Source organism: Trichosurus vulpecula, chromosome 7 (genome assembly GCF_011100635.1).
Source record: "Trichosurus vulpecula isolate mTriVul1 chromosome 7, mTriVul1.pri, whole genome shotgun sequence".
NCBI lineage: Eukaryota > Metazoa > Chordata > Mammalia > Diprotodontia > Phalangeridae > Trichosurus > Trichosurus vulpecula.
Genome location: NC_050579.1, coordinates 21645224 through 21709792, shown reverse-complemented (window position 1 = coordinate 21709792; position 64569 = coordinate 21645224). Strand labels below are relative to the sequence as shown.

At 48.5% G+C, this 64569-nt stretch overlaps 2 protein-coding genes across 5 annotated transcripts in view; one reads left to right on the top strand and one right to left on the bottom strand.

The window, feature by feature from the left end:
- Positions 1-1630, bottom strand: part of VPS37D (VPS37D subunit of ESCRT-I) — an 8737-nt gene extending 7107 nt beyond the window's left edge. The window contains exon 1 of the mRNA XM_036769440.1: positions 1490-1630. Within this exon, the coding sequence (XP_036625335.1) occupies positions 1490-1630 (141 nt within the window). The remainder of the gene's footprint in view (positions 1-1489) is intronic.
- Positions 1631-7275: 5645 nt separating this feature from the next.
- Positions 7276-64236, top strand: MLXIPL (MLX interacting protein like). 4 transcript variants are annotated; one of them, XM_036766078.1, is made up of 17 exons: positions 7276-7335; positions 43737-43843; positions 48317-48399; positions 48647-48736; positions 49142-49186; positions 49535-49736; positions 51161-51241; positions 55229-55389; positions 57605-58100; positions 58486-58553; positions 58693-58840; positions 59245-59360; positions 59454-59573; positions 60597-60724; positions 60856-60979; positions 62270-62399; positions 62710-64236. In XM_036766078.1, the coding sequence occupies exons 4-17, from the start codon at positions 48695-48697 to the stop codon at positions 62826-62828; spliced, it is 1980 nt and encodes a 659-aa protein (XP_036621973.1). In that variant the 5' UTR covers positions 7276-7335; positions 43737-43843; positions 48317-48399; positions 48647-48694; the 3' UTR covers positions 62829-64236. The 4 variants fall into 4 exon arrangements, with proteins under 4 accessions (XP_036621973.1, XP_036621972.1, XP_036621971.1 ...); XM_036766076.1 differs by lacking the exon at positions 7276-7335 and adding an exon at positions 33861-34213 and having other exon boundaries at positions 58696-58840; XM_036766075.1 differs by lacking the exon at positions 7276-7335 and adding an exon at positions 33861-34213.
- The last annotated feature ends 333 nt before the right edge of the window (positions 64237-64569 follow it).

Here is a 64569-nt window from a genome sequence, read left to right as displayed (position 1 = left end):
ACTTTGATACAATGTATCTCCTTTGTGCTCATTCTCCAGTGATACAAGTACCCCTCGCCTTCTATTCTTGATCTGTGCCTCTTAGGATATAATGCTTTAACTTTGGGCCTCCTATAAACTACAATGCCCTTCCTTTCTATTCCCCATAGAATGCACACGCCCCCTGCACCTTTAACCCATGAAACTCACACACCCCCTTCCCCTCCATCCCCTGTAGAATACATCACTCCTTCTGAGCATCACCCAAAAGAACATCTACATGTGTGTATACATTTCTTCTGTCCCCCGTAGACCGTACGACCCTCCCCTTCTGCCCTCTTTGGAACAGCTTTCCCACTGACATATATACTTGTCTGGCCCCTATAGAAGATAGACCCCAATCCCATTCTGCCTTTTGTAGGCTATACACCCTCCCTTGTGTGCGTATAGAATGCACCCACCTTCTCCTTCTAACTCCTATGGACAACTTAGACCTTCCTCCACAGAATGCAAAACAATCCTGCCCTTTCCCCTCCATGAAATGCACACAGCCCTCCCCTATATCCTACACATCCTCCTTTCTATCTCTTGGCACATACCCATCCCTTCTGGCCCCTATAGAATAGATCCTCTCTGAACCCCAGGAAATGCCCATACCTTCAGTCCCCCATAGACTGCACACGCCTCCTCCTCTTCTAGCCCCCTCATACACTTTTCCTCCAGTCCGCTATAGGATGTGCCCTCCCTTTGCACCCTGCAGAACGCACACCCACCCCTGTGCCTTTATAGATTGCACCCCCTCCTCCTTTAGCCTCCTATAGGACACACACTTCTGTCCTCTATAAGAAATGTTCTCCCCTCTGTCCCCTTCAGAAGGCACACCCACCCACCCCTCCCCTTCTGTCCCCCAGAATGTACACACCGCCTCCTCCTTTGGCCCCCTATAGAAAACACACACACACACACACACACACACACACACACACACACACGCCCCTTCCCTTCTGTCCTCTATAGGGCATGCCCACCCCTCCGCGCGTCGCCGTATAGAGAGCACCCCGGCCCCTCCCCTTCTGTCACCTACAGAATGCCCACACCCGCCCCTCCCGTCCTGTCCCCACAGACTCCTGGGGCCTTCCCGTTCGGCCCCCTCCGGCCCCCAGCCGAGAGCCCAGCCGCCCCTCCCCCGGGCCAGGGGAGGATGGATGCACACCTGTCCTCTCCACCACGGCCTGAGAGCCCCGACTAGGCGCGGCCACACCGCCCGCCGCCCCCCGTGGATCCCCCCCACACCAAGCGCCTCCTTCCTCGGCGCCCCCTCCCCCAGCCCCGAGCTCCGGCCTGGCCCCGGTTCCCCAGCCCCCAGCCCCCAGCCCCGGGGGGACCCCCGGCAGGGGCAAGTCCCAGGGCGCCTCCCTCCCCGCCCCGGGCCCAGAGGCGGAGCAGGGCGGGGCGGGGCGGGGCCGGCCGCGTCTACACGGCCCGCCCCGTCTACACCGCTCCTACCTACCTTCCTGCTGAGCCTCACGATCCGGTCCAGCTTGGGCTCGTCCTGCAGCAGGTCCCGGAGCTGGCCCGTGCTGAGGATCCCGAAGCGGCCCCCGGGGCTCCCGGGGTCCGGCCCCGCGCGCACCGCCCGGGCCCGGTACATGCCGCCGCCACCGCCGCCGCCGCCCCCAGGCCCGGCCCCGGCTCCGGCTCCGGCTCCGGGATCGGCCGCGGGATCGGCCACAGCCCAGGCTGGCCGCCAGAGGGCGCTGCCGCCGCTCTTAAAGGAACCGCCGCCCCGGCCGCCCCGACCCTGGGGGCCCAGAAGCCCCCACCCCCCCGCCCAAACCGCCGAGGCCCAGTGGTCCCTCGGCCCCGTCGCCTCTGCACAGCGAGCGGCTTCCAGCCCCGACACCGGCTCACAACCTCCTGTCTCAGTTAACCAACCCCCTGGCCTAGAGACTGAAAGGGAAACTGAGGAAGGAGTCCCTGGTCTGATGGGGAGCAGGGAACCTGGTCAGCTGGGATAGAGACAGCTCTGGTCTCTTTGGGGAGACACAGACCCGGCTCTGGGGAAACCTCTGGTCTAGTGGTTGAGACTCGCCCCTGAACTAAATGAATGGCACCTGGGAGCCCCTGCGACCCAGGATGGTCTGAGCGTATGGACAGCCCCTTCGGCCCTAAGGGAACTCTAGTCAGATGGGGGGGGGGGGCGGGGAACTGAAGAGAGACACAACACTTTCCCTAGGGAGCCCCTGGTCTGATGGGGGAGACAGTCTGCCTTCAAGAAGCCTTTGATCGACGGGCCTTGAGACAGAGTCCGTTAGTCAATAAGCATTTATCAAGCGCCTACTATGTGTTACACACTGTGCTCAGCGCTCTGCTCCCGGGACTGTGATCTCGGAGAGCGTGGGGGAGAGGGAGAAGGGGAAGATAGAGCTCCTGTCCCTTGGGAGCCCACAGTCTGATGGAGAGATAGCGCAGACTTCTCTGCCCAGGCATGGGAATGTCCTTAAAGAAATAAGAACACCCCAAAGATCGAGTCAGAGACAAGGAAGAAAACAAACATTTATTAAGCACCTATTGAGTACCTGGTGATTTGCAAATGTCATCTTATTTGATCCTCACAACTACCCTGGAAGGTAGGTGCTATTATTATCCTCATGTTAAAGTTGAGGAACGGCAAAGAGATTAAGTGACTTGCCCAGGGTCACACTGCTTGCAGGTACCTAGTGAATGACTTGAACTCAGGTCTTCCTGGCTCTTGGCCTAGCACTTTATCCACTGGGCCACCTAGCTACCCAAAAGACAAATTAAGGCAAACAAAGCCAGCCAGATAAGGACACCACCCCCCAAAAAAACCTGAGGTAACCACCCCCTTCAGGAAGCCAGTCTGGAGAGGACTGCTTAGTGCTCCCACACTAATCCTGCTCTCACCCTAAATCTGGAAGTAATGACAATGCTTCCTGATCCTCAAAAGGCTAAACTTCAGCTATTGTTCATCACTGTGTATGGCCAGTCTCTGCGTGTGTCTGTCAAAGGCACACCGGTGGTTTTCCGGAGTGAGTACCCAGCACAGAACATAACTAATTGTGGCTCTCAGATGAGCGTGATAGAGGAAGAGGAGGAGGAGAGAAGGAAATCCCTGGATGGGGCAGAAACACTGGTCAGACAGTGGTATGGGTTCTCCGTGTGTGGTTATGGTTCTGTCTCCATGTTCCTGCCCTTCCCTCTCTGTCTCTTTTCCTCCTTCCATGTCCTTGCCCTTGTTCCTCTTCTTCCATGTCTCTGGCCCTGTCACCCCATCCCCCAACCTCCACGTCCTCCTTGTCCAGCCTTCTATGTCTTTGTCCCCTTCTGTTTCTCCTCTCATGTCCCTACTGCTGTCTCTCCTTTTATCTCTAGGTCAATCAGTGAACAAAGCTTTAATTAAGCATTTACGGTATGTCAAACACTGGGTTAGGCAGTGGGGATACAAAGTATCCCTGCCTTCAAGGAGCTTACTTTCTACTGAGGGAATACCACTCACGGTTAGATATATACAGAATACATACAAATTCAGTTATCGAAGAGAGATGGTTACTAACAACTGGGGGAAGGGGGAGGGCATCTTGAAGGAGAAGGCATCGAGCCAAATCCTGAAGGAAGCCGAGGTTTCTAGGAGGCACTATGAGGAGGGAGGCACTGCAATATGAGAGTCTGTTGTGCAAAGGTCCAGAGATGGGAGATGGATTGTTGTGGATGAGAAGAAGTTGGCTAGTTTGGTGAGAGCATGAGGACGTTGAGGGGAATTAATGCTGGTGATCGTCTTGGAAGGAAAGACTGGAGCCCCATGGTAAAGGGCTCTAAGAGCCAAACAGAAGAACTGCTATTTTATTTTAAGGACAAAGGGGATTTGGTGAAGCTTCTTGAACTCTCCTTCCATGTCTTTGTCTCTTCCCCCCTCTCCATGTCTCTATCCCTTCTTCCATGTTCTTTTTCCTCTCCCAAACCCTGTCCTTGATTGACTGACCCTGGTCTAGAGGAAGAATGATATTCTCCCAGGCTAAAGTTCCTTCCTTGGAGTTTGGTCTGTCCCTCTGCTTTGCCAGTCTCACATCTATCTTTTCCCTTGTCTGTCATTTCCTACATAATGGTCTCCATGATGTCCACCCCAAGCATGTGAAGATTTTCCCCCACAGAATGGATGAGAACAATTTGTGCCGATAGCCACAAAGGTGGCTGAAGCATACGCCAGGGAGCACTTAGAGCCTGGTCAGACATGGAGGGTGCCAAGGTCATTTGCTGCATCCCAGGCCATCACCAGTCATCCTGTCTTTTGTCTTGCTACTGGACTTCAATGATTCGCTGAAGCTCATGACTTTGTCCAACTAGACCTCACTTAAATCCAATTCATGAACAAGTCAAGACACCACCCTGTGATGTCATTGGTTCCCACATACACCAATTTAGGTGTAAGCCCAACACAATGCTTTGAGCATAGTAAATAGTTAATATCCACTTGTTGATTGACTTAAACTGAGTCATTTCCAGAAAGTGCTTCAGGGCCATCGGACACTCCTGAGATAGCCTAAGGCAAGGCTGGAGAACCTGCAACCTTCACAGAACAAATCCCCTTAATAAAAGTATTAATTCCGTAAAACTCAGACTCAGTCAAAAGGCCTCACCCAAGGACCTAGAGGGCCACATGTGGCCTTGAGGCCCCACAGGTTCCCCACCCCTGAAGGGAACCTCGGAGCTGGATGCCCTTTCACACTGGGACCCTGCAGGCTCCCTCTTCAGGGAAAGGAGCCCCCTCACCCAACATGCCCCTTCAGGGTAACTCAATACTCTCTCAGAAGAGAGCTCACAGGAAGGCTCTACTCCTCATACTTCACACCTGCCTCTTGTCTTGGGCCTTTCTAATGTCTTTATCGTGTAAATAATGTGTGTGTGGTTTTTGGTAGAGGCAATTGGGGTTAAGTGACTTGCCCAGGGTCACACATCTAGAATTAATGTGTGTTAGGAATTGTGTGTGTGTGTGTGTGTGTGTGTGTTATTTTCCCCTCTTAGATGTTAAATTCTAATAAGGGCAGGGACTATGTCCAACTGAAACTTTGTAGCTCTCTCAGAGATACCAAGCCTGGGATGTGTAGGGTTCACAGTAGGTGCTTTAAAAAATGTTAATTTGAAATAAATGAGCCATGGTATAGGCAGAAGATAGCATAATACAACAGAAGGGCAGGGCCCTGCAGTTAGAGAATCTGCATTCAAATACTGCCTGTGATGTTTACTGTTCCTGTGACCAAAGAGAAAGTCAGTTCTCTTTGAGCCTGTTTCCTCACCTGCGAAATGACCAGCTGGACTAGCTGGCCTCTGCAGTCCCTTCCAGCTCTTGGTCTATGGTTGGACTCTTAGAAAGCTCTGAAAAACAAGCCCCAGTCTCCTCTCTTCAGTCAGTCTAGGAAAATCCCCAACTAGATGGAACCCCCCAGTTCACCTGCAGAGTGGACCAGCCCAAACTCCTGTATTAACTGGCCATCGACCCTGGAAGAGAGAAAAAGGGACAAAGCTGAGCAGGGGTTTGGGTGGGCATAGCCATAGCCAAGAGTTGAGTACCAGAAAAGCAGGAGAAAGCAGTGATGGGGCCAGTAATTTGTAAGATGGTAAGATTTCTCCTGAGCTGTTCATAATTCACCAGAAAGGCAGGTGAGAAGCCCCCAGATGTTAGGCAGCAGGACCCCCTCAGTGCATAGGATGAAGGGTCAGAATTAATAAGAAAGATGATGGAAACTCAGTATCAGGGATGGGGGTGGAGAGCATGTTGAAAACAAGGGCTTACTGTTGGGTAAACGAGTTTAGTGTCTGAAGGGGCTGAGGGGTCGGTGCTGGAGAGAAGGAGGGGAGAACTGACAGAGGAGGGGTCAGTGTTGGAGGTGGGGGATGGATGCTCCATGTCAGGGTTGGGGGCTCAGTAATAGAGATCAATGCTCAGTGAAACCCTACAGGTTAGGGGCTAACTTCCCTGCCTTCTTTGCAGACGTGAAGAACTATGGGTATGGAACACTACAAACCTTGGGCAAGTGAGTTAACCTCTCTAGGTAGGCTTCAGCTCCACCTATGCAAAGTGAAAGGCTTGGATTAGCTGGCCTTTATGGGCCTCTGAACTCTAAAGCTATGTTCTCATCACCTCACGTTCAGTTAGACACAGGTGATGTCCTGGTTGGTTTGGCCGAGCTGTTATTTATTTTTAAATAAATCTCAAATGCTCTTTACTTTTTATTCTTTGGTGTAAGGGATGACCCTGTGGGTAGAGGAGGGGAGGGATATACTGGGAAATGAATGTGACAGAAAAACAAAACATATAAATGGAAAATGACTTAAAATAATGGTGGCTCAGTGCTGGCACAAAGCAGTCTCTTAATAAATATTGGTTGGCTTATTGATTGAGGAGAATGGAGGGATCAGTTCTGGAGACAGGACCTCAGTTCAGGGATGGATGTCCAGTATCAGGGATAAGGGTTCAGTGTCAAGGAATTGGCGGGGGTGGGGGGGGTGAGTTATAGATGGGAGGAGGGTTCGCTGCTGGGGACAGAAGTCTCAGCAGATGGGTGGATGGGTAGATGGGTGGGTGGATCGGTAGATAGGTGGGTGGGTGGGTGGATGAATGGATGGATGGATGGATGGATGTTCAGTGTGGAGGATGGGAGCTCAAGATTGGGAATGAAGCCTCAGTGTGGCTATAGCACTTCAGTACTGGGGCTGACTTCCGGGGGCATGGGCTCAGGGTGGAGAACGACTCTGTGTCTGGGATGGGGGCTAGAATTCCCCCAGGCTGTAACCAACCTGAAAGAGAAGCCAGAAGCCCCAGTGTCCCTCTCTCCCCACTGGTTTGTAGGACACCCCAAATGTTTCCTGTCTTTTTCCCTCTCCCTGGGCTCCAAAGCTTAGGGGCTGGGCGCCTAGAAACTCAGGGGGTGGGGGTGAGGTGAAAGGTAAGCAGGCACGAGAAGCTCCCAGGACTGCGATTGGCAGCAGCGCCCAGCTCCTGCTCCCAGGCATGGCTGCCCCACAGGCTGCTCCACTGCTGATCGGCTGCCTCCCACGTGCTAAGGAAAGAAGGAGGCACCAGAGAGAGGGTCAAAGGACACCTTCAAGAGGCCGGCAACAGGCAGACAGGGGACAGATCGTGGGGAATTACTATAAGGCTCTGAGCTTCAGGCAGAACAGCACAGAGCCCTCTGGTGCCTGAGTGGAGGAGAGTGTGGCCTGGGCCACCTGGGCAGGGAGGAGGGACAGAGCATCCTGAGCTGCCCACTGGGGCTCCCCCAGGAGGGGGGGAGTGAAGCAGCAGCCACTCACACCACCCACAGCTCCCAAGGCAACCAGGTGAGAGGCCTTTGGCTTAGGAAAGGGAAGAAAAGGTGGCAGGGAGGGGGAAGTAGCCAGTGAAGGAAGGGGCAGTGGGCCCAGCACCAGGTGACTTCCTCTCTGGTCTTCTTAATTTGTGTTGTGTCTGGTCTATAATTGAGCCCAAGAACTGTCAGGCAGAAGGAGCTTCCCCTGTGAGCCTCAGTTGTGCCATCTGTTAAATAGGTAGGGGGAGTGGTCATCCAGCCCCAGTGGGAGCCAAGAGAAAGAAACTCCTGGCTCTTATAGTGCTAATGGGGCACACTCAGACTCAGCTCCCCTAGGAAAGATTAGCTCAGGCCCTTGGAAGAAAGCACAGAAGAAAGAACCCAAGCATCTGAGCCCCCAGCACCTTATCCACAAGATATACATATGTATGTTTATATGTATGTATGTATACGTGTGTATGTATATATGTGTATGTGCGCATATATGTATATGTGTGTATACGTGCGTATTGTGTTCATGTGCATGCATGTGGCAGGGGTGAGGGTGGGAGACATATACATTCACCTATTATTACATTTGCTAACTGAATTTTCAAGAGCCAAACTCAGAGAGAAGTCTAAGAATTGGGACCACATAAAGGACTTATGGGGTTGAAGGACTCCCTGGGTTGGGCAGTGGCTGGTCTAGGGACCCAGGAGAGGCCCTCACCCTTAAAGTTTCCCTTTCCATGAGAAATCTCAGTCTCTGAGTGACTAATGCTAGGTATGAGCTCTGGCAGTGGAGAACGGAGTTCCCCAGCTCCCACACGGCTGAGCTAGGGCGAGGACAAGATTCCTTGCTCTAGGGGGATGGAATTTTAGGGATGTGGGAGACTGGACTCTGGTGTACCCAAGCAGCCCAACACCCAGGTGCCAGCCAAACTGGTGGGGGAAAGGTGAATGAAGGGGGAGAAAAGCTCATCGCAAGAAATCCAGTCCTTTTCACCTGCGACAAGGGAAGATAATGGAAGATTCCTTGTTGGTTTATAGAGCAGCCCTGGCCATTCTTATTGCCTGGAAAGCTGAATCTGAGTTCTCCTTACCACCACCACCACCACCACCAGCCCTACAAAGGAATTCCCTTGTCTTACCTTTCAGTAGAGAACGACCTGGCTGGGTCTGGGTTAAGACTTAGGAACCCTGGGATTCCCAGCATTTCCGATTGAGTAGCTGAGTTAAGTGACCTTAAATCATCTCTCCTTTCCCCGCCCCCCACCCCCGGGCCCTAGTTTGCTCATTTGCAAAATGAGGCAGTTGGTGTTCTTGAAGGACCCACTTCTTGACAGAAATGATAAACACAAAATGCAGGGACATACATTTCTGGACACAGCTACTATGCATGTTTGATTTGTTGACCATGTTTATGGTTACAAGGGTTTGGTTTGGCTTTTTTTCCTTGCTCTCTGTGGGGAAGGGGTATCAGAGGAGGGAAGGGGGACTGGCAATAGTGATGAAAAAAAAAAAGATCCAGTGAAAAATTTTCTTAAATGCACAGAAGTTCAGAAGGAAGTCTAAATAAGCGGGATAGTTTTGAAAGTACCTTTTTTTTTTTTAAAAGCAAGTGCTATGAAATGGAGATTCCTGGTTTCCCATAGAATCCTCTTTTTGTGTTCTGTTGTGTATATGGAAATGTTCTCCTTTTTTTGGTGTTTAAGTTCAGAATTTTTTAAAAATTAAAATTTAAAAATACAGTAAGGGGATTAGATTGGGTGACCCCCCCCCCTCCAAGTTCCCTTTCCACTCTAGCTCTAGGGTCTTGTCTGTAACATGGCCCCTTCATTAGTTTCAGAGTCCCACAGAACAGAGACAGACAGAGGGTATGGCCAGCATCAACTTGATCATAGGAGTAAGAAGTAGGAGTTGCTGCTGTCAGTAGTGCTACGTGTGCATGGGTCTGGGTGGGGCCCTTCCTTGGCTGCTCTGAAACCCTTCCCTTGCTTCTCCTTCCTCCCTCACCCCAGTTTGCTGACCTTCAAAAGCCCTTTTTCCTTCCATATGTGCAGAGGAATGGGGCTCAGAGAAGGGTCCTGTAGAGGGTAGATACAAAAGACCATTCAGTGGAAGTCTATTTAGGGGGACCATTTCTCTCCTGTCCTATAGTTCTGATGCCCTTATCCATCTAGCTGGGACATCCTGACATTGCCAGAAATGAGCCACTTGGATAGAAACAGGACATTCCTGCCTCCTAGGTAGCCACAAGTGGGCTTGGAGCAGGTTTTTCCTTAGTGTGGATGGGGGGCATAGAACCATCCATACTCTCAATCACTCCCTGTGGCCAGAGTTAGGTATGGTCTATGGACAGTATTAAGAATCAGTAGAGTTAGGGTCATGGTCAGCATCAGGGATTAGTCTGTGTCTAGAGTTAACACTAGTGAAGACCTTACTTAGGTTTAGAAAGCTACACCACTTATTTCCTGTCCATAACATTCCGTTTCCAGCCTCCATGACTTTATGTGGACCCCGATACGTGTACATAGGAGGGAGTAGGAAGGCACAGTGGATAGAGCATGGGCTTGGAGTGAGAAAGACCTGAGTTCAAATCTATCCTCAGATACTTACTAGCAGTATGATCCAGAGCAAATCAGTTAATCCCTGTCAACTTCTGTTTCCTCATTTGTAAATTGGGGATAATAAAAGCGCCTACCTCCTGGGGTTGTAGTGAGGCTGAAATGAGATATTTGTAAAGCACTTTGCAAAACCTAAAGAACTATATACATGCTAGCTCTTCGTCTCATCGTGTTGCTGTTGCCGTTAATTTCAAGTAAAATATGAGCTTCTTGAGGCAAAGATAATTTCATTTTTGCCTTCCTTATCCCCAGCACTGTGCACGGTGCCAGGCACACAATAGCTCATAATAATAGCTAGCATTTAGATCTAAGACAACTCCAGTTGACCCATGAAGGAAAATGCCATCCACGTCCAGAGAAAGAGCTGTGGAGTCGGAATGCACAGCAAAGCAGGCTATTTTCTTTCTTTCTTTTTTTTTTGGTTTTTCTTTCTCGTGGTTTTTCCTTTTTGTCCTGATTCTTCTTTTACAACATGACTAATGTGAAAATATGTTTAATACGATTGTACATGTATAGCCTATATCAGATTGCTTGCCACCGTGGGGAGGAGGGAGAAAATAATTCGGAACTCAAAATCTTATAAAAGTGAATGTTGAAAACTAAAAAGAAATTTTTTTAATTTTAAAAATAGCTAGCATTTATATAGTGCCTGCTATGTGCCAGACACTGTGCTAAAGGGCTTTATAAATATTATCTTATTTGATCCTTGCCACAACCCTAGGAGGTAGGTGCTATAATTCCCCCCCACATTTTATAGTTTCTATTATTAGAATAGCTACAGTACTATTATCACCCTTTTTATAGTTGGGGAGACTGAGGCAAACAGAAGTTAAGGTCACATACTTAGAAAGTGTCTGAGGATAGTTTAGGGCTCCAGGTTCTGTGTCATCTAGCTCCCTGTGGTATGGGCTTAATAAATGCTTGTAAATTAATTTTCACTGAAGGCTCAGTAGTAGTCAGAATTAACAATCAGACTGAAGTTGGGGTCACTCTGTGGCCAGCAATAGAGACTGGTCTGTATTAGGACTAATGGATCAATCTATAGCCACGGGCAGGGATCAGTCATTGGATAAAGGTGAATCTGTGTCCAGGGCTAGGGATGAGTCCTGTGATCCTAAGTCCCCTTGACTTCTCCAGGGCTGTTTCTGCAAAAATAAAGAGGTTGGCCTCTGTGGCCTCTCAGGTTCCTTCCAGCTTTAGAACCACGGCAGGATTCTGTGGAGTGTGATGTCATTTGTTTCTAAGAGGTTTATTCAGAAGCCTGAAATTCAAAGCCAGGGTGAAGAGGCATGGTGTGTGTGGGTGGGGGAGGGGGTCCAATCTCTTCATCAAATTTGAGTGCAAGCATGAGGGTGAGGCAATGTGTACCTATACTACCCTTTACTGCCTGTGTGACATTAGGTAAACCACTTGACCACTCTGGACTTCATTTTTCTCATGTATAAAATGTTCAGGTTGGACTAGATGGACTCTAATGTCTCTTAGAGCTTGAAGACTATGATCTTTTAACCTTTTGACCACAAGGGCACTACAACCCCTAACTGCCAGGGTCCCATGACTGCTGACTGCCAGGATCCCCTGACCTCTGACTGCCAGGGTCCCATGACCTCTGACTGCCAAGATCCCCTGACCTCTGACTGCCAGGGTGCTATGACCTCTGACTACCAGGGTCCCTTAACCTCTGACTGCCAGGATCCCCTGACCTCTGACTGCCAGGATCCCCTGACTTCTGATTGCCAGGGTCCCACAACTCTGACTGCCAGGGTCCCATGGCCTCTGACTGCTAAGGACCATGACCTCTGACAGAGACATACCCAAGAGAATAGAGCAGGAGATTGTGTCAAGGATGAAATGGGTGCTAATCTTATGACCCAGATTCATCGCAAACAAACCTTTCAAGGGTCTTTGTGCTCAAACTATAGGCAGCTAGCTCCCTGCATGATCTGGAACACAGGACTTCTTCAGGGACATGTACAACATATTAGAACCCAGAGACATGCAGGAAACCCAACCTAGAACACTAAAACATCACTCACCTAGACCATTCTATTACCTCTATCCTAACTCAGCTCTGTACTGAGCCGGCTTATAAAACCAGCCGAGAGGCCCACTTGTGCCATCTTCTGTGCACTGCCTGAAGCCAGAATGAGAACGAGCTTGGCGCCCCACTCAGGGACACTGGCCTCAGCTGCTGCTTTGCAGACCTCCTCAAGCTGACAAAGGGAAGAAAAGGAAGAACTAGAGACTGTGTCTGGCTCAAGCAATGTGGAGGTGACCCAGACCTCAGGATGGCAGGAGGAGGGAGATATCAAGGGTCATAAACTGGCGCATGTATAGTTCGATAAGCTGCGGTTTCTCATTCCTGCATCCTCAACCCAGAGGCACACACAGTTTATCCATAATTCAAGGTTAATCATTATCATCTTTAACACACCTAAATAGCATTTTATATTTTTCCAAATCACTTTCCCCTCCAATTTTACCTGTGATTATGGTAGCATCCCTGAGCTGAAGGCACGACAGGGAAGGATTATTACTTGTGACTAACTGAAAATTGTGCCAAACTTGTAGCCACTGGATAGGAGTTCAAATCCTAACTCTCCCATTCACTGCCTACTGTATGACCTTGGGCAAATGACTTGACCTCTCTGGGCCTCCAGTTCCTGATCTCTAAAATGAAGGGATGGGACTAGATGGCCTCTAACGTCCTTCCCCCCTCTGGATCTGGGATTTTATGTGAATGTTAACTATCCTATCAAAGTCAAGGAAAGAAGAACCCGTCACATAGGGAGGAAGTGACAGAGAGGGACATCATAGGATGCTGACAGCCACAAGTCCAACAACTGTCATTGGTCAGAGTCTTAGACAGTTGCAGGGAGCACTGAGAAGGTCAGTGACTTGCCCAGGGTCACACAGCCAGTGTGTTTCAGAGACAGGGCTTAAACCCAGCTTTAGACTATCCCTCAATCCTCTGTTTTTCACCAGAGATTCCCCACTCGACCTTGGAGTAGGGGCCCTGAAACTTGAAGAGAACATTTCCTGGATAGGTAGCACTGATAAGAACCGAGTAGGTAGGTGACACATTTCCCTGAGCTGGCCTCAAAGATAAGAGAGCTAGAGAGAGAGTACATACCATACCCAGAAGAAGAATCTGCCCGCCTCCTACCAAAAAGCCAAGTCAGCTCAGCATCGCCCAGCCTCTATAATAATGAGCCTGATGATCTATGGAACAAGATTTCCCATACGTTGTCCTGGTAGACTTTCAATACACCCCCTTGCAGAAGAGCAGGGTGGGCAGTATTGTCTTCATTTGACACTTGGAGAAACTGAGGCCCAGAGACATTAAGTCACTTGCCTAAGATCATTCAGCAAGTTAGCAACAGAATCAAGGTCCTCTAAGTCTAGCCCAGGACTCTTCCCACTGTTCCATGATGCCTGACAAGCCTCATACAGGCTAAACTAGTGTTAGTGCCAAGGCTAGAACTTGGATCTCCTCATTCCATTTTTTCCATAACATCAACATAGCTTCTAAAGTCTTTGTGCAAACATATGTGTTTTCTAATCCAAGAGCGAGGGGAAGGGGAGGGCCCTGAACACTCCTGTGAGGAAGAGGAACAGTAATGAGGTAAGATAGTGTGGGAAAGGAAAAAGACTATAGGATTGGGATTGTTTCAGTCGTGTCCAACTCTTTGTGACCCCATTTGGGGTTTTCTTGGCAGAGATACTGGAGCAGTTTGACATTTCCTTCTCCAGCTCATTTTACAGATGAGGAAACTGAGGCAAACAGGTTAAGTGACTTGTCCAGGGTCACACAGCTAATAAGTGTCTGAGGCTGGATTTGAACTCAGGAAGATGAATCTTCCTGGCTCCTAGCCAGGTGTTCTAGGCACTATGGTGCCACCTAGTTACCCTCAACAACAAAAATGTGGGACAGGCAAAAGATGATAAGATTTGGAGCCTGAGGACCTTAGTTCAAATCCCAGGTCTGCCACTTACTATCCATGTGAATCACTTACCTACTCTGGGCTTCTGTCTCCTTCTCCCTAAAGTGAAGGGCTTTGTCTAGATCGATGATTTCTGAGGTCCCTTCCAGCTCCTTGAAGCGTTTAGATCCTAGAAGGATTTTATCTACAACAGAAACTGTCAATGGCTGATACAAAGCTCTACTCACTCAGTTCTTGGGGACTGAGGCAATGGGTGACACCAAGGACTGGTCCTTGGTCTTTGGCTTCTTCTCATGCCTGCCTTAGATTCTCTGCTGGTACCCTCTTCACATCTCCACCCACTAAACGCCTGATCTGTCTTCCCCTGTTGTCATTTTTTTAATTAAACCTGCAATTTCCTTGATTTAGGGAACTCCAGGTGGGGAAACTCCACCTATTAGTGCAGGTCGTTGTTCTGGAACTTAAGAGTCTTAGACCATTGTGGGGAGCACTGAGGTCAGTGACTTGGCCAGGGTCATACAGCCAGTGTGTTCAAAAGACAGAACCTAATCCAGGTCTTTCTGCCTCTAAGGCTGACTTACTGTCCACTGCGCTACCATATCTCGACTGCAGCTGTCTGTGTTCATCCTCAATAAAGTTCGAGGGGTATTTGCATTGTGATAGGAGGTAGAAAGATCCAGAAGGACCTCAGAGACTGACTATCTAGCCCAAGTTTCATTTTACAGACAATGAAATGGAGACTCCAAGGAAGGGAAATTGCCCAAGAGCACACAGTCTGGAAGCAAGACAGTTGCCAAGAGTTAAAGCACTAATAGTGGAAGTAATTTCATCTCTCTAGGTCTCAGCTTTCCCCGTCTGCAAAACAGAAGAAATAACTTCCATTCTACCACCTGCACAGAGTTGTTGTGAGGATCAGATGAGATATGAAATTATTCTAGAACTTTTTTAGCTGGAAGGAATTACTGTTACAATTGAAATGTGATCTGGTGCTGCCAGAAGTTGGGAATGAAATTCTAAGGTTCCTTCCAGTCTTAAATTGATGGTCCTGTGATCCTATTCATTTCCCTTGAAGTTAGGAGTGAAGGTGGCTTTGGTCCAGGTCCTCCATCTATTCCTATGTTTCTGGGGCTGCTAATCTCAGGTCCTGTGCTAAAGACTTTACAAATATTTCATTTGATCTTCACAACTCCATGAAGTAGGCACTATTATTCTCTCCCTTTTACAGGGGAGGAAACTGAGGCAAAGAAAGGTTTAATTGATTTGCCAAGCTAGGAAGAGTCTAAGGCTGGATTTGAACCCACATCTTCTTGACTGCAGGGTCAGTGCTCTATCTACTAGGCCACCTAGCTGCCTAAGAAAACAGGAAACGAGAAAGGGTGACCCACCCATGATTTTCAAATGTGGAGATTTACATCCAAGCTTCTAGTGAAAACACTTTGCACCAAGTGAGTCAAAAACCCAGGCACAAAAGAGCCCTCACTCAGGAAGTCCTAGATTCAAATCCCAGCTCAGACCCTTACTATGTGCCCTGTGTGCCTCAGTTTCTTCTTCTCTAAAAGGAGGCGGTTGGACCTAATGTCCTCTTCCATGTCCAATTCTCTGATCTTACGATCCTGCTTTCACTCTCAGAGCATACTGACATTGTCCCATGTTCGCAACATTACTATGAAGCAGACGCTTTTCTCCTCATCTGAAAAGGAGGAAAACTGAAGTCCCATGATAGAAATAACCCAGACGAGATCATGCATAAAGCATGTCAACAAAGAAACTAGATGGAGAATGAGGATTCCCATCTGATAGAATGGAAGCCTTTAAAGGCATCTTTTCAGCCCAGGCTCTCTCGGCCATGAAATCCTCGTTTCTCTGGTTGGAAGTGTGCGTCTGGCCCCCAAACAGAAGACTGTAAGGTGGTCTTCTCCTTCTCTCACATCCTCACACAAAAGCTCTCTGGAAATACCCTTTAACTGATTGACTGACTCACATAGCTGGGATTTGGCAAAGAGCCAAGAGGCAGGGCCGAAGGATGGCCTGAAAGGCTTGGGTGCCAAGCTACCCAATAAGCTCAGGTGGCCATGTCAGCCATTCGGTCTACCTTTTTGGCCTTCTCTCACCAACCTTCTTTTTCCATTAGGAATTTGATAAACCCAAACACTTCTATGTACAAAGAACAGAAAACAAAGATTGTATATGAAACTATGAGTATCTATTACTTACAATTTGGGTTTTTAAGAAGGAATATGTTAACTTTAACGTGGTAGTACTTACACTGTCCTCCTTGCCCTTCTGATTCTCCTTTTGCTCTCTTCTGCATTTTTTTCCTCATTGTGGGGAGGATCACTATTACTAGGGTTCCTCCCATAACTCAAACCTCCCCTAATAAAAGTAAAAGCTCTTCCTTATAACAAATAAGTTTAATTCAGTAAAGCAAACCCACACATCGGTCTTACCTGAAAATGTCTCAGTCTACCAGTCCATCACCTCCCAGTCAAGATGTGGGAGGCATCATCAACCTTTTCCAAGTTCCTGCCTCTCACTCGGTCTCCTGGTGTGTTTTCCAGTCTCTTCTGGGCACTGTCTCCCATCCTGAACTTCATCTCTCCTGCTCACATATTTCAAGCACTCTCTTGCCTCCTTGCCCACTATCTCTCTATTTCTTCTCCTATTCTTCTCTTTCCGTATCTCTTCCTTGTTTCTTTCTCTTCCTTCTCAACTCTTCTTCCTCTCTCTATCCTGCCTCCAATTTTTTAAATTTCATTTTTTTTAATCGGCAAAAATTTATTTTGTCTCTCATCTCCTCCCTTATTGAAAAAGAAAGAAAAAAAAAACCTTTGCAATAAATATGCATAGTCTAACAACATATATTACTGCACTGCCTATGTCCAAAACCTGTGCCTTTAGTCTATCACTTCTCTCAAAGGAGGTCCCACCTCCTATGTTGTCAAATTTGCGGATCACAGAATGTGGAGTGATGACTAGCACACTGATGGATAGAGTCTGGGTCCAAAGAGATCTCCACAGGTTGAAATTATGAGATATATCTAATCAAATGCTAGTGAATAGGTCAACATTGAAAGACTTCAAAATTCTTGAAAATCCAGTAAGATTCCAAAGAACTAATCACGAAGCATTCTATCCACTTCCTATGATGGCCCAAGATGAAATGTTCATTTTGAAGACATTGCCTATTCTGACATTTGTTTTGCTTGACTCTATGTATTTGTTGCAAGAGTTGTTTTTTTTTTAAATTGGGGAGTAGGAGGTAGGAGAATGAGAAAATTAAATTTCTGTCATTTAAAAAAAGTTAACTTAATTTTTTAAAAGGGTGGTACTAAATAAGGATAAATGTAAAATTCTACCGCTGGGCTCAAAAAATCAATTTCACAAATTCACAATGGGAAAAACATGGCTTGTTCATGTTAAAAAGATCTGAGAGTTTTATTGGATTATAAGCTCAAAATTAGTCAATTGTATGGGAGACAGGATAGAATCATTGTATGCTGGAAATGGACAGGGCCTTAGAGATCATTTTATCTACCTAGTAAATATATGTTGAATTGAATCTTTTGAATTAAACATTGTTTTCTGACAGCCTAGAAAGCTAATATAATCTTAGGCTACATTAAGAGAGGGGTAGGACTGGAGAAATTGTGGTTCTGTTGTCCACAGCTCTGGTACGAACACATCAAAGCATTTTATGGGGTTCTGAGAGCCACATTTTAGGAGGCACATTGGAGAGTGTCCAGAGAAGAATGACCAAGATGGTGGGGGGCTTGTAGATTATGCCCTATGAGCTTTGCCAGAAGGACCTGGGGATGTTTAGATTCAAGAAGAGTTTGAGGAGATGTGAGATCATCCTCAGTGATTTGAAGGACTACCGTGAGAAGGATTCAACTTGTTTTGCTAGGAACTAATGGGCAGAGAGCTAGGGGCAGTGGGTACAAGTTTCTGAGAGATAGATTTCTGGCTCCATGTAAAACTTCTCTGGAGGTTCTTGGGTCCCTTTGTATGGAATATATGCTCTTAGCTCTTGCTAGCTAACTGGTCAAGTAACCTTGTGTGAGTCACTTCTCCTATTTGGACCTCAAATGTCCTAACATACTTGAGCTATGGGCTATCTTGACAATTGTTGGGTTCCCTATCACCAGAAGTTTTCAGCTGAGGGCAAGAAGATCACTTATCAGGGAGGTTGTAAAGAAAAAATGGGATAAGATTAGAGCTCCCTTCCATAGCTGACCTTTCAGGTCTGAATTAGGTGATTCTGCCATCTTTCCTCCTACATGATTGCCTATTCTTCCTTCTCCCTTATTTGTGACTTAACATACCCCCACAGTGCTGAGGCCCCCACCATTCCAACTTCCCTACTCTGAGGGAGACTTTCACCCCATTGCTCATGCAATCAAGAATTCCTTAAACACCACCCGTGCTACTTGCTTATGGGAAACAGAATAGAACCACAAGATGCTAGAATTCGAAGAGACTTTTAATGTCATTTAATTTAGCCCCCTCATTTTATACAGGAGGAACTGAGTAGCCAAAAAAAGGGGACTTGTCAAAGGCCACCCTGCTAGTTTGTGGAAGAATCAAGACTAGAATCCAGGTCCTCTAATTCTGGATCTGTATCTTTTTCCTTTCTACAATGATGGGAAGTTATATATAATTATTGCAGTCAGCTCAGATTCAGTCCAGGAGTGTCCAACTCTTTGGGACCCCATTTGGGGTTTTCTTGGCAAAGATACTGGAGTGGTTTGCCATTTCCTTCTCTAGCTCATTTTACAGATGAGGAAACTGAGGCAAAGAGGGTAAAGTGACTTGTCCAGGGTCACACAGCTAGAAAGTGTCTGGGGCTGGATTTGAACTAAGGAAGATGAATCTTCTTGATTCCAGACCAGGTACTCTACCCACTGCACCTCTTAGCTGCCCCTACATATAGTCATCCAGTTGACCCAGGGTAAATGGGGTACAAAGAGGCATAAGAGAACTTCAGGGTTTACAGTCTAATGAGGGTGACCATGTACACCTACATCAAGAGACAACCAATGACACCAAGCAGGATCTGCATTGTCCCATCAGAGGCAGAAATCCACAGTTGGCCTTGTCATCTGATGCCTGGCCACTGCAGGACTTTGGACTCTCCTCCTGGCCCTCACCAGGGGAGCCAGAGCTTTCTCATCCTCCCAGAATGGTTGCAAACACTTCAAATTGCCCACCCTCTCCTCTCCCTCAGATCAAGTAGGAGTGGGGGTGGGAGGCACTCAGTGGAATGCTGAGCTTAGAGCAGATCTGCTTGTGCCTCAGAGCTGAGAAGACACCAGGGCACAATGAGGAAAGAAGGGTGACTTTGGTGTCAAGGGTTTGAATCTCAGCTCTGTGTGACCATGGGCAAGTCACTCCTTTCTCTGGGCCTCAGTTTCCTCATATGTCAAATGAGTGAGTTGAACTGGATCACCTCAAAAATCCCTTTCAACACTAAACCTATGATCTTATGATCCCAGAGCCTTTTTCTGCATGGCACTGGGGAACAGAAAGCAGGTGATCCTAGAGAGCAAGATGGAGAAACTGCACAGTCTCAAGGCCAAGGCCATGAGATGAGTCAATGATAAGAGCCACAAATGGAACCCAGGTGTCCTTGTTCCCATTCTGGTGACCTCACCCTTCCTGCTTTGTGCAGCTCAGTCTCGGGGTCCAAAAACTGAACAGAGATATCAGGACATATTTATTGTTCTCTAATCAAAAGACACTCCCCTTTTCCTACCCAGCAAGCCTCTCCTTCTAATAGACATTTAAAAATAAACAAACAAACAAATCAGCAAAACCAATCAAGCCATCAGCTGAAGGTAACTAAATGTTCCCCAGTCCACACTCGCAGCTCTCCGTCTCTCCAGTGAAAAGAAGGAAGTTCGTTTTTCCATCTTTTCTCCAAGGTCTGGATTGGTTATGCCCATTACAGTGAATTTTTATTATTTTCATTTTGTTTATTATTTAATAGTTTACTTATCATTTGGGGTTCACATTGTTGCAGTCGCCGTGTATATACCGTTTTCCTGATTCTGCTTAATTCAGGTGGTATCAGTTCATAGAAGTCTTCCAGGGCTTCTGTGCCTTTTTCATAGCCGTTGTTTCTTAGCCTACTAAAATTCATCACCGAGCTTTTTGATCACTCATCTCTCTAGCAGTAAAAAACCTCTGAGTACCCCAAAATATCTGTATTTACTTATTCACAAATAAATAGAAACATACATACTTATATAAAATATAAGTAAAGAAACTTATAAGTTGTATATAATTATTTCAGTCAGTTCAGATTCAGTCCAGTAGTGTCCCTTTCTTTGAGACCCCATTTGGGATTTTCTTGGCAAAGATACTGGAATGGTTTGCCATTTCCTTCTCTAGCTCATTTTACAGATTAGGAAACTGAGGCAAAGAGGGTGAAGTGACTTGCTCAGGGTCACATGGCTAGTAAGTGTGGCTGGATTTGAACTCAGGAAGATGAGTCTTCTTGATTCTATGCCAGGCACTCTACCCATTGCACCTCCTAGGTGCCCCTGCATTTAGTTATAGGCATCATCAAACATACACTGAGAGAAATTAGAAATGGATGAGCTCAAGTTGAAATAATACAGGATCCTAGAAATAACAGGGAGCAACCAGAGTTTATTGAGGAGGGAGGCATAACACAGTCAGACCTGCACTTTGGGAAAATGAGTGGAACAGTCATGGGCTTGAGGCAGGGAGACCAATGAGGAGGCTGTTGTAACCATCCAGGTGACAGGTAGTCGGGGCCTGAACTAGGGTGTATTCATAGAGAAGGGACTGATGGGAGAGGTGTTATGGGGGTAGAAGCCAGACTTGTCAAGTGACTGAATATGTGGGGTGAAGGAGAATGACAGCTGAGGATGACCCCAAGGTCACAGACTGGGAAGATGGTGGTGCCCTAGACAACAATGGGAAAGTTTGTAAGAATGGTTAGTTTGGGGTTGGGGAGGAGGAACAAGAATTTAATAAATCTACAATGTAGATGTGAACCCCTAGGGTCCACCCATTCCTGTAAGGTTCACTGCCTCACTGAAAACCAAGATGTGGGGGGTGGGAAGAACCCAGCTCTGACCTGTGAAGCTTGCCATGCCAAGACTACCTGCCAAGGGTACCTGCTGCTGGCACCTAGGGCCACCTGGGGCTCAGAGGGTGTCATGCTGAAACCACAGGTAATCTGGGGAGAGAGACTGGAAATACCTGCATGGTGGGGGATGGGGGTGGGAATGATTTTCCTCATGGCATCTGCACAGCTTTCACTTTAGGTTCTGGTGGGTTCATCTGGGTTCTGGTAAAATGGTAAGTGCTCTAAAAGGTCTATGGCTGGAGCAGAAGGTGGGCACTTAGGACCTTCCACAGAGGAATGGAAAATGTTGGGGACTAAGAATAGGTGCGATCATATTGGAGACAGACTATCTAGGAGGGTGCGGTAAAAACCACCTTTCTACCCTCTGATTGGTCGATCATATATGCTTTGGGTCCAAGTCCACGCCCCCACGTTAGAACTCATTCCTCTCCAAGCTGATAAGCTGCTTGAACATTTCACTCATATTTGTATTTTAGGAGTTATTTTTGTTTCTCTTCCTTTGGATTCCGGGTGTCCTAGCCCATGGTAACAGCTGGTTTTGAGGAGTCGTAGGGATTGGGGAAGATGTCTAGGTCACCATCTTGTTGCCAGCAACGAAGTTTCCTCTACCAAAGTAGATGAGAACGTGGTTGCAATTTATAGCCCTGGTGAGCTGTTTCCTGAGACACACATAGGTTAGACAGACATGCCACCTGTATGTACCTGGGGCGGGACTTGAACCCAGGTTTTCCTGACTCTGAGGTCAGCACTCTATTGACTCCACTGCACCTCGGTGTTTAATCGATAGTTGCTGAATAAATGCCATAATCTAATTTAAGCTCCAGGAGGACAGGGAATGTTTCATTTTTGTCTCAGCATTTCTGGAGCCCAAACTATATAGTAGGTGCTTAATAAGTGTTTCGTTTTGGGGGTGAGGCAGTCGAGGTTAAGTGACTTGCCCAAGGTCACATAGCTAGTAAGTGTCAAGTGTCTGAGACTAGATTTAAACTCAGGTCCTCTTGACTTCAGGGGTGATGCTCTATCCACTACATCACCTAGCTGCCCTTAAGTGTTTGTTTAATTTAGTTGAATTATATAGTAGATTTTGCTTTCTTTCTGATTCCTGTAGAGAGGTATTATGGCATAGTAGAGAGAATACTGGACCTAAAGTCAAGAGAAAAGGTTCAGTATAAGCTGGGAAGAAGCCTCCAGGGATGGGAGAGAAGGAGGATATTTTTAGTAATGTATAGTAGAAAGAATACTGGATGCTTTTTTTTCTCCTCCTGAGAAAGTGACTAGACTAGCTTTACCTTCCTGCAAGAGCTATAACTAGGGCAAGGCAACTGAAACTCTGACCTAGGGCAATGATATTTAAAGGGTACAAATGCTTAAAATAATGATTTTGCAAACTATATAATCTTAAAATGTGTTACATATGCATTCTAACAGTACTCTCAAGTTTTTATCAGTATAGAAACTAGTTAGCAAGAATAACTAAATGAGGATGCTACCAAATAGTGTAGCAGATGAATTCCTCCTCCAGCTGGTCCTATTCTACTCCTTCCTGGGAAGCAGCCTTCCCAGCATCAGCCTCACAGTGTCCCAGAGTCTCTGCATCTCCCACCTCCAAAGGGGGTGTCTTGAAGTTTCTGCCCCCAGGAATAGAATCCTAGGCTCTCCTCTCACTCATTGTTTACCTGAAGGTCCATTTCATGCTGTTTGGCTCAGTTATCAGATTTCTTTGTCCAGTTGTGCTTTTTCTTATTTTTCCCCCTGAAATACCAGTCAGCAGCATGAGAAATTGGGTATAAAGGAAAGAGCACTGACTTTAGAGGGAAAAGACCAGAGTTCCAATCCTGGTTCTGCCTTGGTATTCCTTGTCTGACCTGGGGCAGAATCATTTCATTCTGCCTTGGTATTCCTTGTCTGACCTGGGGCAGAATCATTTCATTTAGTTTTCTCATCTGTAAAACAAATGGGTAGGATTAGATAGTCTCTGAAGGCTGGTCTAACTCTGACGGTCCATGAATATGAAAGGAGAAAGTGATAAGGAAACAATTTCTAGCTTTGTTAGGCTGTGGGCTTAGGGTCTTGGGAGCAGCCCCCAACACTATTGTAGTCTGGGGTAGTCACACAGGCACATGTCCCTCCTTCTTCCCTACCTACCTGGCTCCACCTTGGTGTGAATCCAAACCTGCCAACACAATGAGAGTTCAGGGGAAAATTCCCCTTATGTTATAAACTTTATCCTCAACAAATAAAAAATGTTTAAATACACAAATGAGAACACCAAAGAAAAGACAACATGTGATACCACAAACTTCCAGAACTACTAGCTCGTTTTCCAAAATGAAGGTATGATCCTACCTTTAACATTTCCTAACTGTGTGACCTTGGGCAAGTCACTTAACCTCCCTTGGTCTCAATCTTTCCTCATCTGTAAAGGGAGGGGTTAGATTAGATGGTCCCTTCCATCTCTAGATCAGGTGTCAAATAAATACTGACCACTACACTCGTGCTGCAGAAACCAGATTAAAATGTAATTGGGAAATGTCTAACAAAATAAATACAAATACAATAGAACATAGATAATGTTAATATGTGGTTTCTAAGTCAATATGCAGCCCTGTCCACAGGATCTTTATATACGATTTAGTGGCTCCATTTCTATTTGAGTTTGGTACCACAGCTCTAGACACATGATTACTGCTAGTAACTATACTTTTTTTCTTATTATTTTATTGATGGCTTTTGCTTTTTATGTCACAAACATTTCTGTATGTACTAACTGCTCCCCCCCCATACTCTCTTGCAACAAAGAAAACCCCATTTAAGCAAAACTCAGCCAAGACAAGCACTATGACTGACAATAAAAACGATATTCTGTACCCTGAGCCCCCCACCTCTGGTATGTTTCATTATCTGTCACCTGGTGTTTGGTCAGTGCATTAAATCTGAGGTCAGCTGCCTTTTTTCCAGTTTATTTTTGTTTGTTTTTTATTTTTGAATAATATTTTATTTTTACCTAATTACATGTAAAAACAGTTTTAAATATTCATTTTATTTAAGTTTTGAGCTCCAAATTCTACCCTTTCCTTCCCTGACCCTTTCCTGAGACAGTAAGTAATCTGAGATAGGTTATACATACACAATTGTGTAAAACATTTCCATACTAGTCATTTTGTGGATGAAAACAGAGAGAGAGAGGGAGAGAGGGAGAGCAAGGAAGAAGGAAGGAAGGAAAGGAAGGAAGGAGGAAAGGAAGGAAGGAAGGAAGGAAGGAAGGAGGGAAGGAGGGAAGGAGGGAAGGAAGGAAGGAAGGAAGGAAGGAAGGAAGGAAGGAAGGAAGGAAGGAAGGAAGGAGGAAAGGAAGGAAGGAAGGAAGGAAGGAAGGAAGGAAGGAAGGAAGGAAGGAAGGAAGGAGGAAAGGAAGGAAGGAAGGAAGGAAGGAAGGAAGGAAGGAAGGAAGGAAGGAAGGTGGGAAGGAAGGAAGGAAGGAAGGAAGGAAGGAAGGTAGGAAGGAAGGAAGGAAGGAAGGAAGGAAGGAAGGAAGGTGGGAAGGAAGGAAGGAAGGAAGGAAGGAAGGAAGGAAGGAAGGAAGGAAGGAAGGAAGGAAGGAAGGAAGGAAGGAAGGAAGGAAGAAAAGGAAAGAAAGAATGCTTCGGTCTGTATTCAGGTGCCATCAGTTCTTTCTCTGGAGGTGGACAGCATTTTTTATTGAGAGTCCTTTGGGATTGTCTTGGATCATCATATTGCTGAGAATAGCTAAGTCATTCACAGCTGTCCATTGTACAATGTTACTATTTCTGTGCACAATGGTTCTGCTCGCTTCACTCTGGAAAAGTTCATATAAGTTTTTCCAGGTTTTTCTAAAATCATCCTGCTCATCATTTCTTATAGCACAATAGCATTCCATCGCAATCATATACCACAACTTGTTCAGCCATTCCGCAATTGATGGGCATCCCCTCAATTTCCAATTCTTTGCCACTACAAAAAGAGCTACTGCTATAAATATTTTTGTACAAATAAGTTCTTCCCCACCCCCTTTTTTATCTCTTTTGGTTACAGACCTAGTAGTAGTATTGCTGGATCAAAGGGTATGCCCAGTTCCTTTGCCCTTTGGGCTTAGTTTCAAGTTGCTTGCCAGAATGGTTGGATCAGTTCACAACTCCACCAACAGTGTATTAGTGTCCCAGTTTTCCCTCTAACATTTATCATTTTCTTTTCTGTCATATTAGCCAATCTGATAGGTGTAAGGTGGTATCTCAAAGCTCTTTTAATTTACATTTCTCTGATCAATAGTCATTTAGAGCATTTTTTCATGTAACTATAGACAGCTTTGATTTTTTTGTCTGAAAATTGCCTGTTCATATCCTTATGCCTTTTAGCATTTTTTTTCATTTCCACTATTACAATCCCTATCAATCTTGCTCATCTGCTTCTGCTTGCTTTGCTCTGCATTAAATCATCCTCATCTTCCCGGGAACAGCTACGTGGCACAGGGGATATAGAACAGAACCTGAAATAAAAAAGATCTGAGTTCAGATCTAGACCCAGACTTTTACTAGCTGTGTGACTCCAGGCAAGTCACTTAACCCTTATTTGCCTCAATATCTCATCTGTAAAATGGGGACACAGTGGAAAAGGAAGTGCAAATAACTCCAGTACCTTTGCCAAGAAAACCCCGAAGTCCATGAGATCATGAAGAGTCAGACATGACTGACCAAGAAGAAGACTTCCCAGGCTTCTCTGAATTCTTCCCATTCATTATTTTTTGCAGTCAAAGGCCACAGTGTATTCAGCCAACTCACCATCAGTGAGCACCTACTTTCTTTCTAGTATGGTGCTATCAGAGTCAACCAGGTGACACAGTGGATAGTGTTAGACCTGAAATAAGGAAGACCTGAGTTCAGATCTTGAATCAGGTGCTTAATAGCTTCATGACCCTGAGCAAGTCTTTTAACCTCAGTCTATCTCAGTTTCTTCATCTGTAAAATGGGAGTTGTAATAGCACCTATCTTCCAAGGGTGTTTTGAGGATCAACTGAGATAATATTTGTAAAGAACTCTGAAAGTTTTACAGCATACTTATAAAAAACTATTATTATTATCAAAAGTTCTGTTACAAATATTTTGAAATCTATGGAATCTTTTTTTTTCCCTTTTCCCTTACCTTCTAGTTCACATATTCAGAAGTAGGGTCAGATAATAGCTAATAATGGTTAATATTCATATACCAATTTAAAGCTTGCAAAGGGCTTTACATATATTATCTCATTTTAAAAATTCGAATGTTATTTCCAATTACATATAAAATAATTTTAACCATTTTTTACACTTTTGAGTTCCAAATTATCTCTCATCTTCCCTCCCCCATCATTGAGAAGGAAAGCAATTTTATATAGGTTATACATGTATAGTCTTGCAAAATATATTACCATATTATTCATGTTGTGAAGGAAAACACAGACCAAAAAAAACAAGAAAAATAAAGAAAGTAAAATGACAGCATGATCTAATCTGCATTCAGATTCCATCAGTTCTTTCTCTGAAAATGGATAGCATTTTTCATCATAGGTCCTTCAGAATTGTCTTGAATTTTTGTATTGCTGGAGATAGCTAACTTATTCACAGTTGATCATTGCACAATATTACCGCATACAACGTTCTCCTTCTTCTGCTCACCTCACTTTGCATCAGTTTGTGTAAGTCCAGGTTTTTCTGAAAGTATCCTGCTCATCACTTCTTATTGCACAATCATATACCACAACTTGTTCAGCCGTTCCCACTTGATGGGCATCCCCTCAATTTCTATTCCTCCAAATGCCACTACAAAAAGAACTGCTATAAATATTTTTGTGTGTATAGGTCCTTTACCTTTTTTAAAAAATCTATTTTGATACGGACCTAGCAGTATTGCTGGATCAAAGGGTATGCACGATTTGATAGCCCTTTGGGTGTACTTCGTCCAGAATGGTTGGATAAGTTAATAGCTCCACCAACAGTGCATTAGTGTCTTAATTTTCCCACATCTCTTCCAACATTTGTCATTTTCCTTTTTTGTCATAGCCAATCTGAAAAGTGTGAAGTGGTATCTCAGAGTTGTTTTAATTTGCATGAATAGTGACTTAGAGCATTTTTTTTCTTATGACTCTAGATTTGATTTCTTCATCTGAAAATTGTTAATATCCTTTTATAATTTATCAATTGAGGAATGATTTGCATTATTATAAATTTGACTCAGTTCTCTATATATCTAAGAGATGAGGCCTTTCTCAGGGAAATTTATTGTAAAAATTTCCCCCAGTTTTCTGCTTTCCTTATAGCCTTGGCTGCATTGGTTTTGTTTGTGCAAAACCTTTTAAATTTAATTACCACTATCCATTAAATTAAATAATTAAAACTATCTATTTTACACTCCATAATACTCTTTATCTCTTGTTTGGTCATAAATTCTTCCCTTCTTCACAGATCTAAGAGTTAAACTATTCCACACTTCCCTAATTTGCTTATGGTATCTCACTTTATGTCTAAATCATGTACCCATTTTGACCTTATCTTGGTATACAGCAGGAAGCATTAGCTTATACCTAGTTTCTGCCAAACTGCCTTCCTGCTTTCCCAGGAATTTTTGTCAAATACTGAGTTCTTGCCCCAAAAGTTTGAATCTTTGTGTTTATCAAATACAAGACTATATGGTCAATTCCTAATGTACCTAATCTATTCCACTGGTCCACCACTCTTTTTCTTAGCCAATACCAGATTGTTTTGGAAGTTAGGTTGTATAGTAGATAGAATGTTGGACCTGGAGTCAGGAAGACTCATTTTCCTAAGTTCAAATCTGGCCTCAGACACTTGCGAGCTCTGTGACTCTGGGTAAGTCACTTCAGTTTCCTCAGTTTCTTCATCTGTAAGGTGAGCTGGAGAAGGAAATGGAAAATCACTTCAGCATCTTTGCCAAGAAAATCCTAAGTAGGGTCACAAAATGTCCGACACAATTAAAATAACTAAACAGCAGACCATTTTGATGATTACTGCTTTATAATACAGTTTGAGATCTGGTATAACTAGAACAGCTTCCTTCACTTTTTTTCTCATTAATTCCCTTGATATTCTTGACCTTTTGTTTTTCCAGATGAATTTTGTTATTAATTCTTTTAGCTTTATGAAATAATTTTTTAGTAATCTGATTGGTATGGCACTGAATAAGTAAATTAATTTAGGTAGAATTGTTATTTTTATTATATTAACTTGACCTGCCCATAAGCAGTTAATATTTTTCCAGTTGTTTAGATCTCACATCATTTGTGTGAAAAGTGTTTTATAATTGTGTTCATGTAGTTCTTGGGTTTGTCTTGGCAGGTAGATTCCCAAGTATTCTATATTGTCTGCAGTTATTTTAAAAAGAATTTCTCTGTATATATTTTGCTGTTGAACTTTGTTGGTGATATATGGAAATGGTGATGATTTATATGGGTTTATTTTATATCCTGAAACTTTGTTAAAGTTGTTAATTATTTCAACTAATTTTTTAATTGCTTCTCTGGAATTCTTTAATTATAGTTGTTAAAGTTGTTAATTATTTCAACTAGTTTTTTTAATTGCTTCTCTGGAATTCTTTAATTATATCATCTTATCATCTGCAAACAGTGATGGTTTTGTTTCCTCATTGCCTATTCTAATTCCTTAGATTTCTTTTTCTTCTCTTATTATTATAGCTAGCATTTCTATTACAGTATTGAATAATGGTGGTGATAATGGACATCCTTACTTTACCCTTGATCTTATTGGGAAGTCTTCTTAATTATTCCCGTTACAGATAATACTTGTTAATTTTAGATAAATTCTACTTATCATTTTAAGGAAAGCTCCATTTATTCTTTTACTTTCTAGAGTTTTTAATAGGAATGAGTATTGTATTTTGTCAAAAGCTTTTTCTACATCTATTGAGATAATCATATGATTTTTGTTGATTTTGTTATTGATATTGTCAATTATGCTGATACTTTTCCTAATGTTGAGCCATCCCTGCATTCTCGGTATAAATCCCAACGCTCATAATGTATGATGTTTATTATCTCATTTAGTCTCATAAGAACCTTGTCTGGTAGAAGCAATTATTTTCACCATTTTACAAATGAGAAAACCAAGAATGGGAGAGGTTAAATACCTTACCTAAGGTCGGACAGGTAGGAAGTATCTGAGGCAAGATTCAAATTCCTGTCCATTGTTCTATCCACCAATGTGTGCTGTCTCTCACAAAAGAAATGAAATAATTATAATGGAGGTTGAAGGAAGCGCTGCATAATGAAACTAAATGAAAAAGCATTTATGAAGCACTTACTGTGTGCTTTCCAAAATGGTTGTATTCACATGACTGATGTGAAAATGTTTAATATTTATATTTGTTTATGTATATATGTTTAATATGTATATATAGAACCCATATCAGATTGCATGCCATCTTGGGGAGACAGGAGGGCAGGGAAGGAGAGAAAATTTAAAACTCAAAAGTTTATAGAAATGAATGTTGAAAACTAAAAACAAATTGATTCATTTTTTAAAAATAGCTGTATTAGCTCATAGCTAGGGGACCAGTCTTTCCACAACTCCTCTAACATTGACTACCCCTAGCTTTCTCCTTTTTGCCAGTTTGCTAGTGAAACTTCAGCATTGTGTGGTTTTTTTTTCCTTAATCTTTAGACCCTTTATCTATTGAAGAATAGCTTTTGGTATTATATTTCTATCAGTTGTCTATATATCTTAGATGTAAAATCCCTATTTAAGAAATTTGATACAAATATTTGTTTCCAGTTAACCACCTAGATGCAGTAATTTTGTAAAAGCTTTCCAATTTCATAAAATCAAAATTATCTACTTTACCTTTTGCAATTATTGCCTCTATTCCTTGTTTGGTTGAGAATTCACTTGCTACCCAGACCTGTGAATGGAATATGAACTATTTCTCCTCTAATTTTTTCACAAGTTGATCTTTAATATTCAGATCATCTATCTATCCTCTATTTAATGTGGGATATGGTATAAGATCTTGATCTAAGCCTAATTTCTGCCAAACTGCCTTCCAATTTTCCCAGCAGTTCATATTAAGTAGGGAATTTTTCTCCTAAATAATTTATGTTTTCTGGTTTATTGAACACAGAGTTATTGAATTCATTTTTTCTGATTCTCTCTCAACTAGTCTTTCCTGTAGATCTACTTTTCTATTTTTTTTAAATCAGTACCAAATGGTTTGAATGCTTACTGCTTTATAACATAGTTTGAGGTCCACTAGTTGCTAAGAGCTGGGATACAAAAATAAAAGATAGACAAGCCTTCAAAGGGATCAAAGGGTATGAACAGTTTTATATCTCTTACTGTATAATTCTATATTGCTTTCAGGGGAAATCTTTATAATCCTTTTCTTAAAAAATATTGATATCTTTTGTTTTTACAGTACCTTTATTTCCTAATATATTCCTCTACTTGTCTACTCCCAAGGAACCCTTAAGAAAAAATAAAAAAAGAGGGAAAATTTTTGGCAGAACTAACATGTGAACCAAGTCTGTTGTCCCCCAACTCTATAAAAAAAAAAAGTTTCTACCCCTGTTCAAATGCCTCCAGCCTTTTGGCTTCCCTCTGTCATTAACTGTCCCTCTCCTGTCAGGTGGAGTGAATGGACTCTGATAGTCACAAGATCTGAATTCAAATCCCTGCTCTTCTATCTACTCCCTATGTGACCTTAGGTTTGAACTAGATGAGCTTTGTATGTTATTTTCCTTTATTGTATACATGGTTCATCTGGTTCTGCTTTCTTTGCATGGTAGGAGTTCATAGAACTCTTCCAAAGTTTCTCTGAATTCTTCCAAATTCAAGCCAATTCTTTCTTGGCTGTTTCATTATCTGTAAAGTAAGGGGATTGGCCCAGATGTCTCTAAGATCCCCTGTAGTTCTAACTGTAGGAGCCTAGGATCTCCACACTCTCTCCCACTCCCTCCCCATATATAATCTTTGGCTGTGGCTACACCCTCAGCACAGCTCTGGCAAAAATCTGGTTATAAGTAGAACCCTTCGAGGAGCCCCCTGAAGCAGTGAGGTTCAGCAATTGTGTAGAGGCAGAACACTGAGTAATAGTGGGGGAGGGGGGGACGGGCATGGAGAAGGAGGACCACCTGCCCCAGGGCTATGATAGCTAGTTGCATACAAAATTTCCGCCTATGTGCATGTAGGGAATTGGCCAGCATAGTTTGTAGAGTCCTTTCCTTTGAGATATGGAAATGGCCTCAAAAAGCTGACAATATCAGTACATGTGATAGCTTTGTAACTGAATTCTAAGTGTCATGGTACAAACTGTGAGAAGAAAAAAAAAACATTTTCTGTTTCCTAGGATTGTATTGAGGAAAGCTATGTATGCTTTTTAAAAGGTGCAGCCAGGTGAGACACTGGATAATATGTGAGAGTTGGAGATAGGAAGACCTGAATTCAAATCCTGTCTCAGACTTTTACTAGCCATGTGACCCAAGGCAAGTCACAATTGCTGTCTGCCTCAGTTTCCTCAACTGTAAAATGAGAATAGTAACTACATCTACCTCACTTAACTTTTCTGCACCTTTATTTGTTCATCCATAAAATGGTAGTACTTACTTCACCGGGTTGTAGTAAGGCTCAAATGAGATAATATTTGCAAAACTTTAAAGTGCGATGCAAATGCCAGCTAATGTTACTATGGTTTAAAATGTGAGCTAATGTCATACATTCAATTCTCTCCAGAGTCTACCCAGCAAACCCAAGGCCTTCCTCCATTTCCTTTTATTATCTTGGGGGGGGAGGGGCAGGGAAGAATGTTGCACTCCTCTGGCTGTCTTCTCTAGCCATGCACACTGAAAGCCATCCTTAGTACCTCAATCAGTCCTCCATCCTACCCCTCCCCAGGAATGGGGGACTTCTAGGAATGCAAACTTACAAGCAGAGTAAGACTACTGGCAAGGACACTGGAGATGGAGGCCAGAGGCCTGAGTTTGAATTCTGCCTCTGGTACTTCCATAATAATAATCGCAACGGGCAAGTATTTGTTAAGCACTTACTGTGTGTGTGTGTGCCTCTGACGTGACTATACTTTGAGCCTGGGCCAGTCACTAATTCTCTTATTGCTTTAGGCCACTCTTTACAACAGAATTTCTTAGACTTTTGTGTGTGTCACAACCCACAAGCTGTGCCCATGAATGTGTAACAACCGACTCTCCAAACAAGTTAATATTTTCTCCATCACTTTCTTAAGTCTAGACAATCAAGCCAAACCTTGAATTGCAGGGTTTGTCGATTTCCAAAGTGTAATGTTCACTCAGAAAAAAAAAAACAAACCAGTATATTTTTTTATTTTTTTCCACATTCACTTTTATGAGATTTTTGAGTTCCAAATATTTTTCTCCTTCCCTTCCCCCCTCCCCAAGACTGCAAGCAATCTGATATTATACATGTATGATCATATTAAACATTTCCACATCAGTCATGTTGTGAAAGAAGAGTCAGCACATAAGGGAAAAACCATAAGAAAGAAAAAAAAAAAACAAGAAACAAAAGAGCCAACAATCTGCTTCGATCTGCATTCAGACTCCATAGTTCTTTCTCTGGATGTGGATAGCATTTTCCATAATATCACTCAGAAAATTTAACAATCTGCTCTCACAAGCATGTCTGAGCAGGCTCCACCCCTTCGGCAGTCTGGTGAAGCCTATGTACTTCTCAGAAGAAACACGTTTTTAAATGTATAAAATACAAAGGATTACAAAAGAAACCAATTATATTGAAGTACAGTTATCGAAATACTTTCTAAAAGTTCACACACCCGAGGTTAAGAGCTCCAACTCTAAAACTTTAGATCGTAGAGAGGATGGCCAGTTGCAGTGGTAGAGAGAGTTTCCTCACCTGGGAGTTCCCTAGAACAATGGTTCTCAAAGTATGGTCCAGAGGTCCGCTGGACCCTTTCAGGAGGTCTGGGAAATCAAAGGTATTTTCAGAACGGTACTAAGATCTAAAATTGTAAATATCCATAGGCAGAACCCACAGAAACAAAAGCTCTTTGGGGCCTCAGTTTTGTAAGAATAGTCAAGGGGTCCTGACACCAAAAAGTTCCTATCGCCCTAGAGTTTTAGGTTAAGGGATCTAGTCTTGTCCTGTAGCGTTTCTGGAACTATGCGGACAAAGACAGCAACCACTCTAGTCCCTTGTAAGCTGCTCGCAGGAGCTCCCTACTTCTATTAGAGAAACAAAACGAACCGAAGTAGATGAACAGATACGAGATACAGAGGTATCTTTGAGGAGGGCGCTCGGAGCTGAAAGGAGCGGGGAAGGTTTAGTACAAAAGCTTGGCTTGATCCAAGCCCTGAAGAAAACCAAGGATTCTGAGAGACAGAGGTGAAGCGGGAGTTCGTTCCAGGCGGGGGGACGGTCAGTACAACGACTGGGAGGCGAGAGATGCCGCGTCCTGGCGGAAAGATAGCAATAATAGCTCGCCTGGCGTACTTAGCTCATTTGATGTTCACAAACACCCTCTAAGGGTCGCTCCAAGTGACTGGCTAAGTCACGTCCTCTCTCTAGGCCTCAGTTTCTTCCTCTGTAAAATGAAGGGATCGGACGAGCTCTAAGTCTATGCTAATGCGACTTCCTCGGCTTTGTGGGCTACTTCCCTCTCTGCTGCTTTCGACCCGCTTTCCCTCCAGCCCCCCCCCCACCCCAACCCCGTGCCCCCCCCTGCCCCCCCCCCCAGCAGCTTGGAGCACACCTGGATCATACATTATGTTAATGAGCTCCTCGCCCCACCCCCGCCGGCCCAGCTTGGCTGGGGGCCGGGGGCGGGGCTGTTGGGGCGGGGCGGGGCCATGCTAATTAGAAGGGCCCCGCTGCGCGGGCCGGACGCCGGAGCAGCCCGCGGCGGCGGGCGGGGCAGACTGGCCGCGGGTGCTGCTGCGATGGCCGGGGCGCTAGCGGGGCTGTCCGGGGGTTTTCCTGGGCCGCGTGCGGAGCCGGCGCCGGACTCGGACTCGGACACGGACTCGGAGGGGCCGGGCCCTCGGCGCGGGGCCGCCTCGCTGCTCCGCTCGCCGCAGGTCATCCACAGCGGCCACTTCATGGTGTCATCGCCACACAGCGACTCGGTGCCCCGGCGTGGCACCCAGGAGGGGCCCGTGGGGCCCGGGGACTTCGGGCCGCGCAGCATTGACCCCACGCTCACCCGCCTCTTCGAGTGCATGAGCCTAGCCTACAGGTGAGCCGGAACGTGCAGGGACCCCCGACGGGCGCGAGGTGGCAAGCCCCCCCAGCCTGGGCACCGAGGCGCGACCCCCAAGAACACGCTGCCCCTTCGCTGGGCTGTCCCTCCTGTCCCAAGGTCCCCCCCTCCCTCTCGAACCCGCGGGCACCCCTCCCCTTTCAGGACACCTCGGCAGCCATCCCTAGAGCCTATCTCCCCTTTGCTAGGCTACCTCTATAACCTAGCCCGAGCCAGGGGCCCCCCCATACACACGCGGCCATCCTTCCGCTGGCACCTCGGGGCGGATACGCCAGAGCTCCTCCTCTCTGCTCCGCCCCAAACCCCAGCACCCCCACACACACACCCGCTACCCCGGGGACACAGGCACCGAGGTCCCCTTCGGATCTGCCACTATCCTAACCCGGTCCTGGGTCGTTCCCCTTCACGTGCTCCTCCTGCTATCCTGGGGACTCTGCCTGCCGACCCGACCACTGGATACCTCGGGACAGACCCGACGAAGCCCCACCTCCCCGGTCCTTTCTCCCCTTGCGCTATCCCCTGGACACAGCCACGGGACCTTTCCTACACACCCGGAGATCACTGTCCCTGAACACCTCGGGGAAAACCCACAGAACTTCCTGCGTCTCCCTAAATCCCCCAAGTTCCCTCCTAATCGCCCCATCGCCCTGCCCTGAGACAGGGCATGTCCACTATAAAACGGGCTCCCAGGGGTTGTCTAACACCCCCACACACACCCATACTGGCGCCTAGACAGATCCACCAGAGTCCGCTCCCCAGAATTCCCAGATCCCTGCCCACTCTCCTCTCTGGACTCCTCACTGCTCTCCGGAGACTCTAAGGGCCTCAGACAACCACCATCCTCTCACCTCCGGGACCCAGAACCCTTAATCTTCCCCCTCCCCCACCAATCTTGCGGTAAATAGGCGCCAACCTTAGCTCCTCCAGGCTTATCCTCGCCCAAAAACCCCTCACCCCAATCTTAGTGTGTGGAGGGGACCTTCCTCTACCCCCAGGGCGCCCACCTCACTCCGCAGACGACCTCCGAGATCCACAATTTCACCTCCTGGGAACTGGGGGAGGAGGGGTTCTATTGGCCTAGAGGCAGCTAGCGGTAGGGCTTCGATTCGAGGCTGCAGCCTCCACCCCTATTTCTTCTTCCTGCTCCCCACTCCCCACGTCTATCTCAGCAGGGGGCGCTGCAGCCCGCTAGGGGATCCCAGTCTGGGCCTGGCCAAGGGCCCCAGCTGATTGTGTAGAGGGAGGCTTAGCCGGGCAGTAGGGAGGCTCGATGTCCCTGGCCGTATCGCCTCTCCACTGCTTCTGAGCTTGGAGCAGAGGGGTTCCAACCTAGGACCTCAAAGGGAGCTTTTCGGGGCGGGAGGGGCTGACTGAAAAAGGGCGAGAGCCTGCAGAATGTGGAAGGCTCTCCAGCAAGCTCCCTGGGGTGCATAGGAAGCCCTTTCCCTGCCCCCCTCCTGGCCAAGTGCCCTGGATGTTCCAGAGCAAAGTTCCCAGAGCAAAGAACAGAACAACCTAGGAATTGGGATAAATTATCAACTGGGAATAAGAGAGGAGAAAGGGGGATAGGCCGACCTTGATCCTCTCTCTGGGCAAATAGCTCTTTTCCTCCCTCCCCCCCTTCTGAGAAATGCTGGCATCTATTGCCTGCCCTTCCCCCTGCCCTCAAACACCCAGGGGTCCTGGCAGGGGGAGGAGAGTTACCTCCCTTTAGTTCCAGGAGGGAACATGGCAAGGGGGTGGTGGAGGGGCTCTTTTTTGATCAGCCTGGGGATTGGAGCCCTTGTTCCAGATGCTGGGACTCTATTGGCCAGGCGAGCAGTGGGTAACCTTGGCCCACATGAATTGGCATGATGCCCAGGTCATGTTGCAACCCGATCGGCGGGGTGGCCAGGACCAATGTGGAAAGTTCAAATTCCCACCTCAGCTCTCCTCCTCCCAGATCACGGGACTTAGTCTGGGGCATCTCAGGTCCTGAAGTGTGGCCTCACCCTAAAAGGTGTTAGGATCCTTCCTGCCCCTTAACTACCACCACCTAAAGAAGGGCCCAAGCCTGTAGGAGAAATGCTAATTCTGTCTCCAGGCAGTCAGATCATAGGGAGAGGCTTTCATACACTCCAGCCACTGCTTCTGTGTCCTCCTGTTAGAAAATCCCAAGGGCAGGGTACATCCCACAAACACTCAGCCAGGTTCCCCACTGTCCCTGCAATACGGGACTAAAGTTGTTGTCCAGGGGCTGTAGGGGATGAATTTCTCTGAGTCCTTCAGGTGGCCTCAGAGCTGTTCTTCCTTTCTTGCCCTCCCTGCTGTCCTGTCCTGCCTTCAGCTTTGGGGACAAGTGGGCTGTGGGCCAAGCCTGGGGGATGGGTCTCACTCTGGGATTGGCCACTAAGAGCCCTGTCCCTCCCCCAGAGAAAAGATTCCCCTTCGCAAGCCAACTCCCCGAAAACGGCTTCAGCCCCTCTCCTTCCCCTCCCCCTGCCCCCCGTGGTAACACATGTGCTCTAAAAATAGTCTAAGCTGCCCAGAGAAGTGGTATCCCAAGAACCCAGGAGTCTTGACTTCTAATGTTGAGCTGGCCTTCTGCAAAGCTGAAAATGGGCAGACCCCAGGCCCCTTCCCAGGAGGGATGTGAGCTCTGAAGGGTTCCCCCACCTGGTAGACGGGCAAGCCTAGGAGCAAGGCATGGAATGGACCCCTTAAACCTGGGCACTCACCCTCTGTCAGCAGTGTTGGGGGTGTAATCTGTAACCAAACTCGTCTGTTCTTGTGTTGGGGTGTGTGAAGGGTAGAAGGAAGAGTCGGCTAGTTCTAGGTGGGAGAACAGTGAAAATTGTGCTCAAGGACTTATCAGGAAGAATAGCTGGCATAAGAAGTCCAGGGCTAGATTTGGAGTCAGGACTGAATTTAAACCCATCTCAGACCTTCACTAGCTGTGTGACCCAGGGCAAGTCTGATCTTGCCTCTGATCTTGGCCTCAGTTTCCACATCTATAACACGAAGTTGTTGTGAGGACCAAATGAGGTCATATTTTAAGTGTTTTGCAGACTTTAAGGTTTTATATCAATAATGTTAGCTATTATTATTGGCTACCCCTTCCTATTCCTCCTCTGTAGCTGGGGGTGGGGGTGGGGGGTGCTGGGAGGCTTGAAGTGATAAATGCCAAGAATGCCAGCACAGTACCAGTAGCAGGAGTTGAGAGCGTCGAGGAGATCCATCGAGGGCTTTGCCGGAGAGGCTCGGGAATCAGCACAGGCTGGATAATGGCAATTTGCTGGAGGAGGAATTTGAAACCCAGAGAAGGAGCAGCAGCATTTGAATGGTGCTCCAAAGTTTTCAGGGGGGCCCCTGGGAAAGAGAGATTGCAGGCTAGAGACTGGCCCTGTGATGTCATTGCTATAGGGAACTCCCGGGTGAGGAAGGTCCTTCTACCAATGCCGACCAGCCCCTCCTCTGCAACTTGTAGTCTGAGAAAGTTGCCTGCAGATGGTGTGACTTGTTCCGTGTCAGAGGCAAGGCTTAAACCCAGGTCTTCCCTAGTTCCAAGCCTCCTTTTTTATCCATACACCACTGCTGCCTCTCTACAGGCATTGTTATGCCCCCTTTATGGATAACAGAGTCTCAGGGGGTTTTAGGAATCGCCTATCATCACACAGTTATTACAGTGTCAAGTATTATCCCCATTTTATAAGTAAGAATACAGGCTCAGGGAGTAAAATTGTGATCACACAACTAGTAAAGTGAAAGGAGTCCCTCTTCCAGACTCTTGAGTCCAGGACTATATTAAGCTATGCTTGGCAATACCCTAACTGCCCCTGGAAGGACTTCTTTCTGGGAAAGAAAATAGCAGTGATGCTACTCTATCCTGAGGAAGATAGCCAGGATGATGAGGGAGGGGATCTGGAACCAGGAGTGTTTAGCCTAGAAAGGAGTAGACCTAGGGGATTTATGAGAAGAGCTGTCAAATGGAAAAGGGAGTCATTCATTCAGGAAACATTTATTAAATGTGTGCCATGTTCAGAGTATTTTCTGTGAGAAGGATTATAAGAGCTTACTGTGTTGAGTATCTTCTGTAGGAATCGACAAAGTTTAGAAAAGATGTAGCTTACCATCTAGTAGGTGGGGAAGACACAGTCGAAAAGGATTCTAATCTGCAATGTTACACATACGCATTGGAGCTGTGCAAAAACAAGTTATATGTGAGGTCCAAAGGGAAGGTCATTATGGACCAAAGATATCAGGGAGGTGACATGGAAAAGGTAATTTTGGAGTTAGGTTTGAAAGGCTGGGGTGGAATGAAAAGGGCATTGCAGGAATAGAAAATGGCAGAAGGGAAGGGCATGCTGGGAGACAGAAGAGGTTGGCTTAGCTGATGCATCATGGAGATAGGGCATAGACCATAGCATGGAGACTAGGCACCCGGCTAGGGGCTAGGTTCAGTTTCTTCTGTTCCAGTGGGCAGAATTAGGACCAACAGTAGAAGTTACAGGGAGGAAGATTTTACTTCACTGTAAGGAAGAACTTTCTGACGACCAGTTATCCCACAACTGGGTGGACGGGACATCTTGTGACCATGAGTTCTCTGGTCACTAGACGTGTTCAGGCAGACATTGAATGTCCACCTGTCGGGGATGCCTTAAAGACTCCTGCCCTGGCTGGGAGAATCCACCAATCAGTCAACAAGCATTTATTCAGTATCTACTATGTGCCCGGCACTGTGCCAGGAACTGGAAAGACAAAGACAAATTAAATAGTCCCTGCCCTAGGGGAGCTTATATTCTATAGGGAGAGATGACATGTGCCAGTTTAAGTGTATACAAAATCAAATTAAGTATATACAAAATCGAATTATCAAATAAAAAACATATATAAGGGTATACAAAATCAAATTAATAGCAACAAATACGAATACAAAAGCATCATTTATAAGCCATCAGATCCAGTCCCCTCACATTACAGCTGAGGAAGCGGAGACTCAGAGATTTAAGTGACTTTCCCAGGATCACCCAACTAGTAAGTGTCCAAGGTCAGCTCTGAGTCAATCCAAGTACGGCCTAGTGTTCTAATGGTGCTCTAATGAAGAACAGCTGACCAGATAAGCAGCAGGTAATGGGGAGGGGTGAGGCAGGGAGGCCTAGCCTCTGAAGGGGTCAGAGAAGGCTTCCTGTTGGAGGTGAGGCTACCAGGGGATGAGGAGGTGGGGCATTCTAGTCGAGGGGGCAGCATCGGCAAATTCGTGGAGATGAAATGTCGAGTATAAGAAACGCCAAGGAGGCTGAAAAGAGTGAGTGGGAAAGAGTAATGTAGAATGAGACTGGAAAGGTAGGTTGGAGCCAGGGTGTGAAGGGCTTTAAATGACTGACAGAGGAGTGTATGTCTGATCCTAGGGACCATAAGGAGCCAGTGAAGTTTATTGAAAAGGAATGTTACACAGATCTGTGCTTTAGGAAAGCCATGTGGAGAATGGATGGGAGAAGGAAGAGGCTGGAGGGAGGGAGGCCAGTTAGGAGGCTCCTGCAATGATCCAGGTTAGAGGTGATGAGGGCCTGCATTAGGGAAGCTAGAAGCTTCCGCCTCTAAGATTCTGTACTTCTATAATTCCATGGTTTTCTCCAGATCACAGTAGCTGACAAAGCTAGGCAAATCCAGGCATCCTGCCTCCCAATCTCAGGCTCTAGGCCTCCCTCTTCCTCCATGCCCTGTATTGGTCCAGGTGTCCACATTCTTCACATATTTAGGAAAAGTAACTGTTTGGCACACTCCCCTGAAGAGCTAAATCACTGAATGAGACACACATGGATTCTCACGTGTGATCCTATCAGCTATGTAGGGCTGGGCCCCAGGATGCTTGACCACGGGCTGGGGGCAGACTCAACCAACCCGTACTTTTCTAGCCAGAAGGTGAAATTGAGTGGCTCCTCCATCCCCCCCTTCATCGTCCACCTCAATTATAGTCTCCATAGAGGATGAAACATCCTTCAATTACCCAAATCACTTGTTGCAGTAAATGTTGGCCAGTCCCCAAGGATGGGCGTCCCACCATCCTGAGCTGCGTGCCCCTGTACTGGCTCCAGCACGCTCAATGATCCTCGGGCTTCCTCTCAGCCACCCCTGTACCTTGTTCTGGACAGCCAGGTGAGCACATGCATCAGTCGCTGGGTTGTACTCAGACTGGATGACAGGACATAGATAGATAAAAAGTCAAAATGGAAAGATCAAAACAAACGACTCAGGACATCTGAGTATAAAATATCCGAACAAAGAAAGTAATTACAGAGAAAGTTGTACGCAAAAGGATATGTTGTTTTTGAGTTGTTTCGGTTGTGCCCAACTCTCTGTGACCCCATTTGGGGTTTCCTTGCAGAGATAATGGAGTGGTTTGCCTTTTCCTTCTCCAGCTCATTTTACAGATGAGGAAACTGAGGCAAACAGGAGTAAGTGACTTGCCCAGGGTCACACGGCTAGTAAGTGTCTGAGGTCAGATATGAACTCAGGCCCTCCTGATTTGGGGGGCTGGTGCTCTATCCATTGCACCACTTAGCTGCCCAGAAAAGATACGGGGGGGGGGGTTGCAATTATTGATACAAAATAAGATGGAGGAGAGAGAACAAACAGGCCCCACTCATCATTCCAGATAGATCTCCTTTGATCCCTTCCCCCAGACGGAGGCACCAATAAGCTCGAACAGAACACAATCATGTGACATACACTAGCAGACCCCACTGTATACACAGCTGCTGGCATTTGGCAAGTCCCCTTTAGCTCCCACTACTCTAAGTTCTTTCTCTCTGAGTTGGAGAATCAAAGGAATCCTAAAACCGAAGGTGGCCTGTGCCTGGGGGCAGGGCTCCTCTCTTGCTTTTAGGCTTATCAAGTGGCTTCCAAGTAACTGATCACAGCCCCCCCACCCCCACCCGCCACACACCCCAGGCCTCCTTTCCTCTTCACCTGCTTAGGGTTTAAAACCTTTGCCATTGCAAGCTTAGCAATCATCTCCCATTCTTTTAGCCTGACTTCTCCAGACTCAGTCCATTCCTCCTTTCATCATTCCTTGGCCTGCCAGAGATAGCTGGCGAAGTGGCTAGAGTGCCGGACTTGCAGCCCAAAAGATTTGGGTTCAAATCCTGCCTCTGTGATCCTGGGCAAATCACTTAATAACTGCCCAAGTCTAGTTTCCTGTTTGTAAACTGAGGGGCTTGGTCCCTTCCTGGCCTGAGGCTCCAGATCAGGAGAGTGAAGCTCAGTTTGTGTCGGGGATGAAGGGGCTATAAGCCCCACCCTCCCTTCCCTCCATTTCTTCTTCCTTCCCAGATGGTGTTTTTTTTCTGGGGCAGGCAAGAAAGGGCGTGCGTCTGCTTGGTGTTATGTACACTGTGTTAGAGCAATGAGGCCTCTCTCTCCTGGGGCCTCAGACCAGCCCCCTCCAGCTGCTGCTGAACAAATATACAGCCTGGAGACCAGGGAAGGCACAGATGGGGGTGGAGGGGGGCTAGGGATGGAGGTACAGATAAGCATATATCCTCACACAAACACTGGGGCAGGGGGAGGAGCACACTTCGGTGCTAGAGTCTTCCCATAAGCCCCAGGGCTGAGCTAGGAAAGGAACAGGCCCAAGTTCCACCAGACTCCTTGAGGGGCAGAAGGAGGCCACGGTGCTTAGCTTAGCAGAAAGAGCACCGGCTCCAGAGTCAGAGGACATCTGAGGCTTGCTACTCTGTGAGCTAGGCAAGTTGTTTCATTGCCCCATACCTCAGTTTCCTCTCCTGTTAAAGGACCTCTGAGATCCTCCTGTGAGTTTTTGGGGCCTGTGCAGGAGAGAGAATCATTGATAGTGTCCACTGTCCAAGATGCCAGGCTGGCCCGAACTTGGCCCAGGGCATATTCCTGGAGCAAGCTGTAACTGGCATGGAGCAAATAAAGTTTGACCTCAGGGTATTATCATGGGAGGGCACATGCTTCTCCCCCCAGAAGTGGCTCATCATTTCATGATACTCCATAGGAAAGAGCTGGGACCTCAACAGTTGGACACCACCCAGGGACTTGGATTCTAGGGAACACGGCTAGTCGGCAGGGCAGGGGGGCTGTGCCAGGCCAAGGGTTCCCCATGGGCAGTGACTTTGGCCCGTCCCCACATTTGGTGGCTTTTTTTCCTTCCAGAAGTGCCCCTGCAACCATGCAGATAAGGCACAGTGTAGATTGGCAGAGCTTGGGGGCAGCACACAAGACAGGGAATGTGTTGGGAACTGGGGGAATCAGGACCGAGGGATGCTGGGCAGGAGAAGGCTCCTTGCCCGGCCCTGTGCCTCTCCTCCATTTCCTTTACTCTCCCTGTCACAGCCAAAGCGAACATGTCTCATTTTTCATTGCATGCCTCTGTTAGGACTAATCTGAAAAAGTAATTTCAGCTAAGGTGTTAATGGCTGATACTGAGTTAATGTGTTACTGTGTCTCTGAGATAGTGTAATTATAGAGCTGTGAATGTTAGCAATGGGAGAGGGAAACTGAGGTCCAGAGAGGGGAGTCAATCACTTAACATTTATTAAGCCCTTACCATGTACAGGGCGATATGCTAAGCATTGGAGATACTAAAACAAAAGTGAAACAGGCCCTGCCTTCAAGGAGCTTCCGTTCTAGTGGAAGAAACAACCCATATAGATCTTCAAGGATACAGAAAATATACAAAATAAATAGAATGTAGTTTGGGGAAATGGGATACATGAGTAGCTGGTGGGAGGAAGGAAAAGCTTAATGTACTTGAACAGATACTAGGAGGAAAGCAGGGATTCTATGAAGCAGTTGTGAGGCAGGACCAGACAGGGCAAAGACAGGGAGGTGGGAGATGGAGCATTCTGTATGAGAAATTACAAATAGGCAGCGTGGCTGGAAGGGAGGGAAGAGAGTCAAGTATAAGGAGACAGGGAAGGTAGCTTGGAGCCAAATTGGCCAGAGTCTTGCACACCAAGGAAAGGCACTTATATATGGCAACAGGGATCCTGGAGTGGGTCCAAATGATACTTGAAAAATCCCACTAGCTGCTGGGGGGAGGGTAGGCTGGAGTGCAAGGAAGCTTGAGGCAGGTGCCTGTTAGCAGGCTCTTCCCCAAGATCGCACAGGGAATCGCTGGTAAATCCAGGACAGGATCCCAGTGTCCTGACTCCTAGTACAGGGGTCTTTCCATCAAACCACACCATAACACAGATGAAATTTGCATTTTAAGGAGGACTTTTTTTTTATGCCTTAACTCAAAGGAGTGAAAGGGGAATTTCAGAGAAGGTGACAGGCACATGGGAAAATGGGAGGGACAGGGGCGGCCATAGAGGACTCTGGGGCTCCTCCCAGCACCAGATACCATGTGCCTGCCTGCTGCCGTTGTACGAGGATTGGAGGTGGGCATGTGAAATGCCCCTAGAGGTGGCGACCAGAGCTGGGGGAGGGGGCTGGCTTTCTCCGCTTCCCTCCCTCTGTCCTCTCTGACCCAGACCTGCTCTATCCCTCACAGTGGGAAACTGGTGTCTCCCAAGTGGAAGAACTTCAAAGGCCTCAAGCTACTCTGCAGGGACAAGATTCGCCTCAACAACGCAATCTGGAGGGCCTGGTACATCCAGTGTGAGTGTGGGCTAGGGCCTCTGCTTCCTCTTGCTCCCCACATCAGCCCACACCGAGCTTTGTGCTCCTCCCCATCATGGCCTTCTCAGGTTCAGAGCACACCTCCTCCAGGAAGACTCCCAGATTTCCCCCACTTGGGGTCCTGTTAGCATAGATGTAGAGTGGGGTCGATCAAAGAACCAGAGATTCGGGGGAAGGAGGGACTTTAGAGGTCAGATCCCACCCCTGAGAACTGTTAGAATTCCACAGCCAGGACTCAGCTGTGTACACTGGGCTGCCGTGAGCCTCAATTTCTTCGTCTGTAAAATAAGGGGGTTGGGCTAGGGCCTTGGCAGCTCTGACCCTATGAGACAGTCCAGCCCCAGCTTTGTCACAAAACTAAGGACCCAAGAGATGGAGTCACTTGTCCAAGGTCCCACAGGTAGGTGGTAGCATCTGGAATTCGAGCCCCACTCCTTCTGACTCCAGATACGGCACCTTGCCCATCACATGGCATTTATGCCTGACTGAGAGCAGCAGCTACATCCCTGGGGCAGAGCCACAGTCTGGTCAGTTTGAGGGAACCTGCCGTCACCCCCTTCTATCACCTCAGGTTAAAGATAGGCCTCACCCACTTCCAGCTCCCCTTAGCTAACTAAGGTGGATGTGTCACTCGAGGCTCGTGCTTACATGGCTGGACCCTGTTCATATAGCCGGCCTATCCCCTCTCAGGGGGAATGAGCTCCTTATTTTTGCCCCACTTCACTCCAAGGCCTCAGTGTCAAGAATATGTGGATTCAAGTTCTGCCTCAGTGACCTAGAGCCCCAGGCAACAGGTTGCAGAGAAAAATGCTGATCTGCCTTAGTGAATGGAACTTCCTCATCCTGCAATCCCAAGTCTGGTCCCTATCCCCGGCCGGGCCGTGTGAGAGGCTTTTTCCTTTCAGCTCTGGCTTAGCTGCGAAATTTCAATCAGCAAGTATTTCGTTAGCCCCTACTGTGTGCCAGGCTTTGGGAAGGGAATAAGTATACAGCACCTACTATGCGCAGAGCACTGTGCTTAGCACTTTACAGATATCTCATTGGATCATTTTTGTAGGGGATCGGAGGGGTACAAAGATTAAAATGAGACAGTCCCAAAGAAAACTTGAAGCAAAGAGCCTTGTCCTTCTTTTCAGAGGCTAGAACGCAGGACTTCAAGTCAAGAAGATGTGGATTCAAATCCCACCTCAGATATAGCTGTGTGGCCCTGGGCAAGTGACTTCATGTGTCTGGGCCTCGGTCTCCTCATCTGTGAAATGGAGGGATTAGACCTGATGATCTCTCAGGGCTCTTCCGGCTTCAGATCTGCTGCCCCTTTATGTCACAGCAGACAAGGCGCCCTGCGATGATGGAGCTGGAAGGGTTTAAAAGTCAGCTGATGCGAGGTTTCTTAACCCAGGACTCTGTGAACTCGTTCTTGAAAAGTATTTGGGTCCCTGTAGTTCAGTATAGTTGTTAGCCTTTGGCACTTCCTGTATTTTATCTTGGCCATTGAAAAGCAGGATTCTGAGAGGGGCTCCTTAGGCTTCCCCACACTGCAGCCTCGAGTGACACATCCACCTTAGCTAAGGGGAGTTTGAAGTGGCTGAGGTGTGTCTTTAACCGGAGCTGCCCTAAGCGGACGACCCCAGGTGATTCAGTCCCATCCACTCATCCTACCTGTGGGGAGACACCAGAGCCTGCGGTCACATCCCCATTCGGCTTCTCGTTCACAAGGGCTCTTGTGCCTCTCCAGCTGGCTAGGTTACAACACTGATGCCTCAGCTGGTGGTGCAGAAGGAACCTCTAGAAGGGCTACCAGAGGAAGGCAGGCATAGGCTTTGCTGTAAGAGAGGCAGTATGGTGCAAGAGGAGAAGCATTGCTTCTGGGGCCACATCCTGCCTCTGCTGGTCACTGGCTGTGTGACTCCGGGGAAATCACTTTCCTCCCTTGCATCATCTGTAAAGTGAAGAGATTGGATTAGATGCACTCTGAGGTCCCTTAGAGCTCCAGAGATCTCTGAGCCTGCCAGTGGGGGAGGCCCCGGGATAGACTCTGTCTCTCGTCTCAGGACCACCCAGCTCAGTTCAGAGACTCATCACTGGAATGGCTGAATGGCAGTGAAATCCACTGCTGCGGCACTTCTTAAAGACTGGCAACTAAGTTATAGAAGGGTTGCGATCTACACTAGTGGAGGGCCTGGCCCCAGCCACAAAGTCATAGATTGTTCGAGAATTCAAGTAGGTAATGCAAGTACTATTTGATCCCTATTCTACAGCTAAGGAAACTGAGGTACAGCTGTAAGTGGCAGTCAGGACCTGAACCCAGGTCTGAACTCTCTGAACCTGATGTTCTTTCCATTACTTATTCAGAAAGCGTTTTTAGTGAAGACCCCTCCTGGTGCTCCATTCCACCAATAATGGCTAGCATTTGCAGCATGCTTTAAGGTTTGCAAAGGGCATTTAAGATATTCATTCTCTCCTCATGCCTCACCTTGAGAGGCAGATGGTATCATTATCTCCACTTTACAGATAAGGAAACTGAGGCAGGAGAAGTAGGAAACATAGTCCCTTAATGGAGCCAGGGAGATAAGACTAGCCCCCAAGAGATGAAGCAGGGGGAAAGGCTTCTTTCCTTCTAGACTGTCCTTTCCCATTGTCTTCCCAGCCCCTGGGTGTCCTTTGAGCTCCCTCTCTCTGGACCCTCTCCAGCTCCCTGAGTCTTTCCCAGGATGTGATGATGAAAGAACTGCCCACGGTCTTCATTGGGAAGGAGGAGGAAGGAGGGGACAGCTCTCTTGCTAATCCCTTCCCCCTTGCCAGTGCTTTGCCTTCTGAGCCTCCCTCCAAGCTTGATACCTGGGAGCCTAGTGGGTGAGGACTCCCCCAGCAGAGCTCCGGCTCAGCAGCCTCAAAGGCTTGCCTCCCTCCTCCAGTAGAAGCTTAGTTGGAGTCGGGGCCTAGTCTCTGAGGTCTTGTCATGCAGGCGCAATGCCTAGGATTATACATGGAAAGTTGGAGGAGACCTCAGAGCCAGCTAGTCCAAGCCCCTCGTTTCACATCCAAGGAAACTGAGTCCCAGGCTGGTTAAGCCACCTGCCCCATGCAGGACATGAGAGAAAGAATTTGAACCCAGACCTTCTAAGCGCAGAGTCAGGGCACTTCACACTGTACTGCTCTATAGCCAGTGCCTACATATTCCCTTTACCCTCTTGGCAAGGTCCTCAGACCTCCCAGGGGTATGTGTGCCCCAGGTTGGCAGGTCCTGTCTTGGGGAGTCATCTGGGACAATCAGGGGTCAGAGGTGAGACTTGAACTCAGGTCTTCTTGAGTCCAAGGCCAGCCTCTATCCATGACAATGTGCCATCTCCCCGATTTGTTTTGTTTTTTTTGTGGGGGACAATCAGGAATAAGTGACTTGCTGAGGGTCACACGGCTAGTAAGTGTCTGAGGCAGGATTTGAACTTGGGTCCTCCTGACTCTATCCACTGTGCCACCTAGCTGCCCCTACCCCAATTTGTTAATATTAATAATAATAGTACTATGGAGGAAGTCTAGTACAGAAGTGGGAGTCCCCTTCTGTGGTTCTCAGGCCAGGCTCCGGAACTCTTGTGAAGGGGGCAGGGGGAGGGGTGGCATTAGTGCCACAAGCCACTCCCTGGTGTAGTCCCATGGAAGAACGCCGGCTGTGGCCTCAGAGAGCCTGGATTCAGATCGCTCCTCAGACCCTTGCTACCTGTGTGACTTCACCCCCTGGGGTTCCCGTCTCCTGATCTAGAAGATGAGGAGCTCAGACTAGAAGGGCTCAGAGGAAGGCCCTTTCTGCTTTTAGAACTGAGCAGAAGCTCCCAGTTCATCTCTTCACCAAGCCTCTGCTGAGTCTCCTTTGGGGCACGGCCCGGGGGCAGCTAAGGGAGCTCCAGGAAGTATGAGGCGCCGACCCTGCCCTTGAGGGGCTTCCCCTCCAGCTGGAGGCACGGCGCAAGCACGCACACACACCCCTCATAATAAGTGAGATGGAACAATTTGTTTCTGATCGAATCTGTGATTCGCTTGGTACCATAGGGAATTACCAGAGAGGAAGGTCCTTGGACCAGACCATATTGGCAGCTGCTTTGCAATTTATAGTCTAAGAGAGTTATCTGGGAGATACTGAAACATTACCCAGCATGGCATAGCTAGTCTGTGTTAGAGGCAGGACATGAACCCAAGGCTTTCAGTGATATGAAGGGGACAGGCAATCATTGCGGTGACGGAAAAGTTGGAGGGTAGAGTCTGGGTGCCTTCCTGGAGGAGGTGACCGATTGGTAAGAGTATATCCTGTAGTTCTTAATGTCATCCGTCTGCCATTGTGAGCAGAGTACTGGGAGGTAATCGGTCTCCCTAGTGTCAAGGGGAGGAAGGGAGCTGGGACATTGAGGCCTGGGAGAACAGGAATCTCCTGTGGCCTGACTTGGCCCACCCTCTTCCTAGATGTCCAGCGGAGGAAGAGCCCCGTCTGTGGCTTCGTGACCCCTCTGCAGGGTTCTGAGGCCGATGAGCACCGGAAGCCAGAGGTATTCAAGATCTGCACCCACCCCCATATCAGACACCTCTCCTCTGAAGGGTGATTGACATAGCCCCCCCCCCCGCCCCGGACTTTCCCCCATCTTCCTCCTTCCACTGTCTCTCTGACTATAGACTCCCTTAACTGGAGCAAAAGGAGCCGGGCTGTCAGGGACAGAGGTGGGGGAAAGGGCCCCTGGGGTCTTCTGCCTTGTACCTTCATGACCTTCCCATGGGCCCTGTCCCCTACCTCCCCAGGCCGTGGTGCTGGAGGGAAATTATTGGAAGCGGAGAATTGAGGTTGTCATGCGAGAGTACCACAAGTGGCGGATATACTACAAGAAGCGGGTAAGTGTGAGGGGGGCTTCACACACACCCCCGCCCCTCCCCCCTGCCAGCTTCCTCCTAGAAGCCAGCTCAGGTCCCAGAGCTGCATCTGAAGCAGTCTTTCCAGGATGAGCCCCCACCCCCCACCCCAGAGAGTCAGGGATGGGGGTAGAAGCCCCAAACCCGCCCCGTATCTCTTCTAGTGACCTGCCAGCCCTTCTCAGCCCCCACTTTTCTCTTCCCTGGATGGAAGTCCCTTTCTCTACAGCCAGCCTTGCAGCGCCACCTAGTGGCTATTTGGTACCTTCATGTCCTCCCACCTCCTGGAGCCAGGAACCTGGGGGAGAGGGGCTTCTGAAGGTGGGAAGGTGGAAGGGATGTTTTGGTGCTGCATGCTGGGATCCAACCCCCTGTGTGTTCCTGCAGCTCCGAAAATCTAGCAGGGAAGGGGACCTCTTGGCCTCCAAGCAGGTAGGTGCCCCTGGGGAGCAGAGGAAGAGTTGGAGAAGAGGGAGGGAGATGAAAAACTATATGTTGGAGAAGAAATGTGATTTAAAAAAAAATCAGAGAGTGTCACAAGGGGATAGAAGCAGGGGCAGAGAGAAGGCTCAAGGGGGTAGGAAGTCCACCAGTTGGCTGGGCAGTGCCATCTCCCTAGCTGGAGGGGGGGAGAAGGATATGCATCGGAGCACCCCCCCCCACCTCTGCAGGATCACTAATAGCAGCTGTCCCTGTAAGCGGGGGTTGGGTGATGGGGGGTGGACAGACAGCAGGGTGACCCCTGTCCCGCTGGCTTGCTGGTTGGTGCCGTCTCCCCAGGCGGAGGGGGGGTGGAGGCCGCCAGAACGATGGTGCGAGCAGCTCTTCTCCAGTGTGGTACCGGTGCTGCTGGGGGGGCCCGAAGAAGAGCCGGGGGGCCGGCAGCTCCTCGACCTCGACTGCTTCCTGTCCGACATCTCCGACACGCTTTTCACCATGACCCAGCCTGGTCCTGCCCCACTCCAGCTGCCTCCTGATGATGGTGAGAAGCCCATACTCTGACAGCTTCTAGTATTAGTGGGAAGACTCCAGTGGGAGGGATGGCTCATGGAGCGCTGAAAGGGCCATTGGAGTACCTCGTTTTAAAGGGGGAAACTGAGGCAGAGAGGATGTGACTTTAAGATCATAGGCTTTCAGATGCAGAGCTGAGACTTTAGAGGTCATATCATGTAACCCCTTCATTTTACAGATGGGGAAACTGAGGCACAGAGAGGGTGTGACTTCAGGACAACAAGGTCACAGACATAGAGCTGGAAGAGAACTCAGAAACCACCCAGCCCAATCCCCTCATTTTATAGATAAAGACAGGGAAGTACAAGGAAGTGACCTCACTTCTGGATTATAGGATCATAGCTCTAGAACTGGAAGGGGCCATTGAGTCCAATCCCCACCCCCATTTTACAGATCTGTAAACTGAGGCCCAGGGCATTGTAGTGACTTTGCCAGAGTCACACAAGTGATGAGTAGCAGAGCCAGCATTTGAACCCAGGTCCCAGGATTCCAAATCCAGTGCCCTTTCTGCTGTACACTGCCTCTCAGCTGAATGTCATACCACACTAGGTTATCTAGGCCTCGGTTTCCCGATCTGTAACGAAGGAGTTGAATTAGATGACCTCTAAATGACATTGGGAGGAAGGGGAAAAGCCTCACTGAAGAAAATCTAGTACCATCCCTGGAAGAGACCTTGGCAGAGAGGGGTTGGAAGGACTGGGGGACCCTGGGCAGAGGATTTAGTAGTGAGCAGCAGTGAGTGAGGCAGACTGAAAAATCTCTACTGCAGAAGGGGCTGAGATATTACCCAAGGAGAGCTGAAAGATGTTAGCTTAGAGAAAACCTGGTGGGGGCCGGGGGAGGGGGTGACACGTCTTCAGAGATATGGTGGTAGAACTGGGCTCGTCCTGTTTAGCCCCAGAGGGCAGAACCAGGAGCCAAGAGGCCAATGTAAGCTTGTTGTCCACAAAATGTCCAACATTCCAGCTACCCGAAAGGGAGTGAATGGGCCCCTCCAAGGGTGACGGGTCCTCATGGAATCACATACTCTCAGTGATAGGGGAGAGCCTCAAAAGCCACCTAGTCCTGTTCATACCTGACCAAGACTTCAGTTTGTCTTTGAAGGACGCTAATGAGGAGGAACCTATGGCCTTCCTTGCTGGTGATCTTCACATAGACCGGATGACCCCTGATGAGGGACATTAGAGAGACGATTCTTGGTCAGTGGTAGCTTGCACTAGGTGGCCTCTGAGGCCCCTTCTTGCTCTGGGTTTCTGTGATTCTGTAAGACCCTGGGGAGGGGATCAGGGGAGCCCTCTACCATGAGGCTATGAGAGTATGAAGGTGGGCATGGATGGCCTAGCAGTCCATTCCTCCTCCAGCCTCTCCTGACACTGCCTCCGCCCTCCCCCCCAGCCTACATTGGCAATGCTGACATGATCCAACCAGACCTGACCCCCCTGCAGCCCAGCCTGGACGACTTCATGGATATTTCAGGTGAGGGGGGCCAGGAGAGCTGGAGCCAGGCCCAAGGCCGGAACCACAGAGCCACTGTGGGGGAGGGGGATGTCCTAAAGAATGACCATGGCTGCAGCAAAGGACCCTCATTGGGGCCCTAAAGATGTCTGCATATGTCCCTCCTGAGCCCCCAGTGGCTTCATGGAAGGGAAGCCTCAGACCTGTAGTGTCCTGGGAAGGAGTAACAAATCAGTGCTGCTCATTGCAAGGAATGGGGGTTTAATGCCAGGGTTGAAGGTTCAGTACTAGGGACAGTTCAGTGTCAAGGATGGAGTTTAGAGGCAGGGATGGGCTCTGTGTCAGACCGAAGGCTTCCGGGCTGGGCTAGGACTTCATTGTCAGGTATGGGGTCTGAGCATTGCGGACAGTGCCAGGTCTGAGGATGGGGGCTCAGTGCTAAGGGTAACATTTCAGGGCTGAGGACAGGGGTTCTGTGTCAGGGCCGGGGGCCCAGGGCTGGAGATACGGGCTCATTGCAAGTGATAGAGGCCCAGTTTCAGACAGGGCAATGTAGTGCTGAGGGCAAGAGCTCAATGTCATGAATGGGTGTTCAGTGCTGGGGAGAAGGGTTCAGTGCCGGGGATGGAGACACAGTGTCAGGGAGAAGGGTTCACTACCAGGGATAGGAACTCAGTGTCAGAAATAAAGGCTTAGGGTTGGGAATGGGGGCTCAATGTGGGGATAGGACCTCAATGCCCTGGATGGGGACTTGACACTCAAGACTGGGGCCAATACAGGGGAGTAGAGCTCAGACAGAAGTGGACACAGGAGGAATTAGTCTAAATCTGAGGTGGAAAAACCCTCTCTTTCTGGAGTCCCCAACTCAGGCGAAGGGGGATGGTTTGAGAGCTGAGATAGGGGTTGGTGCCCCCACTGCCTCCCCCACAGGCTTCTTAGGTCTGCCAATCAAGAGACAGAAACCAATAGGGACCTGGTAATGAGGAACCACCCCATCCCTCCATGCCTGCCTGGCCCAGCCATGGGGAGAGGGGAGGTGGCTGCCTCAGGCAGAAGTGGAGATGGCTGGGCTTGGGGAGCAGGCTGGCCCTGCTTGGGGACAACCCTGGCTGGGGATGGATACCCGAACATCAGGTAGGAAAAAGCGGCCTCTAAACAGTGGTAGCGCAGACTTTCCCTAGGTCAGGCCAGGTAAGGGGAGGGAAGGGGAGACCACTCAACCCTGGGTAGCCATCGGAGAGAAGAGGCTGGGCAAGAAAAGCCTGAACCAAGGGCATGTAAAGAGGCAGCCTCCTTATGGGCTTGGCCTTGGCCAAGAAGCCAAAGCTGAGGGTGCTGGTGGTATTGGGCTTGGGATGATGTTGGGCACCTTGGTGACCTGCGCATTACCTCAGTTCAAAGAAGTTTTTGGCTCCTGCCTTTGGAGTGGTGGACAAAATGAGTCATTTGGGGCTTAGTGCTGGGTAGGTAGGTTCAGTGCCGGGGAAGGGACTTAATGAAAGGGATGGAGGCCCAGGGACAGGGAGAACAGGTCAGTGTGCAGGGATGAGGCTCAGGGCAGAGGATGAGGGCTTGCTGATCTGGAGATATTGGAGGCTCAATGCTGGAAATAGGAAGCCCAGGCTTGAGGATCGAAGCTTAATGTCAAGGTGGCGGCTCAGTGCCAGAAAAGGAGGCTTTAGTGTCAAGGATTTCATTAAATTCTACAGGCATTTATTAAACCCCTACTGTGTACCAAACATTAGGCACTGGGGATCCAAAGACAAAAAGGAAAGATTCCTTGCCCTCAAGGAGCTTATATTCTCCTGGGTAGATATGACGCATACACAGCTAAGTAAATATTTTGTCGGGGTGGGGGTGGCACTAACAGCCGGGGAGATCTGGAAAAGCCTCTCATGCAGGGAGAGGGAAGCCCCTGAGCTAAGGCTCTAAGGGAACCAGGGGTCCTAAGGGGCAGCAGGGAAGAGAGGGCACCAACAGATAGAAAAGGCCAGTACCTCTGCATGGGGAATGGCAAATCCACCAATTTGACCAGAATGTAGTGTGAGGAGCAGGAATGTGTGAAACTAACCCAGAAATCCAGGCTGGGGACAGTGTGCCTAGCAGAGGGATCTGTATTTTACTGGGAGCTTTCTGAGTAGGGGAGGGATGTGGTCTGATCCGTGCTTTAGGGAAATCTTGAGCAGCTGTGTGGAGGCTGGATTCGAGGGAAGAGCCTTGAAGCAGGCGGACAAACAAGAAGAGATTGCAGCAGTTAAGGCTGCACAATTAGATGGGGCCTCAGTGCTATGTGTGTTGGGGAGAGAGTGCCAGGGATGAGGGCTCCGTGTCGTCATGAGGCTTCGCTGCCAGAGATGAAGACTTGACTGTCGGAGATGGGGGCTCAGCTCTAGGGTTAGGGGCTTACCATCAGGGCCAGTGATGAGGCCTCAGGGACAGGGCCTTGGGGATTCATTGGATCAGGGAGAAGAGGCTCAGTGCTCAAAAGAGGCATTCCAATGTGTTAGGGGTGAGGATTCTGTTTCAGAGTGGGGCTCAGTACTGGGTTAGAGATAGAGGCTTAGCCCAAGGATTGGTACTGGGGATCAGAGTTTGCTGTCAGAGACGGGGCTCAGTGTCAGGGGATGGGAGCTTGACACCGTAATGGGGGCTCAGGGCACAATGGGTTGCCGAGTGTCCGAGAAAAGCCCTTCAAAGCTCATGTATCCAGGCCTGGTCAGGCTTTGAGATCCTCTCACCTAATCCTGGCCTGGAATGAGAGGTGGGGGCTGGTCTGACCCTGGGATACCACAGCACCTTTCAAGGAAGAATAGGGAAGGTACAAGGCTGACCAGAAGTTCAGGTCATAGCCTCAGGAGCAAAGTTCAGACCAGGGTTCCTGGAAGCTTGGAAGGGTGAGATTGAGGTGCCATTTGTCTCTGCTTCCCCACCTCCAGGGCTTAGTTAGCCCTGGGTGAGGAGGGCAGAGGGGAATGGGTCTAGGCCAATTTCCTCCCATTATCTACATGGAATCAATAGACATAAACATGTGAGACGCAGAAATGAGTACCCCTAGGTATGGAGTTGGGCCCAGACACACACCAGTAGACCCAGTTACTCCTTCCTGCTTGTTTGTGCAAGGGAGTGGGGGGCTCCTTATACAAAGAGAAGGGGCCTAGCCCACCCCCACCTTGGCCTCCGGGTAGGACAGGGAGGGCAAGGCTCCTTCCCTCTCTCTCTCCCTCAATCCTTCTCCAGGGTCCCAGCCTCTCAACCCACAGAATACTGCAGGATTGGGCCAGGGTACCAGTAGCAGGGTCAGGGCTGGAGAAAGGTGCCGGGAAGAAGGCAAGCAGGCAGTCAGCGGCAGGCTCTTCGGAAAGCCCTCGGGATGTGGTTAAGCCCCAGGCAGCTGCTTCCCAAAACCAGAATAGCCTTCAGCTTACACAACCAGCCCCCACATCGAAAGCTGGGGTTGTCCCTGCCCCCTTCTTGGGCTCATTCCTCCCCTTCCCTCCCTCCACCCAGGAAGGACCTGCCCCTCTCTGTTGTTCTTTATCCTCCCTGCCCAGTTCACAGTCTCCCCTCTGTCCGACCTCTCACTTCCCTTCCCTCTCTCAACCGGAATGGCTGAACCCTGCCCAGGAACAGGGGTCATGGGCTGGGCAACAGGGCACCCCATGGGAGGTCCATTTCCTGGGGTCTTAACCCTCTCCTCCTGGCCTACCCCAGCCCAGCCCACCCCACCCCAGGGCTGCTTCCCCCATGAGTGAGACAGAAACTCCTAGTTTCACAATCATCTGTCAAAACACAACCACCCACCCTCACACCAGAAACCTTCACCCTGACTGGCTTATTGTGGGCAACAAGACCCCCTCTCCCTCTCCAAGGCCTGCTAGCTTGGAGTGTGTCAGAGAGAGTCACCAGGGAAAGAGACGGGCCGGAGCAGGCCCCGGTCATGAGGGAACTTGGGGACATTCAGGGATGCCACATGCCCCCTGACCAGCCTGGCCTGCGTTTGATTTACAGATTTCTTCACCAGCCACCGACCCCCGTCAACACCTGGGAGCTTCCCAGAGCCCCCCAGCTTTAGCCCCATGGCTGACCCTCTGTTTGGTGGTGGGTTCCTGACACCAGAACCCCCGGCCACCACCCCAGGGGTGCCCCTCCTCCTGGGCAGCCGCCTACAGGTGAGTGTTTGTTCCCACCTCCTCCCCAGCCCCCTCCCCCACATCTCCATTTTTATTGTCATTACCCTCTCATTCCTTCAGTTAAGTGGCCCCATGGGGTCAGGAAGACCCGAGTTCAAATCTGGCCTCCTGGGCAAGTCTCTTCACCTCTGCCTCAGTTTCCCCATCTGTAAAGTGGGGATAATAACAGCACTTCCCTTTCAGAGTGGTGGTGAGGGTCAGATGAGATCATGATTGTAAAGCACATAGCACAGCACGTAAATGTTTACTTTTACTGTTATCATTACTCAAGTAACCCACAAGCCCCATCCTTGGCTAGACCATGGAGACAAGTGGAGACACATGCTCCAGCCTTGAGGACCTCACAGTCTGACAGAGAAGACTCCCCCAAGTTATCAAATATAAGAAACAATTCAGTAAGATGCTATAACAAGAAGAGGCCCTAGGTCACCCACGTGGTCCAGACAGTGCTGGAGGAAGCCCAATCCCATCCTCGCAAACTGGGCTGATCCCAGAAAGCTTCCTGGAGGTGGTGGAACTTGGCCTGAGCCTTGAAGGGTGGCATGAAATGGATAGGGAGAAATTTTAAGAAGGGAGGGTGTTCCAGAAGGTGGGAAAAGTGTGAGCAAAGTTATGGAGGCTGGAATAAACAAGACACGTCTGGGGAACATTTTTGTCGGAAGTTGGGGAGTACTGGTAATAATGAAAAGTTACGCTTATTTGTGGAGGGCTCGACTGTTTACAAAGCACCTTTTCTCGCTGCAATGCTACTAGGTCAGTGGTTCTCCCATGTTACAGATGAGAATACTGAGGTTTGAGGGGATCAGTGACTTGCCCAGGGTCACAGAGCTAGGAAATCACAGAGCCAAAGTTCTTCTGACAGTGAGGAAGAGGTAGGTTGCAGAGGGCTTAGAATGTCAGGCTGGTGAAGCTTGGAGCAGTGATGGAATATGGCGGCCACACCATCTGTTGTTCTTCACACACCGAGCTCATCTCCCATCACTGTGCCTTTGCAATGGCTGTCCCCTATGCCTGTGATGCCCTCCCCTCCAAGACTCAGCTCAAGCACCACATTCTTTGGAGGTCCTTCCTCCAGCTCCTCTGTATGGATCTGGCATAGACTTAGAGGTGCACATGTCATCTTCCCCTTGAGAATGCGTGCTTCTTGAGGGCAGGCATTGTTTGTGCTTTTTCTTTTTATTTCCAGCACTTAAGCACTTAATAAATGCATGTTCCTCTCGCCCCTTCCTTCAGATACAAGAGACTGGATAAGAAACCACTTAGGGAGTTGTTACATTACAGGCAAAAGTTTATGAGGGCCTGAACAAAGGTGATGGCAATGGGAATGAGGAGGGGACTCAATCAATCAAGCAACAAGCATTTATTAATCACCTACTGTGTGCCAGGCATAGTGCAAGGTCCTAGGGGTATGAAGACAAAAATGAAACTTTCTCAGAGAGCTGACGTTCTGTCAGCTTAGAGCAGTCAAGAGTTTGCTGGCCTTAGAGTCAGAAAGACCTAGGTTCAAATCTCATCTCAGAGACAACTGGGCCGTCCTGGGCAAATCATTCCACCTCTCTGGGCCTTGTTTTCCCCGTCTGTAAAACAAGGGGGTTGAACTAGATGGCCTCAGAGTCATTCCATCTCAAAATCCATGATCCTATGATCCTAAGTCACTCAAGCCTCAGTTTACCAATCTGTTTAGCTCTAAAGCTAAGATACTGTGACTTCTGACCGCTGTCACTCCTCTCCTGCCTGGCAGACATCTCCTTCTTTGGGAAATGCGTGTTCATTCCCAACCCAGGTGGCTTCATATCCCTTCCTCTCTGGCCTGTGAAACACCCTTTCAAAAATCACCACCTCCGGGAAGTCTTTGATGATCAGGATTTTCTGATTCTCTGCTCAGGACGCTGACGTCACCTCCTTCCCACACTTTGACTATTCTTTTGTCTTACGGGGCTCTTATGATCTATTTTGTAAACCCATAGGTCCCGTCCTTCCCTACCCAGAGACTGCCACTGTCCCCAGGGCCAGGAGCCTGTCCTCTCCATTAGTTACACCCCTCAGAAAGTCATTAGCTTGGGGGTTTCCAAAGAGCAGGCTTGTGTCTTCTTCCTCTTTCCCCTCCTTACGTCCAGCATAGAGCTTTCCATGAAAGTTGCTCAGGAGTGGGAGGGGGCTCACTCAGCTACTAAGCTTTCTGTCCATCTTTCAGGCCCGGAGCAGCTGCTCTGGACCCTTGGACTCACCTGCTTTCCTGAGTCCCGACTACCTCCTGCCAGAAGACCCCAAGGCCAAACCCCCCCAGTCCCTCCTCCATTTCCCTACTCCCACCAAGGTGGCGGGCCTGGAGCCCTGTCCCTCTACACCCTTCTCCTCTATGGCCCCTTCCCCTCTCCTGATGCAAGAGGACTCCCTATACCCACCCAGGTTTCCCTTCCCTAACACAGCCCTACCTTCAGCAGTCTCTCCACTCCCTACCCCTGCCAACTTCCCCCCCACCCACCCTAGCACTGGCCCCTCCCCATCCCCTTTCCCCCTGGAGCTCCTTCCTTCAGGATACCCAGAGTCCTGCTGTGGGCCCCAATTTGCTGTGCCCCGCCCACGGCTCAAAAGCAAGCCTCCCACACCAGCCCCCCGAGTGCGAAGGCCCAGCCCCCCAGCCTTGGCAGGGGGGTCCAACCCCTGCCTCACACAGCTGCTCACTGCTGGTAAGGGGGCTCTGGGGAGAGGGAAGACAAGACATGGAGGTGATGGGGGCAAGAAATAGAGGTGGAAAAGTAGAGGAGCTGAAAGGGGCAGGGGCCCCCACTTGGGAGCCTGAGGGAGCTGTTGAGGGGATGCAGAGGGAGGAGGCTGGGGTAGGAGCTTCAAGGAAGGAGGGGACAATCAGGGGAAGAAAGAAAGTGAAGCCTCTCCAGAGTTCGCTTTGGCTGCTTGAGGCAGAGAAAGTTGCCCCGATCCCAGCCTGGGGAATCCTGGTGAGAAAGTAAAGGCAGGTGAGGCAGTGGGCAGTAAGAAGGGCAGCAAAGACCGGCCCTGGCCAGGGGCTAGCCAGGATCTCTCTTACGCCCTGCTGTTCATCCTCCTCCTCAGCCAAACCGGAGCAAATGCTGGAAACGCCACTCCCCTCGAGCACCGCTCTCAGGCCTTCTGGATCCCCGGTAAGAGAGGCCGCTGGGGGGCCAGGCTGCCCAGTCCCAGAGAGGGGGAGGATACATGCAAGTGTATGGAGGGGGCCTCGGGGCAGGCCACCCCTCTGACTCCATGTCCAGCCCTCTTACCTTCTCATCTGTCCTCCAGAAGCCAGGACCTCCTGACTTTCCCTGTGCCTTCTACTCCCCACCTGTGGCTCAGCCCCAGCCTCAGCCCACCCTGACCCCCATAACACTGGCTCCTCCCAGGCCCTTACTGGTACCCAAAGCAGAGCGGCTTTCACCTCCAGCACCCGGTAAGCGTGGGTAGGGGGTAGATGGAGTTGGTGCCAAAGGAGGGAAAAAGAGTACAGTTATTGAATGAGTGAATCAATGAAGCAATGAATGAATGAATGAAGAAGCATTTAGCAAGCACTTATTCTGTGTTAGGCCCTGTGCTAAGTGCTGGGTATCCAAATAGAAAAAGCAAGGTAGGCCTGCCCCCAAGGAACTTACCTTCTAAGAGGGATCCCACGTATGGGGAAGTAGTGGCCGGGGAGGGCCAGGGAAGTCATAGATATAGTAAGGAGAGAATGAAGGAGATGGGGGATGGAGAGAAGGAGCAACAGACAAAGTGAGGGTTATAAGGTGGGGAGAGGAGGGTCCAGATGCTGAGACTTGTGAGAATACTTTGAGCATGGCTGTTCTGTCTCCTTGGTAGGAAATGAGCGGCGTCTGTCTGGGGAGCTGCCCCCCATGCCTGGCCCAGTGGGGCTGGGCACACGGATCTCTCCCCCACAGCCCACTTTGGGTAGAGGACGTCTGGACAGCAACAAGGTGGGGCTACCTCCCCCTCCTGCCTACCCCTTCCCCTCCCCAGGCCTGCTCCCTCCAGGCACCCTCCCATTAGCCCTCGCCCATCTCCTACAGACAGAGAACCGGCGCATCACTCATATCTCAGCGGAGCAGAAGCGACGTTTCAACATCAAGCTGGGATTTGACACTCTACACGGGCTGGTGAGCACACTCAGTGCCCAGCCCAGCCTCAAGGTGAGTGGGACTCCTGCAGTGGGTAGCGCCCAACCTGGACACCCCAAGGAGGAAATTACAACCTAGGGAAATGATCTATTCGAGGTCACACAGGGAGTAAATATCAGAGGTGACAAGATTAGAACCCAGATCCTCTAATGCCAGAGCCATCCCATTCTGCCTCCAATCTGCCATCACACCTGACTGTTTCTCCCTTCAAAATACCTCTCACACCTACCCCATCCTTGGCATTGGTGCTGCCATGACCCCAGTGGAAATCTTCACTATCTCTAACTGGCCTACAGTAATAGCCTCGTAGCTGTTCTCACTACCTGTGGTGCCTCCCATCTCCCATCCATCCATTTGTTCATCCACCCATCCATCCATTCATCCATCTTTCCACCCTTTCTTCCACCCACTCATCCTTCTATCCATCCATCCTTTCATCCATTCATTCATCCTTCCATCCATCCATCCATCCGTCCTTCCATCCATCCATTCATTCATCCTTCCATCCATCCATGCATCCTTCCATCTATTCATTCATCCATCTTTCCATCCTTCCTTCCATTCATTCATCCTTCCATCCTTCCATCCATTCATCCTTCCATCCATCCATCCATCTACCCATCCATCCAACCATCCATCCATCCATCCATCCATCCATCCATCCATCCATCCATCCATCATTCCATCCATCCGTTCATCCATCCATCCATCCATCCACCCATCCTTCCTTCCTTCAGGCTGAAGGCATCTTTAATCTCTGCCATGCACCTATTGAATTTCCAATTGGAATCATAGTTGTATACATGTCACTCCCCCCCAGGCCAACAATTGAAAAATTCCATGAAGGCAGAGATGGACATCTTGAATTTTTGTGTGCCTGATGCCAGCATGGTACCTTGCACACAAGCTGTGCTTAATCAGCATTTATTTTCTTGAGCTGAGGAGAGGTGAGCCTCCTCCCCAGGGAGTCCCCATGCTCCTAGAAGTTACCCCAAGACCTCTCGCCTATTCCTTCACCTCACCCCCACCCCCCAGGTGAGCAAGGCCACGACTCTGCAGAAGACAGCAGAATACATCATGATGCTGCAACAGGAGCGGGCAGCCATGCAGGAAGAAGCCCAGCACCTGCGGGACCAGATCGAGGAGCTCAACACAGCCATCAAGTAGGGAGATTGGCAGTTCATTGGCAGGGTGGGAGAGGAAAGCTGGGAAGGGTAGAGTGGGTCATAGAGGTGCCCAGCCAGATGCCCTGGGGTGCCACTTTAACCCCCCTCTCTCTCCTTGTGGCCTGTAGCCTCTGCCAACAGCAGCTGCCCGCCACAGGTGTGCCCATCACCCACCAGCGCTTCGACCAGATGAGGGACATGTTTGACGACTACGTCCGGGCTCGCACCCTGCACAACTGGAAATTCTGGGTCGTATCCTTCTCCTAACAGAAAGAACACGTTGTCCAGAGGGCTCTAGGGAAATGGCCCAGTACCAGGCTCCAGGACTTGGAGGGGAGGAATGCCTGGTCATCACTGGTCCGAACTGATAGCTTCATCCAGGGGCCTGTGGAGAAGGATGTGGAGGGACATGGCGCCTACCTCTGCCCCAATCTAGTCAGTGATTCATTAATTATTCCCTTGTTTAGGAGAGTCCCTGGCACATGTTAGGTGTTTGACAGATCTGTGTAGATTTGTTGACTCAAACAACTACTGCGCAGCAGGTACTGGAGTGATAACAATAGCTGGCTAGCACTTACCTAGTGCTCAAGGTTTATTGAGCATTCAACATACAGGTGACCCGAAAGTCTTCATGCAGGTTAGTTAACCTAAGACTACACTAAGACTTTTGGGTCATTCTTTATGTCATCTCACTTGGTTCTCACAAAAGCCCTGGGAGGTGGATACTATGATCATCCCCATTTTACAGATGGGGAAATGGAAGCAGATTAAGTGACTTGTCCAGGGTCACACATCTAGTAAGGGTCTGAGGCAGGATTCAAACTCCTGACTCCCAAGTGCAGCACCTCTTCCCTATGCCCCCTAGCTGCCTTTGATACAAAAAGAAATGTGAAACAGGGACACCTGCATCCTCGTCTACCCCCTTCCCCCCAAGGATATGATAGAAACGGATGCCCTGGTTGGTGGGTGGCTCTTTCTCCTCCCTACTTTTAGCATTCTGATTTGAGTTCTGTTAGTCTGTCCCCTCACCTTCCCCATCATCATTACTTCATATTTCATATGGCACTTTCACAAAAATGCCAAGTGTTTTGCAAACTTTAAAATACCATATAAATTTTATCTATTGTTAATATTATTGTAAACCTTAAAGCACTATAAAATTTGAGCTATAATGAATATCTATAAACTTGGCTGTAATTCAATTCAATTATGCAAGCATTTATTAAGCACCTACTATGTGCCAGGCACTGTGACAGATGACAAATCCCTGCCCTCAAGGAGCTTACTGAATGCAACAGTCTGTTCCTCTTCTTGTCTCTTTCTCTTCAGGGACAGTCCTTGGGGGACCCTTGACTATGGGTCATAATAATGGGAAAGGATCAGCTCTCAGCATAATGAGGAGGGAGCCTAGGGCCAGGAAGATCCAAGGTTCTAGGTCCATTAGCTGACATCAGAGCCTGGGCTAAGAGTAGGCTAGACGGAGAACAGACAGAGGGGGCATCCTATCTGGGATGCGTCTTCCTTGACCCACTGGGCTGCCAGTTCAGCATCCTTATCCGGCCTTTGTTTGAGTCCTTCAACGGGATGGTGTCCACAGCAAGTCTACACAGCTTACGCCAGACTTCCCTGGCCTGGTTGGACCAGTACTGTTCTCTGCCTGCCCTGCGCCCTAGTATGGCATCCCCCTCTACCACTGCCAGCCATCCTCCCCTCCTCATCACCTCCACTCCCTTCATCCCACCCACCACACTCCCCTGGATAGCCCACAGCCCTCCATCTATCATAGCCCATCAGTAGAGGGCGGAATTCCAGTCTCTAGGACTCAAGAACCCTTATTCTTAAGAAATCCCATGCCCACCTGTTTCTGACAGAGACCAATGGCCCTTTTCATCCCCCCACACCTAGCAGTACTCCTCCCCTCATCCCCATGGGCAGGATGGATGCAAGTGACCTGATGGGTGACTGTCTCCTTCTTTCCCCAGCGGTCCTAAGCTCTCTCCGCCAGCTGAGTACCTCTACCTGCATCCTGACTGACCCTGCCCGTGTCCCTGAGCAGGCTGCTCGAGCTGTCACAGAGGGCAACCTCAGTCATCCCTCATAGGGGCCTAGAGACTAGCCTGGCATGACCTACACTGCAGACCTCCACCCTCAACAACTTGGGATTTCCCCCCACCCCACCCCAGTGCTTCTCATCTGGGTGTGGGATCCAGAATCCTCTGTCAAAGGGTGGGGGCAGGTATACCGAGAATCATAACATAATAGCTGCACCAGCCTTGACAGAGGGGAAGCAGACCCCAGGGAGAAAGAGGGCTTTAGGGGACAGGAAGCATGGGGATAACCTCCTTGTCTGGGCTCATGCCCTGTTCCCCTACTCACCATGGTAGGTATTGTATCTATGGTACAATACATGGTAGGTATTGTATCTATGGTACAATGGCCACCAGCCATGGAGAAATTACAAGTGGGCATCCCACCAAAATGTCATTAGTATATCCCACTATCCTCTCTTTGATCTCCCCCTTTTTCCAACCTCTTGCCACCCCCATGTCTCATTTCAGCCCCCAAATGGGAATCATCCCAGGGAAAGAGGTAAAAGTTAATTCATTTTGGAGGGGAGGGAGGTAGGGAATCTGGTATCATGAGCCTTTAGCTGCCCCCAAGCAGCTGGGTGGTCCCTGCCTCCCCAGGCTACAAAGCTGGAGGGAGCCCTGGCCACTGCAAACTACCATCTCCCTCTCCCCATCTCTACTCCAAGTAGGGCTAATGGAAGGGTGAATAATGGGAAGGCAAAGGTTACTCCCTCATTTGACCTCTGAAGCACAGTTCTATGCCAGGGGGAAAACACAGGATTTCAAGAGAGGCGTCCTGGGTTCCATCACAGTTCTGCTTGCCCTCTCTGAGCCTCAGTTTCTTTTGCCATAAAATGGGGGTGTGGGAGTAGAGGCTATCCCAGGTGCTGTTATCTAGGCTGAGAGATGAGGGAATTTGGGAGAACCAGGGAACAGAAAGAAGGGCATGGATTCGGGTAGAGTCCCCAAGGTTCCAAAAGGAGGAGTGAGGACCAGGTATGGAGGGTCCCGTATGGCTCACATACCCTCTTCCCTTCCCCTCCTCCTCCAGTCCCAGGATGGACAAGGATTTCCTTCTTTCCTTGTTTCCTCCCCTGTGATTCCTCTGGTTCTTTAAATCTAAAGTGAGACCATCTCTGAGTGTCTAGGAGAGGGACCCCCAGCTAAAGTCACAGGGAACCTCTCCTGCTGCCCACCCCCATTCTCTACCCTGGCAGTTATCATCGATGGATGCACCAAAGGACTGCTGCCTGGGGACAGGGGCCAATAGCCTAATGCCAGGGGGATTGGGCTAGGGAGGCAAAACCAGGAGAGCTTGGCCCAGACAAGACTCCTGGTCATTGGAAGAGCAGCAGGCATAGCAGGCGTCTTTCTGGTGTGTGTGTGTGTGTGGATTTTCTGAAGAATTCTTGTCAAATAAAAAAAGAGAGTATCTGCCAAGACCTTGTTTGGCCTCCTCTTGTTCAGTATTGGGTCAGGTGAGGGCTCTGATTCCACAAGGTTGCTTAAGGCTGGCTGCACCCCAGCTTTCAGAAACCCTTTGGCTTCCCATGAAATATATATATATATATATTTTTTTTTAATTTAAATGCACCCTCTTGATGCCTTTTGTCTTTACATCCTAGTTATTTCAGCCTTCTCCCTACACTGAACCCTGCCCTTGTCTGCTCTCTGAAGCAAAGCAAGGTCAGGCCTGGCCTTGTAAGACTGCCTGGGGACCCCAGTGGCTGCTGGTTTCTCCTTTTAGGGAAGTCAGTATGATCTAATTGGCAG

What these genes read in the sequence shown, in the direction of transcription:
- MLXIPL (XM_036766075.1), top strand. Translation starts at nt 33,918, where the DNA reads ATGGCCGGGGCGCTAGCGGGGCTGTCCGGGGGTTTTCCTGGGCCGCGT. An exon ending in TCCTGGGCAGCCGCCTACAG is followed by an intron (nt 55,390 to 57,604) that starts GTGAGTGTTTGT and finishes TCCATCTTTCAG; the next exon opens with GCCCGGAGCAGCTGCTCTGG. An exon ending in TCAGGCCTTCTGGATCCCCG is followed by an intron (nt 58,554 to 58,692) that starts GTAAGAGAGGCC and finishes TCTGTCCTCCAG; the next exon opens with AAGCCAGGACCTCCTGACTT.